The sequence below is a fragment of the Hylobates moloch genome, unplaced genomic scaffold, assembly GCF_009828535.3.
Source record: "Hylobates moloch isolate HMO894 unplaced genomic scaffold, HMol_V3 SCAFFOLD_9, whole genome shotgun sequence".
Taxonomy (NCBI): domain Eukaryota; kingdom Metazoa; phylum Chordata; class Mammalia; order Primates; family Hylobatidae; genus Hylobates; species Hylobates moloch.
Genome location: NW_026652284.1, coordinates 47,040,352 through 47,112,440, shown reverse-complemented (window position 1 = coordinate 47,112,440; position 72,089 = coordinate 47,040,352). Strand labels below are relative to the sequence as shown.

Sequence of the window (72,089 nt, the reverse complement as noted above, 5' to 3'; positions counted from 1 at the left end):
ACGTAGTCATTTTTTATTTTAAAGTATGAAGTGGTGGGCATAGTGGCTCATGCCTGTAATTCCAGTACTTTGGGAGGCTGAGATGGGAGGACCACTTGAGCCCAGGAATTTGAGACCAGCTTGGGCAACATGGTGAAACCCTGTCTCTACAAAAAAATACAAAAATATTAGCCAGGCTGTGGTGACACACGCCTGTGGTCCCAGTTGCTCAGGAGGCTGAGGTGGGAGAATCACCCGAACCTGGGAGGTCGAGGCTGCAGTGAGCCATGATTGTGCCACTGCACTCCAAGAAGAAGAAGAAGAAGAAGAAGAAGAAGAAGAAGAAGAAGAAGAAAAGTGTAAGGCAATGCTTAGCTTGTGAGTTGTATAAAAATACCATGGACACGATTTGGCCTGCAAACTGTATTTTTCCAACCCCGATCTAAACAACATCTTTAATATGAAAGGTAGAGATAAAAAATATGATACTAGAATCCCAAAGAAAAATCAAGATTATACAAGAGGAAGACATTTTCTCACATAATATTCTTAGATCATTTTCTTACATAATACCTTAAATAATATCTTAGATCAGTGTTTCTTGGCCTCAGCCCTATTAGCAATTTGGGACAGATACTTCTTTGCTTTGGAGGCAGAAGGAAAATAACTCTCAACCTAGAAGTTTATAATCATCTGTTTCAAAAATAAGCACAAAATAAAAATGTTATTGAACTAACAAAGACTGGGAAGGTTAAATCCTCACAGATTCTCACTAGAAAAACTGTAAAGGATAAGTTTCAGGAGGAAGAAAATTAAACCTAGAGGAATTAGTGGGATGCAAGGAACAACGGTGTCCAAATGTTATGACCAAAATATGAAAAATGTAAACTAGCATTGGTTGAACAAAGTACCAACAATCACAATGACTAATTTGGGAATATAAAAAGGTGAAACTAAAATACTAAACAAAACTTACATGGCATCATGTAAAAAGTGAGTGGAGTTAAAAATGTTCTGAGGTCTTTGTATCATTCAGAAGACAGGTAGCATATTGTTAACACTACCTATGTCTAAGTTGGGTATTGATGCCAGAAAGTGTGGGGTTTTCTCTTGCTTCTGTGAATGTTCTAACAGCTTGGCCCATACTAGGTTTGTACAGGTCATAAGGCTGACATGTAGAGAAAACAGCAGGTGGCCTAGAAACATACACAGCATGAAGGTCTGTCTTTGTGTCCTTTTTGCTATTGAAAGTGGTAGCTTTAAGGCTTACTGCCATCTCCTGGTTTCTGTTTCCGTGGTCGTGGTCAGAATTTAAACAATTCAGCAGTGATGGCATTCATTTTTTCAGAGTAGTCAGCACAAGATACAAACAAAATATAAATATTCTTGCAAATTGTTTTAGGAATAAAGAAGAATATATATTTGGACACACACACAACAAATCCTGGTTCAACTATTTTGTGAACAATTAATTATCAACATAAATGTAATTTCATTTCTTATATGTCATTCCCAATTTGAAGGCTGTGATTAGAAGCATTATGTGATGCACTAAAAATCTCCTATTTTCCCCTTCAGATCTACTCCTTATCTTTGTCCACCATCATCTTTGTCCCAGGGGGGCAGTGTGTGTGACCATCAACAGCCATGGCCCCCTGGTTCAGACCATGGCAAATACAGTAGGGAATCACAGGAGGGAGGAAAGTGAAGCCAGTTTGCTTATTTCTTCAGCTTCCTCTATGCCTACAAGTGTACCTTTTCCAAAAGCAACCAAATTCATACAATATTCTTCCTCTGGATTCCAGTAAGTGCTCCCTGCCCTGATTTTTTCAGCATAGAAGTCATTATAGTACAATAGGTACTAGGTCCCTAACTATTGCACTATTACTTATGGTTCTTCTACAGCAATATCTTTCTAAATAGTCCCTTTGTAAATAAACCCCTTCAAGTTATCTTGTTTTGAGTATGCCTTCTGTATCCTGTTGGCATCCTGATAAATAGAGTCACTGGCACTGGAAGTAGCACCCCACTTCTAGTACCAAAGTCTGTATCTATTTTCTATTGCTGCTGTAACAACCTCTAATTTAGTGGCTTAAAATAACACAAATTTATTATCTTACAGTTCTAAAGGTCAGAAGTCTAAAATCAAAGTGTCGACAGGGCTTCATTCATTTTGGAGGCTTCAGGGGGAGAATTCACTTTCCTGCCCTTTTGGCTTTTAGAGGCACCTGTATTCTTTGTCTCTCCCTTGCATCATTCCAGCTTCTTGCTTCTGCTCTCCCATCTCCTGCTACTTACTCTGCTCCTCCTGCTGCTCTCTCCTAAGGACTTCTGTGATTACCTCAGACCCACTCAGATAATCTAGGATGATCCCCCACCTCAATATCCTTAATCACATCTACAAAACAATTTCACAGCAATACCTAGATAAGTGTTTGATTGAATAGCTAGGTACCATAGCCTGGCCAAATTTACACATAAACCTGACCATATCATAGCTCCAGGAAGCAGACTTTCCAATATGGATTCTGGAATTGGGTGGCACATGGTTGTATATTTGAGAAATGCAAGAATAAGATTCTTACCAGGCATAAATGGGACACATGTCATCTACGACATGCTAGAGCATCAGGATTACTCAAATTGTCACTGCAGGTGGCACTGCATAATGTATAGGTGGAGATCAAGTTACTGAGCCATCAAGTGTCGGTGACACTGTGGACACAATAGTAAGGATGGAGGCTGTGGAGCTGCGCCACTTCTCCTGATGGCCATGGAGAGTATACCAGGAGAAAAGGAAAATTAAAAAGTAAAAACACAAATTCAAATTTGTACATGAACATGAATCTGAACATACAATTGAGTGCATTCATAGAGAACCAGAAAGCCCTCCATGGCAATGGAACAGGTATCTCAACTTCTAATCACAGAGTAGGAATAACTGAGATGTAACCAAGCCAGGGTCTCTTGGAAATATTAGCAGAGTTACAACACCATGTGAATGCTTGACCCATTCACCTCTCATGCTAAAATAAAGGTTCTGTTCAGAAGACACAGGTCTCTGAGTCATGGGATGGGGACATATGGGCAGAAATGAACGAAGTTAAATTTGATCATCTAAATTCACTGAAATTCCCTTCTCCACCTCATTCCACCACCCCTACACTGAGGGAATCAGTCCTTTTCAAAACACAAGTATTTCAATGATACACCTATAAACAATGCTTTACGAATGACAGTTCTTCTCAGGACATGCCCCACTACCCCTCGTTGCCTCCAGGCCTGTGTGAGTTAGATCCTTAACTGTCCCAGATGAGGAGAAATAAGACTTGCTCTAGAAAGAGATAATTTTGCCAAACTTACTGACTGATGCCCAGAGGCATCTGTGGAAATAGATTCTTAAGAAGAAAGGCCAGCCATGAGTGGTGGCTCACACCTGTAATCTTAGCACTTTGGGAGGCCAAGGTGGGCAGATCATGAGGTCAGAAGATCGAGACCATCCTGGCCAACAAGGTGAAACCCCGTCTCTACTAAAAATACAAAAATTAGCTGGGCATGGTGGTGCGTGCTTGTAATCCCAGCTACTCGAGAGGCTGAGGCCGGCGAATCCCTTGAACCTGGGAGGTGGAGGTTGCAGTGAGCCAAGATCGCACCACTCCAACCTGGAGACAGAGGGAGACTTCGTCTCAAAAAAAAAAAAAAGAAGTAAGGCCAAGAAGGATGGAAAAAGGGACTCAATCTGTCTGAGTTTATTGAAATTATACAATCTCATCTGGGATGTGGGATTTATTTGGTTGGCTGGAGGCTTTGTGAGTGGTATTAATAGTCTGTTCAGTTGGATGATTGATCCTTGAAATCAGCAATGTCCCATAGTCATTGAGGTCAAATGTCAGGACATCACTAAAGCATTAAAAAGAAAGGAGTTCAAAAGTCCTGGTAAATGGGGTATTTCTTATGATTCCATTAGGGGTGATCTGCCTACTATTCCTTCTGAGGGCCCTGAAGAAACTCCATTCACCAAGACAATATAAAATGCATTGCTGGCAAGGTGCAGTGGTTCACGCCTGTAATCCCAGCACTTTGGAAGGCCGAGGAGGGCAGATCACAAGGCCAGGAGCTCAAGACCAGCCTGGGCATCATGGCGAGACCCCGTCTCTACTAAAAATACAAAAATTAGCTGGGCATGGTGGTGTGTGCCTGCAGCCCAGGGGAGGATTGCTTGAGCCCAAGAGGTGGAGGCAGCAGTGAGCTGAGATCGCGCATGCCAGCCTGGGGGACAGAGCCAGACCACATCTCAAGCAAACAAACAAACAAAAACCCACCCCCTACAAAAAAACAAAGACAGAGAGAAAGAAAAGCTGGGAATAACTACCTGGTCTGTGAATGAGGCTGTGTGTTATATGGGTTTAACCTGAAGGCGGTTGGAGTCAGTCGGGGGAAGCCACTTTGCACCATCTAAAACACCAATTATTGGGGATAATCTTGATATCTGAAATCATATAGCTTAGAACTCCTGTTCCATTCGCATCTCACTGATCGTTACCATTTCTTTCTCTAAACAGCATACTCAGAAGGTTCTTTACTCATTTTAGGGAAAATATAACCCAAATCATTGGAGCAAGAGATCCTAGATGCCATGTACCACTGTCAACAGTTGCTGGTGCCTGATTCGGTAGGATACTTGTGGCTGGGGGTGCACATCTGGGATGTCACTTCTCAGACGCTGCCAGCACAGCACAGCCTCCCACCAACAGGCCTCAGAGAAGCCCTGGTTCTGTGCAGCTTGGCAAAGTACAGAGGAAAGGAAGAAAGGAGACACCCAGCTCCTTATAGTTCCTTTAAACTGTGCACTTCAATATATCTAATCTACTCCTGTTCACACCCTGGTTCTTAAATATCTTTTTTTTTTTTTTTTGAGACAGCATCTCACTTTGTCTCCCAGGCTTGAGTGCAGTGGTGTGATCATGGCACACTGTAGCCTCGAGCTACCAGGTTCAAGCAATCCTCCTGCCTCAGCCTCTTAAGTAGCTGGGACTACAGGCCCACACCACATCATCCAGCTAAATTTTTTTATTTTTTGTAAAGGTGGGGTCTCACTATATTGCCCAGGCTGATAAACTCCTGGGCTCCAGCAATCCTCCTGCCTTGGCCTCCCAAGTGCTGGGTTTACAGACGTGAGCCACCGTGCCCAGCTCTTAAATATTTTAACCACAGCCTCTTCAGATCTCCTCTACTCTGTCTTTACTTTCCCAGATACCAATCCTGTGTCTCTGTTATACCCTGGACTCACATCTAAGATTTTCTGCATGCTTTTGCCTTTTCTGGTTATGACTTTGGGGTTATTTTTTTTTAAATGTAACTCATTCTCTCTGTCTAAGCTGATTCATGAACTCCACTTCCAGTCCAATCTGCCCTACAGACACCAGCACGTCCATCCCAGGAATAACAATGTACCCACTGGACTCAGATCCAATTGGAAAGATTTATACTATTTGAGGCAGTGTAATATAGTCCAAAGAATGTCATACTTAGAGTTGAAAAACCTATGATTAAATCTTAACTCTGCTACTTGTTATCTGTTTAAATTTGAGGAAGTTATTAAAAATCTCTTGGCTTCCATCCCTTTACCTTTAAAATGAGACTGAACACTGTTGATTTCTACCTCCTATTCATACGAAATTAATGAACATGAGAAACTGCTCAGCCTAATGTTTTGCACATGCAACACATTCAAAAATACATGGTTATTGTCTAGGTTTTACTCTAATAAGCATCGTTAAGTCATTTCCATTAGAACACGGGTCAGAAATTCGTGTATTGATATTTTCATATTTTAAGACATTGCACAAATATTTTAAAGCTGCAGAACTAAAATTCTAATTTTGGAAGCTGCTGTTTTAATAATAGTAACATAACTCCAAATGATGATTAAGTGAGATTCTAATTCTTTACAGCAAACCAAGTACATTCCACCGAAGGCCCTTTTGCACACGGGTGATAAATCAGCAACGCAGTGGAATTAGTAAAATAAACAGAAGTCACCTTCTTCTTTTTTGTCCCTGTTATAGCTTCTTTTCTTGGTATTTAACTCAAGCAAATGGATTGAAGAGATGTTCAATATTTCTCAGAAGCAAGAACCTTTGACAGACTGCTGGAAATGTTTGCCCTCTAGGGGCAAGTGGACTGCAGTTTTATTTCCTAGGAGAAGCCCACTCTTCGCTGTCAATACCTGATCCAGTCTGTCAGTCAGACTCTCCTTACCGAGAACTTCCACTTTGGAATGGGTGTAGAAGTGAGCATGCTGAGACCTGGATCTTACCAACGGCAATGTGTTTGGAGGAAGTTCTGCAAATTCTCACTGCTAAGGTTCCAGGAGCTTTCCAATTATTGTCCTTCCAGAGGCCAAGTTTGAACCCAAGGATTGCCCCATTAACTCAGAGATTATCTCTATTTGCTTAATCTAAATCAGATTGCTTCTGTTTCTTGGAACAAAAGTAATTTTGAACATGTATACAAATATATTTTATAAAATAAAAAAGCTAAACATTTCTTTATGCATTTATTTCTATATTTCAGAGAGACTAAAAAGGATCTTTTTATTAAACTTTTTACAATTTTTTTATTTTTAAAAAATCGAATTCTTTTTGACTTTTATTTATTTACTTATTTGCTTATTTATTTATTTATTTTTGAGACAAAATCTTGCTCTGTTGCCCAGGCTGGAGTGCAGTGATGCAATCTCGACCCACTGCAACCTCCACCTCCTGGGTTCAAGTGATTCTCCTGCCTCAGCCTCCAGAGTAGTTGAGATTGCAGGTGCCCACCACCAAGCCTGGCTTATTTTTGTATTTTTAGTAGAGATGGGGTTTCACCATGTTGGCCAGGCTGGTCTCGAACTCCTGACTTCAAGTGATCCTCCCACCTCGGCCTCCCAAAGTGCTGGGATTACAGGCATGAGCCACCACGTCCAGCCTTAACTTGTATTTTAGATACAGCGGTAGATGTGCAGGTTTCTTACTTTGTTTCTTGTTACGTATGTAAACTTGTGTCCCAGGAGTTTAGTGTACAGATTACTTTGTCACCCAAGTAATAAGCATAGTACCCCACAGGTAGTTTTTTTTAATCCTCACCCTCCTCCCACCCTTCACCCTTAAGTAGGCCTTGGTGTCTGTTGCTCCCTTCTTTGTGTCCATGGGTACTCAATATTTAGCTCCCATTTATAAGCAAGAACATGCGGTATTTGGTTTTCTGTTCCTATATTAGTTTGCTTAAGATAATGGTCTCTGGCTCCATCCATGTTGCTGAAAATAACATGATCTCATTCTTTTTATGACTGCATAGTATTCCATGGTGTTTATGTATCACATTTTTTTTATCCAGTCTACCATTGATGGGCATTTAGATTGATTCCATGTCTTTGCTATTGTGAATAGTGCTGCAATGAACATATGCATGCATATGTCTTTATGGTAGAATGATTTATATTCCTTTGCTTATATACGCAAAAATGGCATTGCGGGGTCAAATGGTAATTCTGTTTTAAGTTCTTTGAGAAATTGCCACACTGCTTTCCACAATGACTGAGCTAGTTTACATTCCCACCTGCAACGTGTAAACATTCCCTTTTCGCTGCAACCTCACCAGCATCTGTTATTTTTTAACTTTTTAATAGTAGCCATTCTGACTGGTGTGAGATGGTATTTCATTGTGGTTTTGATTTGCCTTTCTCTAATGATTAGTGATGTTGAGCATTTTTTCGTATGCTTGTTGGCCACATGTATGTCTTCTTTAGAATAGCCCTCCTAACTGGGGTGAGATGATACCTCATTGTGGTTTTGATTTGCATTTCCCTGATGATTAGTGATGTTTAGCATTTTTTTCATATATTTGCTAGCCATATTTGTATGTCTCCTTTTGACTAATTTCTGTTCAGAAACTTTTCCCATCTCTTAATCAAATTGTTTTTTTTTTTCTGTTGACATGTTTGGAGACCTTATATATCCTGAATATTAATCCCCTGTCAAATGAATAGCAAATACTTTCTCCCATTCTATAGGTTGTCTTTTCACTTTTCACAAATGCTTTTTAGTTTGATATAATCCCTTTTGTTGGATACTAAAAAAGTCTGCTAAAAAAAAAAAATGAAAAAAAAGAAAGATATGATCCCATTTGGGTTTTGTTTTTTTGCTATGTGATGTGCTTTTGAGATATTATTCGTAAAATCTTTACCCAGACCAATGTCCTGAAGCATTTTTCCTATGTTTTCATCTAGTGGTTTTATAGCTTTAGGTCTTACACTTAGTTCTTTAATCCATTTTTAATTGATTCTGGTATAAGATGAGAGGCGGGGGTCATTTCATTCTTCCAGGTGTGGATTTCCAGTTTTCCCAGAACTGTCCTTTCCCCAGTGAGTGTTCTTGGCACCTTTGTCACAAATCAGTTGATTATAGATATGTGGATTGATTTCTGGGTTCTCTACTCTATTACATTGGTCTATTTGTCTGTTTTTATGCCAGTACTATGATGCCAATACCATGACATTTTGGTTATTATAGTTTTGTAGTATATTTTGAAGTCCTTTTTGCTCAGGATCCTTTTTGCTCAGGATTGCTTTGGCTATTCAGGGTCATTTGTGGTTTTATACAAACATTAAGATTTTTTCTTACTTCTGTGGAGAATGCCATTGGTATTTTAATAGGGATTGCATTGAATTTGTAAGTTGCTTTGGGTAGTTGCTCATTTTAACAATATCAACTCTTTTTTATTTTTTATTTTATTTTATTTTAGATCCAAGGGGTATATGTGCTTGTTTCTTACATGGGTAAGCTGCATACTGATGGAGATTCGGATTCTAGTGTACCCACTACCTAAATAGTGAACATTGTACCTGACTGGTAATTTTTTTAACCCCTCCACGATCCTCCTTTTTTTTGGAGTCCCTAGTGTCTACTATTTCCATCTTTACGACCATTTGTGCCCATTGTTTAGCTCTCACTTACAAGTGAGAATGTGTGGTATTTGGTTTTTATGTTTCTGAGTTAGTTCACTTAGGATAATGACCTCTAGCTCCATCCATGTTGCTGCAAAGGACATGATTTCATTCGTTTTCTGGGGTGCATAATATTTCATTTTATACATATATATCTTATATATAATGTATACAAAATATATAATATATATTTAATATATATATAGCTCTCTCTCTTTTATCCAACCATTGATAAATACATAGGTTGGTTCTATGACTTTGCTATGGTAAACAGTGCTGTGATAGAGATACCTGTACAGGCATATTTTTAATATAATGATTTCTTTTCCTTTGGGTAGATACCCAGTAGTGGGATTGCTGGGTCAAGTTGTAGTTCTATTTTTAGTTATTTGAGAAATCTCCATACTACCGTCCATAGAGGTTGAACTAATTTACGTTCCTATCAGCAATGTATAGAATTTTATTTTCTCCACACCCATGCCAACATGTGTTCTTTTTTGACTTTTTAATAATATCCATTCTGTATTAGGCCATTCTTGCATTGCTATAAAGAAATACCAGAGATTGGGTAATTTATAAAGAAAAGAGGTTTAATTGGCTCCCAGTTCTGCAGGCTTTAGAGGAAGCATGGTGTTGGCATCTGTTCAGCTACTGGGGAAGCCTCAGGAAGCTTATAATTATAGCAGAAGGCAAAAGGGAAGCAGACATATCATATGGCCAGAGCAGGAGCAAGAGAGAGGGACAGAGATGCCACACATTTTTAAACAACCAGGTCCCATGAGAACTCACTCACTATTACAAGGGCAGCACCAAGAGGATCATGCTAGACCATCCATGAGAAATCCACCCCTGTGATCCTGTCATTTCCCACCAGGCCCCATCTCCAATTCTGGGGATTACAATTCAACATGAGATTTGGGCAGGAACAAATATACAAACTATGTCACATTCTGACATATGATAATATCCCTTTGTGGTATTAATTTGCATTCCTTTTTTTAAATTTCAGCTTTTGTTTTAGATGTAGGGAGTAAATATGCAGCATTGTTACATGCATATATTGCAAACAGGTAGTTGGTCTAGTACCCAATAGGTTTTTTTTTAACCCACATCCACCTTTTTTCCTCCCCCATCAAATAATCTTCAGTGTCTATTGTTCCCATGTGTGTGTCCATGTGTGTCCAGTGTTTAGTTCCTGCTTACACATGAGAACATGTGGCATTTGGTTTTCTCTTCTTGTGTTAGTTTGCTTAGGATTATGGCCTCCAGCTTCATCCATGGTGCTGCAAAGGACATTATTTCATTCTTTTATATGGCTGTATAGTATTTCATGGTTGTGTATGTACCACATTTTCTTTATCCAACCCACCATTGATGGGTACCTAGATTGATTCCATGTCTTTGCTATTGTAAATAGCATGGCAATATATCAACTCTCTGGCTTTGTGTCATAATCTTATTCAGAGAGACCTTGACCATTTTTTGCTTCCACAAGATATCACACTGGTCCATCCATCGCATTGATGACACTATGCTGATTGGATCCAATGAGCAAGAAGGACCAAACACACTGGACTTATTGGTGATATATTTGGGTTACAGAGGATAGGATATAAATCCAACTAAAATTCAGGGAACTTCTACCTCAGTAAAATGTTTAGGGGTCCAGTGGTGTGGGGCCTGTGAAGATATTCCTTCTAAAGTGAGGATAAGTTGCTGCATTTGGCCCCTTCTGCAACCAAGAAAGAGGCACAACACCTATTGGGCCTATTTGGATTTTGGAGGCAACACATTCCTCATTTGGGTGTGTTACTCCAGCCCATTTATCAAGTGACCCGAAAGGCTGCCAGTTTTGAGTGGGGTCCAGAAAAGGAGAAGGCTCTGCAACAGGTCCGGGCTGTTGAATTTTGGAGCAAGGCCCGGCCATCTTCTGCAGATAACTTCTCTCCTTTTGAGAGATAGCTCTTGGCGAGTTACTGGACCTTGGTGGAAACTGCATGTTTGACTCTGGGTCATCAAGTCACCATGAGACCTGAACTGCCTATAATGAACTGGGTGCTTTCTGACCCATCTAGCCATAAAGTGGTTCAGGCACAGCAGCATTCCATCATCAAATGTAAGTGGAATACATGTGATCAGGCTCAAGCATGTCCTGAAGGCACAGGTAAGTTACATGAGGAAGTGGCTCAAATGCCCATGGTCTCCACTCCTGCCACCCTGCCTTCTCTCCCTTAGCCTGCACCGATGGCCTCATGGGAAGTTCCCTATGATCAGAGGAAGAGAAGACTAGGGCCTGGTTAATAGATTGTTCTGCACAATATGCAGGCATCACTCAAAAGTAGACAGCTGCAGCACTACAGCCCCTTTCTAGGACATCCCTGAAGGACAGTGGTGAAGGCAAATCTTCCCACTGGGCAGAACTTTCAGCAGTGCACCTGGTTGTGCACTTTACATGGAAGAAATAACCAGATGTGTGATTATATACTGATTCATGTGCTGTAGTCAATGGTTTGGCTGGATGGTCAGGGACTTGGAAGAAGCATGATTGGTAAATTGGTGACAAACAAATTTAGGGAAGAGGTATGTGGACGAACCTCTCTGAGTGGTCAAAACTGTGAAGATATTTGTATCCCATGGGAGTGCTCACCAACAGGTGACCTTAGTGGAGGAGGAGTTTAATAATCATGTGGATAGGATGACCCGTTTTGTGGACACCACTCAGCCTCTTTCCCCAGCCACCCCTGTCATCGCCCAGTGGGCCCATGAACAAAGTGGCCATGGTGGCAGGGATGGAGGTTACACATGGGCTCAGCAACGTGGACTTCCGCTCACCAAGCCGACCTGGCTACAGCCACTGCTGACTGCCCAATTTGCCAACAGCAGAGACCAACTCCGAGGCCTTGATATGGCACAGTTTCTTGGGGTGATCAGCCAGCTATTTAGTGGCAGGCTGATTATACTGGACCTCTTCCATCATGGAAAGGGCAGAGGTTTTTCCTCACTGTAATAGACACTTACACTGGATATGGGTTTGCCTATCCTGCAAGCAATGCTTCTGCCAAGGCTACCATCCATGGACTCACAGCATGCCTTATCCACCATCATGGTATTCCACACAGCATTGCTTCTGACAAAGGCACTCACTTTCTGCTAAAGAAGTGTGGCAGTGGGCTCATGCTCATGGAATTCACTGGTCTTACCATGCTCCCCATCATCCTAACGCAGCTGGATTGATAGAACGGTGGAATGTCCTTTTGAAGTCACAATTACAATGCCAACTAAGCAACAATACTTTGCAGGGCTGGGGCAAAGTTCTCCAGAGAGCTGTGTTTGCTCTAAATCAATGTCCAATATATGGTACCGTTTCTCCCATAGCCAAGATGCACAGGTCCAGGAATCAAGGGGTGGAAGTGGAAGTGGCGCCACTCACCATCACCCCTAGTGATCCACTAGCAAAAATTTGCTTCCTGTTCCCACGACGTTATGTTCTGCTGGCCTAGTGGTCTTAGTTCCAGAGGGAGGAATGCTGCCACCAGGAGACACAACGATTCCATTAAACTGGAAGTTAAGATTGCAACCTGCACACATTGACTCCTCCTACCTTTAAGTCAACAGGCTAAGAAGGGAGTTACAGTGTTGGGTGAGGTGATTGATCCAGACTATCAAGATGAAATCTGTCTACTACTCTGTAATGGAAGTAAGGAAGAGTATGCATAGAAAACAGGAGACTCACTAGGGCATCTCTCAGTATTACCATGCCCTGTGATTAAGGTCAATGGGAAACCACAACAGCTCAGTCCAGGCAGGTGTACAAATGGTCAAGACACTTCAGGAATGAAGGTTTGGGTCACTCCACCAGGAAAAAAACCACGACCTGCTGAGGTGCTTGCTGAAGGCAAAGGGAATACAGAATGGGTAGTAGAAGAAGATTGTCATCAATACCAGCTACAACCATGTGACCAGCTCCAGAAATGAGGACTATAATGGTCATGAGTATTTCCTCCTTCTTTTGCTAAAAACATGTTTGTTCATGTACACACCCGTACTAAGAAAATATCTTCATTTTATTTCCTTTTCCTTTATCATGTCACATAAGATTTACTGACTTCATATCAGCATTTAAGTATTGTTAACTTTATGTAATAGTATTTGGGTTGGGGATTGGTGAGTTTCCCGTTGTATGAAGGATAGTTGTGTTATGTTAGGCATAATTATGACCTCATTATTTTCTTAATTTGAAGATTATGTATGATCTCAGGAGATATGTATAGGTTTGAGTTGACAAGAGGTGGATTTGTGATGATTAATACTGAGTGTCAACTTGATTGGATTGAGGGATACAAAGTATTAATCCTGGGTATGTCTGTGTGAGTGTTGCCAAAAGAGATTAACATTTGAGTCAGTGGGCTGGGGAAGGCAAATCCACTTTTAATCTGGTGGGCACAATCTAATCAGCTTCCAGCAAATATAAAGCAGGCAGAAAAATGTGAAAAAGAGAGAGGTGGGCCTAGCCTCTCAGCCTACATCTTTCTCCCATGCTGGATGCTTCCTGCCCTCGAACATCAGACTCCAAGTTTTTCAATTCTGGGACTTGGACTGGCTTTCCTTGCTCCTCAGCTCACAGACAGCCTATTGTGAGACCTTGTGATCATGTAAGTTAATATTTAATAAATTCCCATATATATATATATATGGAATAGGATGCATATATATATATAGGGAATAGGATGTGTATATATATATATACACATACACACACATTCTATTAGTTCTGTCCCTCTAAGAGAACACTAATACATCTGGCTTGATGCAGATAGGTATATATATATATACATATATACGGAATAGGATGTATATATATATAGGGAGTAGGATGTGTATATATATATATATACACACACACACACACACACACACACACACACACACACATCCTATTAGTTCTGTCCCTCTGAAAGAACACTAATACATCTGGCTTGATGCAGATAGGTAAATAGAGCAGTATATTTATCTCGAACCATCTCTTCTCTCTCTCTCTCTCTCTCTCTCCGCCCCCCCTCTCTATCTCACTCACTCCCTCTCTACACATCTCTCCCTTCATCAACCTCCCCATCTATGATTGGCACACACTGAAGAGGCAAAGACTCACCTTTGTCAAGGATCAAGAAGTAGCTCACGGTTCTGTGAAACACAGGGAGATGTGGTTTACCTTGCTTGGGGCTACACAGCAGGAGCTCGGGAGAAAGTTCCCCAGGAGCAGGGTGTTAGGGAGCTGCCAGGCCAAAGCCAAGGCATAAATATAAAACTCACCACTAAATCTCCATAGCGACCAGACAGAAGAGGGATCCCAGTTCTTCAAAGTGGATGAAAGGAAGTCAAACTGAAAAAATCCCAAGTTAAAAATGTCCATCAGATGTCAAATAATGGCAGCTTCTGAGCCAAATAGGCTCAAATAGGGCTCCAAATTTTTTTATTTGGCTGGCATATACATTGGAATTTTTCTAGTAAATGCCAACATTTAGAAACTGAGATGTTTCACATAAAAATCCAGATTGCAGTTTTCCTAGAAAAATCAGAAGGAAGCCTGCATTCTCACTTAGCAGCATGGCCAGTGAGATGCAGTGGGGCTGCAAACCTGCCCTACCCCAGACCGGTAGGGTCTCTGTGGTACAATCAAATTACTTGTGTTAATCACCTGGCCCACAGGCATTGAGTTCCAATGCCAGTGTAAGGTTCTTTGAATCCATGAGTTGGATAAATTGAAGCAGTTACAGGAGTAGAAATGAAGTGGGTAAACACAATGTTTTCATAGAAAACATAAAAGTTTTGATGAGTCACTAGACAACTGCTCAATAGCGTTTTCATAAGTCAGTGTCTGCTTTTTATTACCAGTTACAGTGTGTTGTTAATCTCATTCATTGGAGTACGAGATAATTGTTTATTCTTTCACTACACAAAGTACCTATTATGAACCAGGCATTGTTGTAGGCTCTAGAAATACTTCAGAAGACAGTCTCTTCTCTTGTAGAGAGAATTCATCACCATTTATTGTGGTGAGGTAGATAAGAAACCATCAAGTGTGATTGCATAGACTGATAAATGATTTTTAAGCAAATTAAGCCAGAAAATGTGAGGAAAGGCTACTTTAGATAGGGTTAGTTTTTCCAGTCAACCATTTTTAACCATGTAGAAAATAAGACACATACACCTTCCCTCCCCACCCCAAGGTTAAAGCCCACTTCCTCTCTTCTAGAATGTCTCAAGGGCTAGCTTTACTAACTGCGTTTTGCCTTTCAAACCAAAAGATCTACACTAAGAAGTGAAGTGGAAGGTTAGGTAATTATACAGACAGCACCAAGCTTAACTGGGTTGTTTTCCTAAATCCCTTAAGTGCCGAGTTAAGAACAGCCCACTTAGTTGATGCAGCTCTAAATATTCTGAAAACATTGTTAACCTCCTGGCTTGCTGCTTAGACAATGAGATGATTTCTCTGGTGTGTGGATATTACTTTACCAAGTAACCATGAATATTTTACCCTACTCACATTTAAATCACTCATTTGTCCATGTGAGAAAATTTTCTCATTAATACAGTGAGAAAATGAGGATCATGTAATAAAATAAACATGGTTTTAACTGGAGTAATATTTAATATATCTTTGCGGGTTTTTGAGAAATGTATAGCATGCAATACATTTCTGAGGCATACTACTCATCTATGAGAAGGTTTAAAGTCTAATTTCATAGAATTGCATCTGAAATCATTTATCTTATTAAAACCATACTAATCACGAAGCCCCTTTAGGCTATTTTTTTGTATTTCAGCCAAATATGTCTCACCAGTAAGTTCTTTTATATCATCATTCAACAGCCTCTTCACTTTATAAAAATAGCCCTCAGCTCCCCAGATACTTATAATCAAAAACTACTTGATTTTCCCAGGTATAGTATTATAATTATTATGATAAGTACAATTAACTAAAAAGTAGTCTTTTTTCATTATTATATAGCATTACTGCAGAATTTTCTCTCCCACCTCAGATTTTTTAAACATAATTATTTGTAAATCTTTGCTCATAGACCAAAATAAGTGGAACCAAAAATTGAGAATGGAGCTTCATAATATTCCTGAAGCCAAGGGGCATTTTTTTAGCTTGGTTTTCTGAGGAACAAAGGACAATGTATGTATATATACACAAAGAGACATGATACAGTGTCTGGAAGTTATGCAAGAGACCAAAAGCACTGCATAATTGAAGTGATGGCTTCCATGTGGCACAGAGATACATATGTCTTCATGACACCAACACAAGCAGTAGACAAGTGATACAAAGTCAATGACTGCACTGTTTAGGTATTGTTAAGCAACTCATGATTTGTCTACTCATTAAAGGGATGGAGGTTCTCCATTGTTTTGTTGTAGGGTCACGATTTTTTTTCACTGTTGTTTTTAAATGAAACTTCTTGGATGCCTCAGAGTATTCTGCTACATTCTAAACAGAGCATTCAGGCCACCCATACATTCCTCTCACTCCTTGAGGTACCGCTGGCCAGTCCAAGAACAACTGGACTTCTTTGTATTTAAGAGAGCAATACCAGATGTTCTAACTTTAAAAGGCAGAAATTGTCTCAGGATTCTAATTATCAATTCAAACAATACATATTTATACACATATACCTATATAGTAATCACACTTCAAAAGCATAACCTCTATTACAAACATCTTTAATTCAAAGGAAACAACACATTTTTTCATATTTCAACTTTAATAAAATTCACAGTTCAAATTAATGCAAGTGAAGACACGTTCTAAATAAATGTATTTAAATATTAAATAAGAATTATAAAATGTAACTTGGTACATGATGATTTGACAAATATATACTAACAGTCATATACAAAAAAATCATTATTTCTCACTGGCACTCACAGATATAATTTACACAATTAAATGTTTAATTAGAATGTTGACCATATAAAGAAAATAACATATCTAGTAAAAATAAAATACAATCACACAATTTTTAATATCTAATTTTCAATATGCAATTCAAACTCTGTTTTACAAAATTATAAATTACTGTATACACAGAAAGATAAAGCAAGAAAGACTCCATCCTATGACAGGAAACAGCTAACCAGTTATTTCTGGGAAGTCTCTTATTTTACTCATCTTAATATCCATAGAAATATAAATTTCATCTTTTTTTACATTTTGCATGATTTGAGGCACTTTTTCTTCAAATTAGATGTACATTCTTAGGAAATGTCTGTGAGAGGAAAAGAAGAGCCATATCATTTATGATCTGGTTTTTAGAATACTTACAAATATGTACAGTTTCAATAGTTTTATTTTATTTTGCTTAAAGAATCTGTGGACTCCTAATTTACAGTCTAATCCTGAGAATGCAGACTAATGTGTGTGCAGAGGGGCAGGAAGGTTGATCGGTACTTTTAGAGACTTTAATTATTGATTTTTCCCTTAAAGATTTATGATATCTAGACATACCAAAACAGAAAAGAACTTGACATCTTGTAAACAACTCATTAAATATCCCTAACATTTATTAATCTGTAGTATTGATTGTAAACCTTATTAAATAAATAATTCAAAACAGATACTATCACGGATAACCCCTATAGAGAAAAAACACTAAGTCTCTAAAATCTATAATTTTTAAAAGTCATGTTTATTAGCTCTGTCTTCTATGATCTAGCCCAGAATGTAAATTTGTGTAGATTATCTTAAATTATAATACAGTACTTGTTTGAGAAAACTTTTCCAGTATTTTGTTGTTTGAGGACCCTAGGTAAATTTACTCATTTACATGGAATGTATTAAAAACGAAGAACGAGATAAACATAACTTGGTTTAGGTCATTTCAATAACCAAATGAATTATCCTGATTCATGTTTTGTATTGTTCAAAAGAGTTGAGGCCAGGCACCGTGGCTCATGTCTATAATTCCAACACTTTGGGGAGCCAAGATGGGAGGATCACTTGAGCCCAAGAGCTCGAGACCAGCCTGGGCAACACAGTGGGACTATGTTGCCACAAAAAAAAAAAAAAAAAAAAAAATTAGATGAGCATGGCAGCATGAGCCTGTAGTCTCAGCTACTTGAGAGGCTGAGGTGGGAGGATCACTGGACCCTCGGAGGTTGAGGCTACACTGAGCTATGATCAAGCCACTGCACTCCAGCCTGGGCAACAGAGTAAGACCCTGTCCCAAAAAAAAAAAAAAAAAAAAAAGGAAAGAAAAGAAAGAAAGAAAAAAGCTTTGAGACAGGTAGATTGAGAGTAATTGAATTAAGTTTCTTGCCACTAAAATAATCTAGTTTATTTTCTTAATCTAAAAACAATGTTTTCAATTTAGCAACTGTAGATATGCAGAACTAACAGTTCTAATTATTATCATTAATGTGTAATAACTGCTTTTAAAATAAGACTAAGTATAGCAACAATAATAGGTCAAGATTGTCTCAGTAATTGTCACAACAAAACTGTGAGATAGTTTAAGTAAATCCCCATGCAGTTATTTGGGATATATTGATACTGAGTTACACTGGCCAATTCAAGATATTCATGAGTAATCTTAGACTACAAGTCCTCTATGACCATTTTTTTTTTTTTTGAGACGGAGTCTTGCTCTGTCGCCAAGCCTGGAGTGCAGTGCTGCGATCTCAGCTCACTGCAATCTCCACCTCTTGGGTTCAAGCGATTCTCCTGCCTCAGCCTCCCGAGTAGCTGGGACTACAGGCACGCACCACCACACCTGGCTAATTTTTGCATTTTTAGTGGAGACAGGGTTTCACCGTGTTGGCCAAGCTGGTCTCGAACTCCTGACTTCAAGTGATCCACCCGCCTCGGCGTCCCAAAGTGCTGGGATTACAGGTGTGAGCCACCGTGCCCAGCCATCTCCTATGACTTTCATTCCCACCTTCACAACCTGAGGAACCCGCTTCCTTAGAAGGACTTGTCCATGGTACTGAAATGCTGACCCAAAAAAAAGTTGACTTGGTACTACACTGCGAAAGAACTACTGATTAGAGAAATATTTGAAAAGAAATAAGTATCTTTCAGTATTTTGTATAGATTCTACTTTTGTAAAACTGTTACAATTTACATTCAATTTATTTAGGATCGTACAAATACTTTATTGCCCAAGGGCTCCTCCGATAAATTAGCCAGAATGAAAACTCTGACTTAACATTTCACTCTTGTAAAGTAATAGGCTAGAGCAAGAAATAACTACATGTTCATTACCTTTTTTATTCTTTGCTTTTTCTCTTATTATTACAATATCTTCTCTCTGTTTCTTACCTACAGTACCAAAACTGTACCAAAGTTTTAAGACCTGGTTTCTTTTTTATTATCTATTTTGGACAGTTAAAAAATAGAATATATAAGTACTTTCGTTAATCTAATGTCTATCTGTGTAATGTTTCTGCACAGTCATAAGATAACACTAAATGCTGAAGGATTTTTGGAAATCACTCAGGGCTGGTAAGGTTGTCAAAAAACTATTTTAATTCAATCACTGTTGAGGATATTTTAAACTAATTCATTAAAACAGTCTTTTCATTTGGACCAAGTTTTAACACTTAGTGAAAAATCCATAGATTAAGTTCAAGGGTATTGCTAAAATAGGCTTCCTGGCTTCTGACATTATTTAAACATTTTCTTAAGAAAATTAAGCAATTAACAGAGTGAAGAGACAACATGTAGAATGAGAGAAAAGATTTGCAAACCATTCACCTGACAAGGGACTAATATCCAGAATATATAAACAATTAAACAGCAAAAAACAGATAATCTGATTTAAAAGAGGGCAAAGTATCTGAATAAACATTCCTCAAAAGAAGACATACAAAACTCTAACAAATATATGAAAAAAATGCTAAACATCACTAATCATCAGGGAAATGCAAATCATAACCATGATGAGATATCATCTCAACCCAGTTAGAATGGCTTTTGTCAAAAAGACAAAAAAAAATGCTAGTGAGGAGCAGAGAAAAAGGAACCTTTATATACTGTTGGTGGGAATGTAAATTAGTACAGCCATTATGAACAACAGTATGGAAGTTTCTCAAAAACAAAACTAAAAATGGAACTACCATATGACCCCAAAATCCCACTACTGGGTATTTATCCAAAGGAAAGGAAATCAGTATATCAAAGGAATACCTGCACCCCCATGTTTACTGCAGTACTATTCACAATAGCCAAGATAGGCAATCAAACTAAATGTCCATCAATGGATGAATGGATAAAGAAAATGTTGTGTATATACACAACGGAATACTATTCAGCCATAAAAAGAATGAAATGCTATCATTCAAGCCAGCATGGATGAAGCTGGGGGACATCATGTTAAGTGAAGTAAGTCAGGCACAGAAAGATAAATATTCTCACTCATATGAGGGAGCTATAATAAAAAAAAAAAAAAAGCTCATAGAAGTAGAGAGTAGAATGTTGGGCATTAGAAACTAACGAGGGCCAGGCACGGTGGCTCACGCTTGTAATCCCAGCAGTTTGGGAGGCTGAGGCGGGCGGATCACTTGAGGTCAGGAGTTTGAGACCAGCTTGGCCAACACGGTAAAACCCTGTCTCTACTAAAAATACAAAAATTAGCCGAGCATGGTGGCACATGCCTGTAGTCCCAGCTACTTGAGAGGCTGAGGCAGGAGAATCGCTTGAACCTGGGAGGCAGAGATTGCAGAGATCGCGCCATTGCACTCCAGCCTGGCGACAGAGCGAGACTGTCTCAGAAAAAAAAAAAGAAAAATGGCTAAAGAGGAGTGGGGAGGCACAGCTGGGCAGAGGTTGGTTAGTGAATATGAACTACAGCGGGACATGAGGAACGGGTTCTGGGGCTCTGCAGCACTCTATGGTGAATCTGGTTAATCATAATTCATCGTATATATGTTTAAAGCTGCAAAAGAAGGTTTTGAATGCTCACAATATAAAAAAGAATAAATGTTTGAGGCACACAAGTATCAAAATGTCACACTGTACCCCAGAAATATGTACAATCATTATGTATCAACTAAAAAGAAAGGGAAAAAATGTTTAAAAATAAAGTTAGACTATTAAACAGGATAAGAAAAATAAATATATACTCACAGGGTAGGTTTGCTAGGTCTGGGAGCACAGTGGACTCACTGCTAATCTTGTTAACAATCTAGCACATCTTTTGTAATCTAGGAAAAACATTTAAAGGTAAATTATATATATAGTTACTAGAAATGTTGGGGAAATCCTGTTATTATTGTCACTAATTCATATAACAATAGCTACAGTTTAATAAATACCTACTATGTTAAGTGCTGAAAATGGATTTTCTCATCAATTCTTTTAATAACACAATCAGGAAGGTGCTATTCCTATCTTCACTTTAGAGATGAGACAAGAGCCTCAGAATGTTAATTAATTACCCCATAACTAGTCAAAAGCTTTATCCCAAAGCAAGTGCTTTCTCCACCATGTTTGGCTACCATTAGTCATTCTGCCTGTAATCTAAAGTGATTAAATTTCTCTAGCCATTTAATACAAGTTGTTTTATTTTATTTTATTTTGGAATTTTAATTAATTAATTAATTAATTATTTATTTAGAAGCCGGGTTTTAAGACTGGCTAATTTTTGTATTTGGTAGAGACAGGGTTTCACCATGTTGCCAAGGCTGGTCTCAAACGCCTGAGCTCAAGCGATCCGCCTGCCTCGGCCTCCCAAAGTGCTGGGATTACAGTTGTGAGCCACCCCTCCCGGCCTAAACACAAGTTGTTTTTGAAAAGTTTATAACAAATACAACTTAACATGCTGAGTAAAAGTCAGTAGTCCTCAAGATGAGCAATCTAGTTAAAAAGAAACAAAATGCTTAGAATTCATGTTCTTTAAAAGGAAAGTTGAGGCTTAGAAAGGAATTTAAAAACAGTGAACTGAGTTACCACACATAGTCATAATTCTGGCACTTTAAATGATAGCACTTAAATATTATGTTTAGAATTATTATTAACTTTAGTAACTTAAGTATCCAAAAGAATTCATTATAGCAACCTTTACATGCTATCATTACTCAGAAAAATCCAGCACCATTATATAAATGATGTGATATAAAAAAAATTTACTTTAAAATAACTTATGAAAAAAATTTTACTTAGAGTTCACAGTCATCTCATTTTTTTCATTTATTTGAGACAGCACCCTATTTATGCCAAGGAATTTGAATCATGATAAAATGTTAAATCCTAACAAACACTTTAGTCTTTAAGGAAATCTGGCTATTATCAGATTTGAATAGATTCCCAATTAGAATGTGGTTTCATTCCTTACAGTGGCAACAGTACACACAAACCTTAGGTTCTGTCAGTGTTCTAAATCAGCGTTATAAATAGAATCTCAATGTTTAGTCTACTACTTCCCACCCACAGACATTTTAAGTTTAAAATTATACACATTTATTGTTGGATAATTAAAAAAAAAAAAACCCACCCAAGTTACTTACAGGCTGGCGTTGAGCACTCCCTGGTATTGTAATAGAGTCGGTGGAAATGTTTGCTGCATTCTGGTGAAAATGTGACTGGCCCTAGAGCACAGGAAAAGAATGTTTATTATAAACATAGGCATGTTTTCCAAACAAATTTCCTAGCACTTTATGGGTGGATATAATACAACAGCACTTTATATCCTTCCATGCCCTTAAAAGAATGTGCCTGAGAGCTCTTTCCCCTACCTAGGCTCTGTGGGAGGTAGAGTTGTGGTCTATGAAAAATAATCTAAATTCATTCCATGTTCTCAACATCTCACATAATGGAATCTTCACATTTAGTGGAACTGTCTAGAAAAATTAGAAGGAAAAAGCTCTGGACAGAAAATAAAAAGTCTGTAGTGAGCAAATTGAGTGGATGAGAAGTACAAAAAATAAGTATCTTTGGTTTCTACTTTCTGTTTTTATTTAATAGCAATTAATGTTTACATGCCAAGACATTTATTCCATTTTCTAATTATAATAATTTGTGTCTTATTACTGTCTAGGATAATTGTAAAACGGGCAGGGCCTTGAGAAGTCCCTTGTCTCTCCCTTTAAATCCAAGGTAGGGCCCATCAAAACTTTCATCCCGGATGGTGTGTAGTGGCTCGTGTCTGTAATCCCAGTACTTTGGGAGGCCAAGGCAGGAGGATCACTTGAGCCCAAGAGTTCAAGAACAGCCTAAGCACCATAGCAAGACCCTGTTTCTACAAAAAAATAAAAATAAAAAATGAGCCAGGCATGGCGGCACATGCCTGTAGTCCCAGCTCAGTTACTCTAGAGGCTGAGGCAGGAGGATCCTTGAGCCCAGGAGCTGCAGGCTACAGTGAGCTATGACTGCACCACTGCACTCCAGCCTGAGCAACAGAGTGAGACCCTATCTCTTAAAAAAAAAAATACACACACAACAACAACAACAAAATGTTCATCCCTCCCTCCCTCTGGAGTCTGCTTCTCGTGGGGTCCACAGTCATGTCGCTCACAGCTGCCTCAAAAGGCTCAACATCCTCACACATCCCTGTGCCCTGCAGGTGCATCTCCACTTGATCCTCAGGGCCAACCTTTCCTTTAATAAACAGGTAGGGCCCTTGGACTTGACTAAGTGGGAAAACCACATCTTTCCCACATTACAGGCCCGAGGTGTAAAAGAAGAAAAAAGTAGCTGGGATGACTGGGAACAGAGAGGCAATGCCAATAGTAAATATGGGGGAGTACTGTTTAAAATAATTCAGTGATTTGCTAGAAATTGGGGCATAGGACAATGTGCAAATGATTCACAAAGTTGATATGAAAAACAAAACAGTGTCATGGGACAGTATTTGTCTGTGCTCAAGATATGGCAGATCGGCCCGGTGCAGTGGCAGGAAGATCACTTGAGCCAGGAGTTCAAGACCAACCTGGGCAACACAGTGAGACCCCATATCTGAAGAAAATAAAAAACTCGCTGAGTGTGATGGCACAGCAGTCCCATCTACTTCAGAGGCTGAGGTGGGAGTATCCCTTGAGCCTGTTTGTTCAAGGCTGCAGTGAGCCATGATCTCACCACTGAACTCCAGCCTGAGTGATGGAGCCAGACCCTGTCTCAAAAATAAAAAATTTTTGACCGGGCGTGGTGGCTCACACGTGTAATCCCAGCACTTTGGGAGGCCAAAGCAGGCAGACCACTTGAGGCCAGGAGTTTGAGACCAGCCTGGCCAATGTGGTGAAACCCCATCTCTACTAAAAACACAAAAAAGTAGCCAGGTGTGGTGGTGCATGCCTGTAATCCCAGCTATTTGGGAGGCTGAGGCAGGAGAATCGCTTGAACTCGGGAGGTGGAGGTTGCAGTGAGCCGAGATCGTGCCACTGTGCTCCAGCCTGGGCAACAGGAGCAAAACACTGTCTCAGAAAAAAATAATCATAATAAATAAATATATTTTAAAAAGATGTAGCATATGAAAGTCTGTCCCTCCCTGTTCAAAAAATTTCTATTGCCCCCTCCCTCCCTGCCCCTACCTGGTTGGGGAACATAGTCTGAATTCCCTAGCATGCCACTTAAGATTATCCACAACATGACTCCAACCTACCTTTCCAGCCATATATTTGACCAGGGCCAAAAAGTCCCTACCTAAGCCCACTCACAGTCCATGTACACCTGTCCTTGCCTAAACCACACCCGGTGTCTTCATGGCTTACTCAATGCACTCCTTCTGAACAGAAGGTCTCCCTCACCACGGGAAAGCCTTATTCATCCCTTAAAGCCCACCTTAAATACTGTGTCTACTACAAGCCTTTCTTGGTAGTTCTTGGCCACATTATTCACTTCCTGTGTATCCTTAAAAAGTGGTTCATACTTCTATTACTTATTAAGGGCTGGTTTACATTACAGTTAACACAAGTTAGTAGCATCCGTCCATCTCCCCAACTGGACCATGAGTCCCTTACAGACATTTATTTTCATATCCCTAGTGCCTGACATAGTATTCTGCACACAGTCTTTTTATTTAGTTAATGGAATCACTGATAAATTTTGTACTTACCTGTGAAATGCTTTATGAATTTGTCTTTTAAGTTAGAATCTCTTGGGAATATTTCTGAAAAGAAAAAAAACCATCAGAATTTATTGAATGCATTTCTCCCATTTAAAAATATCCTTAATATGCTAAATACTTAATAAGGCGCTAAACACATGAATTCGTGACAGTTTATTTAGCTGATCCCAAACTGGTATCTCCAGCCCTGACCATTTCCTGGGCTCCAAAATTCCAGTACAACTCACTGCTTGCTCTACGGCATGAAGGGTACCTTACAGACCTCTCGAAAATGCACAGCCACAATGGAAGGTCTCCTTTTCCTCTGCCCAGACCTGTTTCTCCCGTGTTCCTCAGTCCACTGAAGACTGACTGAAGTGGCATCACTCTTCATCAGGCCCCAGCTCAAGAAGTTATGCTTGACTTCCTTTTTCCCTCACCCCTACACCCAAACCATGAGTTAGTTTTATGTGTTTCACCTCCAACAAATTATTCCAGACCCACTCACTTCTTTCTCCTTCCCTCAACATGAGTCTGGCCCAAGCCACCGTCTTTTGTGACCGTGCCTTGGCAGTGACCTCCTAACCCCTCTTCTCCTCCCCATAATTGTCTTTCTCCCCAGTAGCCAGAACAAACAAACTGAAATGTACTATAGGTCATGATCTCTCCCACTTGGAAGGTTTTGCACTTAATATATAATAAAATTTAAAAATAAAATTGTATCTCAGGCTTTACCTTCTACTCACTAAAACTACACCATCCAGAAAATGCAATTTATACAAACAATCGGGAGCATGTGCAACTGTTTCAAAGGAAGAGAAAACTTAAACTTTAGTAAAATAGTTGAGCCTCAAGGTTTGTTGGTAGGCATACATTTAAACTTACAACATTTTAAGAATATAATGGGGAAGTGAACGTTTGTCATCACCCTCTAGGAGAGTCTGAGCCACCACGGTGACAAGTGTGACTTCGCCAGGACAAGGCAGTGGTGACTGGGGCTTGGTAAATGCAGATGCAGGGATTCTAACTGTTCCTTACATGCCATGAGCTCCTGAGGGACGTTGGAACTCTTCCCTGTGCAGGGAGCTCCCCAGTTCAGGGCAGCCTTATGTGAGTTCAGGGCCTGGTTCAGGGCGTGATTGTGCGGGTACAGCAGGAATGCAGAGATCGGAGCTCACCCCTCATTTGACAATGAACACCTGCACTTTACAAACAATTGCAACTAATCCAGAAAAACAAAGCAGCAGTAAAATGAAAGTACTTCATCATATAAACCTTTCCTCTTCTCTTCAATAATGCTCCAGCCCGAACATAGGTCTTTTCCCCTGTACTTCTCAGAAACCAAAAACAACAAATTGGCTTCTGTGGTGTCAATATTTGGGCCAGGTAGTTACACTGGTGCTTTCTGAAAAATGAATGAGCTGAGTACAGCAGAAGCACCTACTGTGGCTAAGGCATGCTCAAAGACTTTATAAATAATTCTATTTCCAAAAGCATTTTAGAGTATAATTTTAATCTCTAGACCCTGTGACAACGATGACACTCGGGTGAGTAGAAAATTACATATTTTAAGTAAATTACCCTCCTCATCTCCACCCCATAGCACATTTTATAACTTCTATCAAAGCAGATGTCACATTCTGGTTAGCATGATGGGGCACTGTGTGTGTCTGTCTTCCCCGCAATTATGGCTTCCTGAGGAAAGGGATGCGGTCTTGTCCCCCTGTACAACCTGGCTTTGCTGGCAGAGGCACCTGGCACATGTTCAAGGAATAGGAAGCCGAGAGGGTTGCTACCGCTCAAATGGAAACATCAGTGCCTCCTTGGACTCAGTACAGCCCACCAAGAAAACCAGAATTTCAATACACTTGAATTTTAACTTCAAAGCACAAACATCATATAGGAATACAAGAATGTAAAACAGATTAACTGAAACAGAAAAGTGGTGTTTAAGTTGATACCTAAAGTAACGAGCCAGAGATAAGAAGGTAAGAAGAGATGGGAATGGGGAGGACTGCAGCATGTTCAAGTATTGGGGGAAATGTCCAGAGCTGCTGAAGAAGAGGTGGGTGAGACAAAGCTGCAGGTGCAGGTAGGCTTTAGAATTAAGTCGTACACAAACTTTGTGCTTAATTCTGTGGGTGATGGGAAGTCAAAGGGCTTTAGGCAAAGGAATGGCATGGTTAAGCTATTTTCAAAAGACTCCATCTCAAAATAAATAAATAAATAAATAAATAAATAAATATAAATAACTAAGTAAAAAGAAAGCTCCCCTCACACAACGAAACTAGTTGATTTCTCTCTGATGGAAAATGTTCTAAGAGAGCAGCATCTACAATGAGATAAATGGGAGCCACACAGGTAATTCTAAACGTTTAGTAGCTACATTTAAAAAGTAAAAAGAAACGTGTGAATTAATTTAATAATTTGGCCAGTCACAGCGGCTCACGCCTGTCATCCCAGCACTTTGGGAGGATGAGGCTGGAGGATCGCTTGGGCCCAGGAATTTGAGACCAGCCCAGGCAACATAGTGAGACTTCATTTCTAAAATTAAAATTAAAATTAAAAATAATTTATCTTAACTAAGTATAGCCAAAGTGTTACAATTTCAACTTGTTATCAACAATATTAATTACTGAGATATTTTACTTTTTTTGCACTAAGTTTTCAAAATCCAGGGTGTATTTTGCACATTCAGCACATCTCAGTTTGGACCAGCCACATGTGAAGTGCTCAGTAGCCTCATAGCTTGTGGATGTGGTGTTGGATGGCACAAGTCTGAAATGTAACTTTAGGCTGGGTGCGGTGGCTTATGCCTGTAATCTTGGCACTTTGGGAGGCCGAGCAGGGTGGATCGCCTGAGGTCAGGAGTTCGAGACCAGCCTGGTCAACATGGTGAAACTCTGTGTCTACTAAAAATACAAAAACATTAGCCGGGCATGGTGGCACACACCTGTAATCCCAGCTACTCAGGAGGCTGAGGCAGGGGAATCACTTGAACCTAGGAGGCAGAGGTGACAGTGAGCTGAGATCGCTCACTCCAGCCTTGGCGACAAGAGCGAGACTCCGTCTCAAAAGAAAAAAAATGTAAGCTTCAAACGACAACTAGATATGAGGAAGAAGGGCTAGTGTTCTATAGCACTGTAAGATGACTACAGTAAACAATAATATACTGTACAATTTCAAGTAGCTAGAAGGAGGATATTGAATGTTCCCAACACAAAGAAATGACAATTGTTTGAGATGGATATGCTAATGACCCTGATCAGATCACTGTGCATTATATATATTGAAACATCACTATGTACCCATTATTTGCCAATTAAAAAATAAAATAAAATGTATGCTTCATTCCTGTGGTATATAATTACAATTATATAAAAGATTACATTATTTGGGAGGGTTAAAATCAAACAGATCTCTAGGTAATGCATGATGATCATTATCTTGCAACAATTTGAAGAAATGACTATCTCATTCATCCAATTTGTAAAAGTTTCTAGTTTTTATTTACTAAAACAGTTGCCATCTGCAGCCCTCCTCAATTGTAAGTTTACAAAATCTTTTAAAGAAATAGATGTGCATATATATGTACATACATATGTTGGCATACTTATCTCTTTTTCTTATATTCTTGTTTAAAAATGAGCCATGATCATGTGAAATAATAAAAAACATAATGCAGTACAACCAGAAAACAAAATAATTGAAAATGTTTACTGTTTGCTTCTACCTGCATATAATTTGACTATCTTCCATAAAGAGAATTTGTTCTGATATGATTTACTGTTGACCACAATGGTCTTTTGAAAATAGCTTAACCATGCCATTCCTTTGCCTAAAGCCCTTTGACTTCTCATCACCCACAGAATTAGGCACAAAGTTTGTGTACGACTTAACTCTAAAGCCTACCTGCACCTGCAGCTTTGTCTCACCCACCTCTTCTTCAGCAGCTCTGGATATTTCCCCCAATACTTGAACATGCTGCAGTCCTCCCCATTCTCATCTCTTCTTACCTTCTGACAAGCCTTGTTAATTGATCCTCAGTCCTTTGTGAGGTACTATGGAACATTATTTTATGTTTCAATCTAGCATTACATCAGGTACTTAAATCAGAATGTTTGCTGTACAGTTCTTTATTTTAAAGACGACACTACTAATCTCGTTACTAATCAATACTAATCAAACTAATCATTGTATAACAAGTTCCCATTTCAAAAATAAGAACAATTACCTTTATTACAGCAGTACTGAGAGAATTATAGATGAGAACTGTTTTCGGAGAAAAATTTAAATTTAATTTCAATATGACAAAAAATTCAAATTTGTAAAATATATAGCAGAAAAAGTTATACTATATTAAATATACTATATATATTAAATATATAATAGTAGAAAAAGCTACTTCAACCTCTGCCTTCATCGTCACATGAAGTTCTCCTGTGTCTCCGTATCTTCCCATGGCTGTCATCTTATTAACAACACCAGTTGTATTGAAAAATGGCCGACTCTAGTATGACCTTTTAAACATATTAAAGTTGACTTTTAAATATATTCAAGAAATAGTTTTTAAAAAATACTAAATTGGCCAGGCGCAGTGGCTCATGTCTGTAATCTCAGCACTTTGGGAGGCTGAGACACGCAGATCACTTGAGGTCAGGAGTTCGAGACCAGCCTCGCCAACATGGTGAAACCCCATCTCTATTAAAAATACAAAAATTAGTCAGGCGTGGTAGCACACACCTGCAATCCCAGCTACTCTAGAGGCCGAGGCAGGAGAATCACTGGAACCAGGGAGGCGGAGGTTGCAGTGAGCCCAGGTCACGCCACTGCACTCCAGCCTGGGTGACAGAGTGAGACTCCATCTCAAAAATAAATAAATACATAAAAATACTAAATTAAAAGCATTTAAAAATAAACTGTCATAAAATGTGTGCCTTCTTCTTTCCTTATGTAGTTACATAACATCTGTACCAGTATACACTTGTAAATGTATAAATATTTGTAAATACATGTTTTTATATCATGCTTCTTCTATTACAGTTTAAGATATTTAAATAGAGGGATGTATTGTGTAACCCTCTTTTTTACACACACATTAGCTGGGTGGTTTAATGAGACCTAAGTGCCATTTAGGCTGTAAATTACGCAGAGGATAAAAAAGTAAATTCAAATTGGTTGCTTATTATCTTCTAAATTTTTGCTACGTTCTACAGACTAGCAGTGTCAGCATCTAACCAAGTGTCAGCATCAAACCAGCATCTAACCAGTGTCAGCATCAAACCAAGCCCAGACTTACAGAGTCAGACTTCTATTTTACTGGAACACAGTATGTTGGATAGACTCCCATTGGTATAATTTTGTGTGGCGCTTTTGAGCTGCAGAGACAGAGGTGAGTAGTTGCAAGCACTTTCTCAAACTTTACATATGGAATAAGTACAGATGGATTCTGCCTTCAGAAAAGACCATATATTGTGTACTTGTTTCATAGGGCCGCCATAACAAAGTTCTAGAAATGGGATGGCTTATATCAACAGAGACTTCCTGTCTCACAGTTCTGGAGGCAAGAAGTCTGAAATCAAGATGTGGCCAGGGCCATGCTTTCTCTGAAGTCTTGAGGGAAGGATCCTTCCTTGCCTGTTCCAGCTCTGGTGGCTGCCGGCAATCCTTGGCATTCTTTGGCTTGTGGATGCTTCATTCCAATCTCTGCCTTCATTGTCACATGGAGTTCTCCTGTATCTCTCTATCTTCCCATGGTCATCATCTTATTAAGACATCAGTTATACTGAAAAAGGGCCAATTCTACTCCAGTATGACCTCATCATAACTAATTACATCTGCAATGACCCTATTTCCCAATAGGGCCACACTCTGAGGCACTAGGGGACTAGATCCTCAATGTATTTTGAGGAAGAGGAACACAAACTCCTAATGTATGAAATCTGAATTCACTAAACAAATAAATTGGAATTAATTATTTGCATTATAAAAGTTAATTATTTTCACAATAATTTGCTCAAAATTATTTTTAAATGATTTAACCAAGACATCAAAAAACATGACTTATTTACAAAATTTCAATGGAGCATAACTTTTATATAAATAAATATATTATGTAATGTGATGTTTTATTACAATCTCCTGTGAAAGAAATCAGCTAGTTAATTTAGCCAATGCAAGTTGTAAAGACCCACCTACAAAGAATATCCTGACTGAAAAACTTCCGAAAATAGAAAATATTTATTTTTAATTTTATTCTTTTAGAGACAGAGTCTTGCCCTGTCACCACAGCTGGAGTGCAGTGGTACAATCATAGCTCACTGCAGCTTCAAACTGCTGGGCTTAAGCAGTCCCCCTGCCTCCGCCTCCCAAGTAGCTGGGACTACAGGCATGCCACCATGCCCAGCTCATTCATTTTTTTTTTTTTTTTTTTTTTTACTTTTTGTAGAGAAGGGGTCTTACTTTGTTGCCCAAGCTGGTCCTGAACTCGTGGCCTCAAGAGATCTTCCTGCCTCAGCCTCCCAAAGAGTTGGGATTTCAGATGTGAGCCACTTTGCCTGAACAGAAATATTTTTAAAACATCACTCACTCCAGGTTATTTATATTATTTAAAGTTTTTGTAGTAGTGTTATTTAGATTTTTTTCTTATTTTCTAAGTAGCTTTTGAAAAAATAATTTATTTATAATTATTCTTTCTGTGACAAATAGCTTTAAAAGGCAGTATTTATATCCTAAAACTAAAACCCAATGTTTTGGAAGATGTCAACCACCTTCAAGAGTGATATAAAATTTTTTAAATAAGTATTTTATTATTGAGTAGTTTTAGATGCACAGAAAAATTACATAATACAAACCATTCCCATATGCCTTGCCCTAGTGTCTCCTATTAATAACATTACGTTAGTATGGCGCATTTCTTGCAATTAGTGAACAAATACTGGTACATTCTTACTCACTAAAGTCCATACTCCTTTCAGATTTCCTTCACTTTTCCTTGATGTCCTTTTTTTGTCCCAGGATTCCACATTACACTTAGTCATTATGTCTTCTTAGGCGCCTCTTGGCTGTGATAGTTTCTGAAAATTTCCTTGTTTTGGTAACTTTGAGCATTTGGAGGAGTCTTGGTCAGGTATGTTGTAGAATGTCCCTCATTTGAGATTTGCCTGTTTTCCCTGTGATTAAACTGAGATTATGGGTGTTAGGGAGGAAGACCACCAAGGGAAAATGCCATTTTCATCACATCCTGCGAAGGGTGCACACTTTTAGCATAATTTATGTTTGCTGATGTTGACCTTGACCTCCTGGCTGAGTCCCTGTGTGTCAGGATTCTTACTGCAAAGCTACTCCTTCCCCACCCCAGTCCCCCAGCCCCGTACTGTACTTCTCAGGAGGAGGTCACTATGCTCAGCCCACACTTGAGGACTGGGGAGTTATGTGTCCCTTCTTTGAGGACATAGTATCTACATGCATTATTTAGAATTCTCCTGCATAAGAGGTTTGTCTCTTCTCCTCCAGTTATTGATTTACTCATTTATTTACACAAGCAATGACTGATGAATATTTTATATTTTGTGTTATAATCTAATACTACTTTCTTTATTTTGTATCTCATATGGTTCTGGCTCTGGCCATTACAAAATGTTTTAGTTGGCTCCAGTGTTCCTTTGACTCTGTCGTTGGTAAGTTTTTGTTGTTATTTTTATTGCTTTGTATTTGTTATCACTTTTTTAAAACTTTCTGGCATTATCAGATACTCTAGGCTCATTTCTTATTATTTTCTGTCCTAGTCTTGGTTTTAGGGATTTCTCCAATGAACCCTGGTTCTTTTACTGGAGAATGGCATTAGAAACCAAGATCAGGGCATTTGGTGCACTCCTTGTGACTACAGTGTGGCTGCTTCTAGCCCCTCGAAGCTGTCAGAGCAAGGAAAAATGTGTGTGGTGTAAGTAAGCAACTTGATTTTTATATATCCAGTGTTAAAATTATTTCTAAAGTTGGACTACAGTGCTTAATAGAATGTATTTTGGGGGCTGGGTGCAATGTTATCTCAGCAATTTGGGAGGCCAAGGTGGAAAAAATCACTTGAAGCCAGAAGTTTGAGACCAGCCTGCACAACATAGTAAGACTCTATCTCTACAAAAAATTTTAAAATGAGCTGAGCATGGTGGTGCATGACTGTGGTCCATGCTACTTGGGACGCTGAGGCAGAAGGATCCCTTGAGCCCAGGAGTTAGAAGCTGCAGTGAGTTCTGATCACGCCACTGCCCTCCAGCCTCGGTGACAGAGTGATACTCCACCTCTAAAAAAAAAAATTGGAAGGTGCAGCATCTGTAACATTTCACTGATTATAAGAACTGCCTAAAATTTATTTTAAATGATCTGACTTCAAACACATAGTCATATCGAAGCAGACTCTCTACTCAACCATGTCCTATGTCCTCTCTTAGGACTGGACAGTCATGCTTTGCCTTCTCAGCCAAAATAAAATTCTGTGTCCAGCCAGACCGCCAAAGATGCCTTGTGTTTCTTTTATAAATTCAGGTAGACAAACTAAATAATCTCTAAAGTCCTTTCAAAGTCCTCCTATATTATGCAATACTATGATAAAATTCTAACATTAGATTGCATATTCACAAAAGGACAAAATATTAAATGAGTCCAGAAAACTTGAAGAAATACAAAATCATGTTATAAAGTAGATTATTTTCTTGTTTTAAACCACAGAACAATTCATGTTTAATTTAAATTTTAGCAATTTCATCTGAAGACGGATCTCATGAAAGTGATTTATTCAGTTTCTGGTTTAATCTAGTTAAACCTCCTTCCAGATTTAAAATGATCATTTCCATAGACATTTAAAAAGATAAATGAGATTCTTATAAAAATGCTAAAACAGGGCCAGGTGTGGTGGCTCATGCCTGTAATCCCAGCACTTTGGGAGGCCGAGGCGGGCAGATCACCTGAGGTCGGAAGTTCGAAACCAGCCTGACCAACATGGAGAAACCCCGTCTCTACTAAAAATACAAAAATTAGCTGGGCATGGTGGCGCATGCCTGTAATCCCAGCTACTTGGGAGGCTGAGGCAGGGGAATTGCTTGAATCTGGGAGGTGGAGGTTGCAGTGAGCCGAGATCGCACCATTGCACTACTCCAGCCTGGGCAACAAGAGTGAAGCTCTGTCCCACACACCAAAAAAAGCTAAAACATTTCAAAAACAAATAGATGTGCCACATTTCACACCGTGATAAGATTTTTATGTGTAATCAGTTATTAAGAATGACAACCAAATGACAATAGATTCGTACTTGCAGAAAACACAGGATCCAGCCCTAATAATGTTCTTGGATTAGGCGTGAGAAGACTTATCAACAAACTAAGCGACCGGGAAACTCCAGAGGGCTGTTAATCCAGCAGTAAATTAACCACCGTAGAAGCACAATCTCTAACAATCAAAAATTTGCCTTTACTTTGACCAGAAATAAAGAACAGAGAGCAGATTTGAAGGCAGAACGCAGGTTTAGGTGGAAAAGGGTCAAGTTTGAGATTCTGTAGCTGAGATATTCAGCAGATAATGAATATACGAATTTAAAGGACAAGGTAAAGAAAAAGGAAGAAGATACCTTTTGGAATCTTCCATGGATTTTGTGAAAAATCCATTCATAAGCATGGAACCTTGGGGTACACAAACACTTAAAGGCTGAAGAAGAGATGTTTGGAGAGAGAAAGAAGGAATGGTCAGAGAAGAAGAGAACAAAGCAAGAATAACTGTGGAATTGGGAATCATTTAAAGAGGAAGAGACGGGTCAACTGCAGCAAAGCATCCAGCAGGCCAAGTAAGATAAAGGCCAACAAATGCCCACTGGAGTCCGCTGGAGTCCAGGTGGGATCATAGGCAGGAAGAGGCGATGGAGGGCTGGAAAACAGATGAAGCTGGCGGAGGATATCGGATTTTGCCCTGTGAGCTGTATTAACCATGCGTTTTTATTTTCTGTATTTCCAATGCTTTGACATCTTGGGGCTTTGCTGACCCTGGAGAGAATGCCCCTCCCAGGGTAGCCATCCCTAGGGAGAGTAAACTCACAGAGACTGGACACAGGTTTAGGTAGGAAAGGGTCAAGATTGAGACTCTGTAACTGAGATAGTCAGCAGATGATGAATATATAAATTTAAAGGACAAGGTAAAGAAACGGTACAAGCTCACCTTTCACTTACAAAGCAGCCACTGCAGAGCCCACACCTTCACCACCTCCTCTACTGGGCTCTCTGACTCTGGGCCAACATTCCTCTGCCCTAATTGCTCCAGGGCCAGGTACCCGACAACTAGAGGGAGCCCTTAGTGCCAGAGCCCACTGAAATCATTCAAACCAGCCAATCCCACGCCTGCTTACCCTGCAGTGCCTTGGCTTTCCTGTGGTAATCACAGTACCACCTCTTGCCCACATTTTCTCCATTCCTCCTTCCTCATGACCCGCCCTGGTGCTTCCCCTGTGGCCTTGTGTGGTGCACTGTGCTCCTGTCTTTAGGGACCCGTGAAGACAAACTTCTTCCTTCATGATAGTCATTTCCATGCATCTGTGTCTTACTATCTCTGGTTAAAACAAATCCCAGGTACCTTTTAAAACATGGATGGTGGTAGATCCTGCATGGAATGGAGATCTAGTCATATATATTTTATATACTCTGGAAATGATGCAAAAATTGGCTACAAGAAAGCTTATATCTCTCCTTGTAATCTATAACAATTTTAAACTAACTTTTTCTAAATACAGCATGTTGTTTCCTAGATGAGGCAATGAAATTCTTTATGCAGCAAGAGTTTTCCAGTATATTTCAAAATACTTTATTGTGAATGTTTTTGAAATGTGTAATTACTATCTGATTACCATATGTTAAAAATTTTACCAAAGTAATGTAAAATACTAGATTAGATAGTAAAATAGAATAAGTACTCATAAGAAATGTTTTTCCTAAGAATGGAATATATGTAGGTTTAGAAGATTGGATGGATAAAGCTCTCAACAGTAATGATACAGTAACACAACTAAACCAAAATTTAATTCATCAACAAATGAGATAAGCAAGTTTATTGCTCATTGTCCACATAACCTAACCAATGTGTTACATTTCCTTTCTTTCTTGTGAAGTATCTTTATTTTTGCTATATCTATAAAGAATTCTTTAAGGTGTGGCTATTTTAACACTTCATCAATTAATGCAGTAGTAATGAGTAATTCTTTTTTTTTTGAGACAGAGTCTCGCTCTGTCACCCAGGCTGAAGTTCAGTCAAGCTCCACCTCCCGGGTTCACACCATTCTCCTGCCTCAGCCTCTCCGAGTAGCTGGGACTACAGGGGCCCGCCACCACGCCCAGCTAATTTTTTTGTATTTTTAGTAGAGACGAGGTTTCACCGTGGTCTCGATCTCCTGACCTCGTGATCCGCCCGCCTCGGCCTCCCAAAGTGCTGGGATTACAAGCGTGAGCCACCGCGCCCGGCCTTGAGTAATTCTTTAATGTAGTAATTTTTACTCTTTTGACTTAAAGTACAGAGTATGACTACTATCTTGCTTTGTTTTTAAATCTATTAGAGACTTTGTTTTCAAATCTATTAGAAATCACAAAAGATAGTTATAAGAAAAAGTTACACAAACAGATAGCATTCCAAACCCAAGTGTAACAAGTGTAACTTGTTGTTTTTCCTTTCTTAGCATCAGGCATATATGCTGGCAATAGAAAATCTCCTATAAACAAATATAACCAAGCTTTGAAGGAGTCATGATGATATTCATCTTTTCAGGTTCACCATGGCTGATGCCCAGTGGTGCTTGGAGAGAGTAAGAAGCCGCCTGCCTGCAGCTCCTAGGCCAGGAGCCTGGTCAGGTGCTCCACACATCTCCTCTGCTGTTATGTCTTCACAAGAAGCCTCATGATGGGGTCTTCCCTGTGGCATAGACAAGACACCTGCAACTCAGAGATCCACCCCTTCCCAATTCCACAGCAAGCCTGGAACCAGTGCTTTCTGTCTCATGGAAATGATCAATAGCCAATCTGATACTGTCAATAAACTTTTTACAAAACCGTCAGCCAGAAATAATCACCTTTTGGGGTTTCAATTTTCAGTGTTTCTGTTTTCCTATTTTCTCACATGTAACCATTGTGTAATAAAGATCAGACTTTTTTTAATGGTTGGCTCACATAATTTGCCTTATGTTTACAGAGAAAACAGAGCCTACCAAGAGTGAGTAGACACATACATAAGATGAACAGTAATTATGGATTCTGTAGAAGTTAAGCAAAGTTGAAGGCTTATATATTCAAACTGTAAAATATTAACAGACGTATAAAATATTGGCTGTTGTGGTAGCTCACGCCTATAATCCTAGCACTCTGGAAGGCCAAGGACTGCAGATCACTTGAGGTCAGGAGTTTGAGACCAGCCTGGGCAACGTAGCAAAACCCATCTCTACTAAAAACACAGAAAAATTACTGGGTGTGGTGGCATGTGTCTGTAGTCCCAGCTACTTGGGAGGCTGAGGTGGGAGGTCGAGGCTGCAGTGAGATGAGATTGAACCACTGCACTCCAGCCTGGGCAACCAGAGTGAGACTATGTCTCAAAAAAGAAAAAAGAAGAAGTCGTCTAAAATGTTCATACTGGGGCCGGATGCAGTGGCTCACTCCTGTAATCCCAGCACTTTGGGAGGCTGAGGCAGGTGGATCACTTGAGGTCAGGAGTTCAAGACCAGCCTGGCCAACATGGCAAAACCCCGTCTCTACTATATATATATATTTTTTAAATTAGCTGGGCATGGTGGCTTGTGTCTGTAATCCCAGCTACTTGGGAGGCTGAGGTGGGAGAAATCCTTGAATCTGGGAGGTAGAGGCTGCAGTGAGTTAAGATTGCTCCACTGCACTCCAGCCTGGGCGACAGAGTCAGACTCCATCTCGAAAAAAAAAAAAAAAGTTCAGAATGGGGCACACTCTTCAACAACAGCATTTAAATTTGAATGAGTAATTTATGGTTTTACTGAATTTGTTTCCAGGTGTTTTTCCACCAAATAACAGTGTACCTCTTTGACTAGCAATTAGTATGTGGTCGTGTCTCAGCAACTCTCCTGCCATGTCCCTGCCCTGTCCCTCAGCCCTCCTCTGTTCACCTTTCCTTCTCTCTTCATTGCTTTCCTGCAGCCCAGTCTTTTTTTCCTGGTGTCCCCCAGCTGCTAAAGTCGGGCTCGTTTATAGGCATTGGCTGAAACAATGTTTCCAAAGTGGGCTCCTTCATATCCTAGATATGCAACATGCAAATAAATGCCTAATTTTAAAAAAATTTGGATAGTACTGATTTGCATAAAGTTTCCTTTACTGCAGGACTTCATAGTGCTTTGTCACAGTCCGTTTTGTGTCTCTATAAAGGAATACCTGAGGCTGGGTAATTTTTAAAGAAAAAAAGCATACTTGGCCAATAATTCTGGTGACTGGAAAGCTCAAGATTGGGCATCGGCAGCTGGGGAGAACCTCAGGCTGCTTCCACTCATGATGGAAAGTGAAGGGGAACCGCTGTGTGCAGAGAACCCATGGCCTGACAGGAGCAAGGGGCAGGGGAGGGGCCAGGCTCTTTTTAACAACCAGCTGTCAAGAAAACTAATAGAGTAAGAACTCACGCCCACCACCTCCCAGGAAGGGCATTAATCTGTTCCTGAGGGATCCACCCCCATGACCCAAACACCTCCCATTAGCCTCCACCTCCAACATTGAGGATCGAATTTCAACATGAGGTTCAGAGAGGACAAATATCCAAACCACAGCATGCTTGTATACTGATTCTAAAAAAGGGGGCTTAATCATTATGTTCCCAAAGCTGGTAGACTGAGGAAGCGTTTTTTCACAGGTTATCTTTCAAAACACACTGGAACGTGTAGCTGTAGAGCTGTGGGTACATGCAAGGATGGAGGGAGGGCAGACAGTGAGCTACTGAACCAGAGTGTGGCTGGGTTTGGGGAGGGCAGATAGAAACCGTCTCTATCTGGAAGAAACTTTCCAAAAGATTCCAATATGCCACCTTTCTCCTCCTCACCCTCCTTAGTTAAAAAAAATTCTGATGGTCCCAAAAGTTCAACGTACATGAGAATTCTCAAAGAGTTGTTAAAATGCAGATCTACAAGCTGCACTCATACAGATTTATTATATCCAGGGTGAAGTCCAAGAATTACATTTGAAACTTGCCTCTCAGCTGGTTCTGAAACAGATGATCCCAGGAGCCTCATTTTAACAACCACTGCTCTAGAAGGTATTAAGGGCAGTAAATACTGTATTGTCTAAATATAACCAAATACCAAAAAGTTAGCTTATGCCTCATAATGGTAGGAAGTAAATAAGACAACAGGTCTGCTTTAGCTTTGGGGAAAATAAAAATTTAAATTCTATATGTCCACAATTATGTATCCATAAATCAATAAATAAATATTTTAAAATTCAAATTATTTTAGTTTCAAAGTTAAAAAACCCTGCAAAGTTTCTTTTATAAATTCAATTTCTTCTGAAAAAAGTAATTCTTCCTAAAAGAAGAATTTACACAATGGCTTTGGTAGGCTATGGGATATTAAAAACCGAGGAACCCCTAGTCTTCAACTTAAAGAGGCTCACATTCAAATAGAATAATATAATATCAAACTAATATGAGTTTCAGTGTGAGGTGTGCTGTAGGAAGAAAAAAATGCTATCTGTGTTCAACAGAGAAAGAAATCATCACTGAACGATATCATCAAATCAAAAAGCCTAACAATAACTCCAAGAAAATCACATTTAATAAAATTTTAATTTTATTAATACGTAAAAGACTACACATCTTTCACATATGATATAAATATTGTAGCTACTATTTCCTGGCAGTTTATGTTGTTAGATATATAAATGGAGTTACAAGAAATATTTAAACTCCAGACACTCTACTTACTACCCACCACTGTGACGTTTTCTACAATGGCAAATAGTCGAAGGAAATATCACCTGGCCACATTTTTCTATCCTCCTAGACAGCAACAAAGATCTTAGAAATCTGCTCTCAAATGTCATTTCCAGCAATAAAACTGGAGGCCAAAGAAAAAAATTGCCATTAAAAAGGAATTGTTTTAATCCTAGGTTTTCCTAACCAATATGTGATTGGAAAGTTGTCTCGTGGGACTGGGTCATTCCAGGGAGAGAGAACCCCACAGGGGGTGATTCTGTTGACTTCTGCACAGAATTTCCTCACTTAGCAGCTAGATAAATAGGCTCCTGCAGAAAGGCCACAATTCCTACAAGAAATACTGTGAATGGGCAGAAACTCATTCCTCTAAGTTAGCTTTGGCATCTCAGAATTAGTGTTTATGATCTTGCTAGTTAGCAGCCCCATGCCCAACAGACGTCTGGTCATACATATAACCTGCCAAATCTACTCGGTGAAAAATCATATATAACCTTTTCACTTTGACCTCTCCCCATACTAACAGTTTTTAGTAAAATGAATAGCTTCAAGTAACCCTGCAAATAACATAACAAAAATATTTAAATGGAAGATGATGGCTATGTTCATCTGTTTGACTGTAGTAATCATTTCTTGTGCCTACATATAACAAAATATCATGTTGCACACTTTAAATATATACAACAAAAAATGATTTTTTTAAAAAAAGTACCCATCCATACCCCCCTCCCTGGTGATATGCAAAGCAGCAAAAATTTTTTATTATTTATGTGGAAGAAATTGTTACTCACCAGGTATAACTGTCCAAGTGGGCAGATATAATAATCACAGACTTGCAATAGAGAGAATTTGGGCTGTACAAATAAAATTCCACTATTATGCAAGCCCCTGCGGTATTTAAGTATGTCTAGGTTTTTTTAAGTTTCATCAGATCTGTGGGGATATTTGCAAAGTGAATTTACAGTTTAAGATGCATTTGAACACATAAATATCCGAACTGCGAAGACAGTACAAAGGAAGGGGGCCTAGATGGATGAATAGAATTCCAGCAGGCAGAGGTAAGAGAAGTGCATTTCAGGAGAGGGAGGAATAGCGTTAAGCACAGGCAGAATGGCCTCTGTAAGGAGCGGGTACCAAGCCTGGGACTGGCACAGAGGCACTTACGGTAGCCCCTGAGAGCTGCCGAAAGATAAGAGGAGGTGGCACAAAAGGACTTGAATATCTGCCTTTCTTTCTAAGGAAGCTAGGACCTTCTTGGAAAATCAAGAGAAGCCACAGCAGATTTATGATCGGGAAGAGACCAGCCCCATGCTATTTATTAAGCACGTTGATCTGCTTGTTCAGCATAACCTCATCAAAACCCCTTCATATTCTCTCCTTAAGCTCCATGTCAGCGAGGTTTTATATTAAAACAGCAACAGCAACCACAACAATACAAATCTGACTCCAGAAAGCCTGTAGAAATAAGGTAAACATTTACTGAAATTTCTTGAAAAGGCAGAGGTAGCAAAGGAAACGTCATATACATCAATACTTGCTAACAGTCCCCTTATACTGCTACCTCCCACATCTCACGCCAATTTCCTTTCTGTCAAAAACTCTCAACCTCCTCTCTCCTCCCACCATGGCCCTGTTCTCAGCCTTCTGACTCTGTTTTCCTTTCAGTGGGTGAGTGCCCTGATGTTTCTTTCCTTTGGCAGGGTTTGAGGTATGGTCCCTTGTTTGTGCCATTCTGCTGGTGGCGCGGTGACCAAAGACAAAGGGAGGAGGAAAGAGGAATGAGAGAGCAGGAGTGAAGGTTACTGGGAATTCTTATCCCAATAGGACACACTGTCAGGGGCACTAATAGAGTTGGAGATGATCTAGAAGGTTACCATAAAGCTCTCAAGAGGGTCTGAACTAGAGTGGTTGGAAGGACACTAAAAAGGAAGACCCAGATTTGAGAGACATCGCAGGCAGGAATTATGAACTGAATTGTGCTCCTCGAGCACAATGGTCAACAATGTTGCCCATCCCAATGACCTCAGCTGTGTGTTAAATTGCTAAATGACAGGATGGATACATGCATGAACAAGTGGGCTGTCAGAAGGAAGGAGGGCCAAGGACGGCGAATCAGGAGTGTTCCTGGGAACCTAACACAGTCCCCCACTCTCTGCAATCCTCGGGGCATGCTGTCTGGTCCCTCCTGCCTCTGGGTTTCCTGGTTACTATTCTCTCTCCCTGGAAATGATCCCCCCACCTCCAGCTCACATCTGCATTTAGGGAAGTTGCCTGGCCTACAGAAAAAGGCAGACAGAGCAACTGCAGGGGCAGCAAAGATTTCTGAACCTAGAACAGGTACGTTAGGCCTGGGTGATGGTGCTTAATACGTCACTAAAGAAATACGGGGTCATCATTCCAGGCACATCTGGCAGGGATGAGAGTCCTTGGCCTCCTGGACCTGCGAGATATTTTCCACCTGAGTGAACGATAACCCCTGCCACCTGCTGAGTGCACCCCGTGAGAACATCCAGATAGGCCCTTGTCCTCTATATTCTCATGTCCTTGTTTGTCCCTGATCCATGTGCAAGTACTCCATTCACAGACTCAGATACCGATGTCATGAGCCACCCTTCTCTCCCCTTGTGAATGTGGCATAGCAATCAAAAAATTAGACAACTACAGTCACAGAAAGCAATGGCTTTAAGGGTGCCCACAGGGCACTTTCTGTCTGACTATATTGTTGTTTAAAACTTCAGATGGTTGCCGCTTTTAACTTCTAATAAAATATTTTTGGCCAGGCATAGTGACTCACGCCTGTAATTCCAGCACTTTGGGAGGCCGAGGCGGGCAGATCACCTGAGGTCAGGAGTTCGAGACCAGCCTAGCGCAACATCTCGAAATCCCATCTCTACTAAAACTACAAAAAAATAAAAATAAAAATTAGCCGGGCGTGGTGGTGCACCTGTAATCCTAGCTACGCGGGAGGCTGAGGCAGGAGAATGGCTTGAACCCGGGAGGCGGAGGTTGCAGTGAGCCGAGATCACGCCACTGCACTCCAGCCTGCGCTACAAGAGCGAAACTCCATCTCTAAATAAATAAATTAAATATTGTTTTATCCCTTGTAACTCACTTAAGTCTTCACTGTCTGAATCAAAGAGAAAAGATCTGTTGAATTAAACAGAAGGTCTGAATTAATGTGTGCCCTCCATGTTTCTGTACTTTGAGAGCCTTTCTCCCAGTCCTTTCACATTCCAAAGTGACATTTTATTCTCTGAGATAAATATTTTAGGCTAACAATAATTTTAAGTCAAAGTGCATGATCTGTGTGCACCATTGCCGCATGGCCGTGCTGCGGACACTGACCCTGTGCCCTCCCCTCCTGAGGGCTCCCCAGTGGCCGGCTGGACTGAGAGGCTTTGCCCGGGTTGTCCACATACCAACTGGGCAGCCCACCTCAGCCTCCCACCTTCTCCATCCCCTCCCCGGGGCAGGACACCCTGCTCACTTAGTGCAGGTGTGCACCAGCCCCTCCTTCCACACCCAGGTGTGTGGGAGAGCGCAGACACTGCTGTCTGCTCCTCTGGGTGGCCTCCGCCCTCTGCATGGTGACAGACAGGAACTCGAAGAAAGTTTGTGGAGTGAATAAGTATATATTTATATCACAACTATTGTGAAAGAAAAATGATACTGCCGGGCGCGGTGGCTCACGCTTGTAATCCCAGCACTTTGGGAGGCCGAGGCGGGCGGATCACGAGGTCAAAAGATCGAGACCACGGTGAAACCCCGTCTCTACTAAAAATACAAAAAATTAGCCGGGCGTGGTGGCGGGCGCCTGTAGTCCCAGCTACTCGGAGAGGCTGAGGCAGGAGAATGGCGTGAACCCGGGAGGCGGAGCTTGCAGTGAGCCGAGATTGCGCCACTGCACTCCAGCCTGGGCGACAGAGCAAGACTCCGTCTCAAAAAAAAAAAAAAAAGAAAGAAAAATGATACTAAGAAGCCCTTGTTTGCTTTCTTAGCCATGAAGCCTGAGGAGAAGGGATCAGGAGCTGTGGTCCCACGGCCAGCCGCTAGCTGCGGGGCACCCCCAGGCCACCTAGGCCCTCTCCTCTTCCCAAGCCCAGTGGAGGCCACCAGATGTCCCTGAAGAGGGGCCCTTCTGTCCCAGCCTCGCCGGCAGCTTCACCTTGCTCTGCTCTTGCTGGGTGTGAACAGAAACGTGTGAGGAGCTTCTCGCTTCTGTCCCCACCTTCCTTTCCTGCGTGCCCTGCCCTCCTCCCTCCAGCGCTGCCCCAAGTGCCCGGCCGCCCCACGGACCTCCTTTTCCAGGGGCTTTTCCGTTTTCCCCGTATTCACACGACTTCTTCTCTACCTGTGGGTGTCTCATGACCCTCTAGAGCAGCGACTTTTTCCTCCCTCATTCCTTCCACTCCCTTCAGGCATCTAAGTAGCAGGAACCTGATTGTCCCAAGTTGATTTGGGAGCAGCCCGCTGCCCTTCTAAAATGATCTAGGAAAGGTGCCAGTAACATAAGCCGCCGCCTGCTGAAACTTGCGCGTCCTCAGCCACTCGCTGCGGCCAGCGTGAAGGGGAGGGGAACGGGGCATTCCTGGCACGGTCAGGTGTCTACAGACAGCAATCTTAGTTAATTCTCAAAACCCCGTTAGACCCAAAAGTGGGGTGCTGACAGGGACCTAACCTGTCCACCACCCCTCGGTCGGTGGGACTGAAACCCATGTCTTTGAGCTGCTCTACAGTTTATTTCCAAAAAGGCCTCCCACACCTGGGAAGGGACATAGAAAGCTGGTCCCATTGCCAGCCCGATTTCTTTACTAAACTCTCAACCATGGTAAATCTAATACGCTTACGACCTCTTTCCGAGAGCTGGGAATCTGCAGAGATGCTCTGTTTTCTGCTGTACTAATCTCAGGCTTCCCAAAGCGAGTGCCTCGCTCAGCTCCTAGGGGAATCCACTGAGTCCCAGGCGCAGGGCAAAGGATGGGGCGGGATAGGGACACCGTACCTGCGCTCCGGGAGCCGCTGGGAGTCCGGCCGGCCCCGGCCGCGGGGAGGAAAAGCAACGGCTTGGGCTCCTTATCCGTGACGCGCGCTCCCCTGCGCCCCCGGGGCCTCCCGTGGGCTCCGTGCGGGGACAAAGCCAGTGCCAGCAGGAGGAGTGCGGGCAAAGGGGCGCCGGACTTAAGGGGCCGCATGTTCGCAAGCCAGGAGGAGAGAGCGGGAGACTCGGGGAGGATCCTGACGCAGGTCCGGAGGGTGCGCAGCCCAAGAGAGGGCCAGCGGGACCACAGCGCGGCTACGCGGCCGGCCGCAGTCTTCACCGCGCGCCTGCCCTTGTCTATGCCCCGGGGGTCGGCTGGAGCTGCACTGGGACTCGGCCCTCAGTGTGCCGAAGCCTAAGAGCTGCGCAGCGCGGGGCGGGAACGGGAGGCGGTGCCTGGGGCCACGGGGTCGTCCCCCAGGATGAGGGCGTGTCCCAGCGCGCGGGACCCTCGGAAGTCCGCGCTGGGCCGGGCGGACACCAGCCTCGGACTCAGCGGGTCTCAGGGCTCTCTACGCAACGCCTGCCTCGGATCCGGACCCCGGGCTCGCTCTCTGGTCGCCGTCCCCGGGAGGACCCAGTAGGGTACCTGCCCCGTCGCCCCGGCGGTTCTCCCTGGGCTCCGTCTCCCGCCGCCCCCACCCCCGAGCCTCGGGGTCCGTCACGGCTTCCCCTGGCTGGCGGGGTCAGTAGAACCCGCGGCGCCTAGTCGGAACGGAAAAAAGCAGGGCCGGGGTGCGGCCTGGATGAGCGGAGATCTCCGCGCCTTGGGCGCAAAGGTGCGGGGTTCGCTCTGCTGCCGAGCCCCTGTTCGCTCAGGAAGGCTGGCCATGCCATCACCCCGGCCACGCCGTCACGCCAGCCGCCCCTGCCCCAGCTCTGGAGGCCCGACCTGCCTTCCTGGGCGCAGCACCGCATTCTCTTCCGCGTGGGGGAGCGGAGGGCGGAGGAGGTCTGGGGCTGGGCGCTGGGGACACACGCCCAGCTCCCCTGGCCTCCCTCGGGGGAGTGGCCGGTTTCAGTGCTTCCCCAGGTGAAATCGCCAAGGTTGACTAGTGCGCCCAAGAAAGCAGCTGGCTGGATTTTTCTTCAAATTAGGGAACTCTTCTAAAGAGTTTTAGTGTTAACAACTTAAAAAATGAAATTAAGGCCAGTCGTTCTAATTAAAGTGAGCCTCTCTGATCAAACCGCGCTCTGTAAACTGCTGTTGTTTTAGTTATTTCAGCCGCCTGCTTTATTGCTTTATATTAAGTATATTGAAAAATGTTGAAATTGCTTTCTGATCAATTGACTACTAATTATCTCCTCATATGCAAAGTGCAAACAGGTGAAAGGAAGAAGGCAGGAATAACTAAGGGAACTGAGGCTCCATTACTCCTTAGGCATTGCCCAACGTTACATTACTCTACAAAAAGAAATCTTGTCAGTCACAGATCCTGAAAAATGACCTCAACTCCTTCAAATAGTTTATCTAGGCTTGGCATGTCCAACATGCCTAAGAAATTGGGGAAACAAAGCAAGCTTTGCAGGAGCCCTGTGAAATCGTGCCTTTGGATGAAGCTCTTTTGAGGAAGTTACACAGGTGAAGACTGCGTCTTCCAATCGTTTAACTGTTAAGCACGCATAGGAATCTGGTATTTCACAGCAGTGTAAGAGAATGGCTTCCACCATGGGAGACCCACAAGAGTCTTCCTAGAAAAACAGGTTAAGGGTCTGAAGGCCCTACTTAGGTGGAATAAACGCTTTCTCACGGCTCTACTGAAGTGAAATAAGAAAACACTAGAAGTTCACAGACATTGACAAGCAGTTCAAAAATTATTTTTAATTGGAAAATAAAAAAAATAGGGACTAGTCCGAAAAATGTTGGGGAAATGCAGTATGAAATAATGCTGGAGAATAAGTGATACTGAAACCATGACAAACGGACTTTTTAATCAACCATCTATCCAGAGCAAAAGACAGCAAAACATGGAAGCTGAATTATTTCCCTCTTCCTCTACGTCGAAAGCTAGAGGAAATAAACAAAGCAATGAAGTTTTCAAGCCTGACAGTTTGGGGTCTACTTTCAGCTGTCATTAGCCATGGGACCCTGAGCAAACCATTTAGTCTTCTCTCTAGCAAGGTGAAGAGGTTGAACGTCAGTGGTTCTCACACTGTGTATCATGTGAAGGAGAGGCTGTAAAAAAAAAATGCAGCTTCGCACACCCCTAGGGACGCAGTCCCCCAGGAGGATCCTGTAAATCTGCATTTTAAGGGACTCTGGGTAGTTCTGAAGCAAGTGGTCCTTTGAAACCCACCTTTATTCATTCAACAAAAATGATGTGAATGCACACTGTGGACCAGGCAGTGGAAACACAGCAGAGCCACCACAGTGGGTAAAATAGACAAAATCCTCATCTTTGTGGAGCATCTAACTTCAGGGATCTAGTTTGCCAACACAATGCTTTCATCGTAAATAAACAGGTTGCCTGTAGCTAAGTCACTCTTTGCTTTTGTTCTTTGTTCATTGCATATCTTTGACTACTTTTCTAACTGCCCCAACTAAATGCTGCTTGCCCTGTCTCTTGCTAATTAGTTTAGAGGCAACTTGAAGTGTTCATGTGGACATTCCCTCAGTAACACTTGCTAATTTATTTAGTGCATAAGGAAGGGTTTTCTGTGTAGAAATGGGTACTTAGTAACTAATGTTTAAAGTAATCCAAAATTTTTAAAACTCTAACTGTTACAAGCTATTTTAAGCCTTGAAACTCAAGGCACTTATTTTCTGTACAACTTAGCTAATAAATTAAACAAGTGAAGTTTCCCTCTTTAACACCAACAAACCCTATTAAACATTTCAAAATACAATCATATATTTAATATAGTTGATTTTCTTAAACATTTTTAAAAACAGAATTTCAGAAGTCACAATTGAAAAATCCATTGCTACATCTCCCCCAAAATATTGGTAATATTGGTAATATAAACTTGTCTTAAGGTTCTCTAGAGGGACAGAACTAACGGGAGATATATATATATATACACACACATACATATAGAGATATATATAGATATATATATATGAAATACTTAAACTCCTACATATATATAGGAGTATATTAAGTATTAACTTACATAATCACAAGATCCCACAACAGGCTGTCTGCAAGTTTGAGCCACAAGGAGACCCAGTCCAAGTCTCAAAACTGAAGAACTTTGGAGTCTGATGTTCAAGGGCAGGAAGCATCCAGTATGGGAGAAAGACGTAGGCTGGGAGGCTAGGCCGGTCTCACCTCTTCACATCAGTCCAATCAAGTTGACACTCAGTATTAACCATCACAAGAATAAGATTATGACGCAAACCCAGAGAGTTGATATACCCCTGAGGTAGGACAGTAAAGGTATATTGCTGGGCTTGAGTTGAAGGAAAATTGCTTCTGGTGGGCCTTACGGACAGGAATGGAGAAAATGGCATTTGCCAAGTCAATGTCTGCATACCAGCTACCAGGAGAGGTGTTAATTTGCTCAAGCAATGAAACCACATCTGGTACTGCAGCTGCAGTTGGAGTCACCACTTGGTTAAGCTTACGATAATCCACTATCATTCTCCAAGATCCATCTGTCTTCTGCACAGGCCAAATGGGAGAGTTTAATGGGAATGTGGTGGGAATCGGAATAACCTCCCCTGCATCTTTCAATTCCTTGATGGTGGCACTAATCTCCTCAGTTCCTCCAGGTATGCAATATTGTTTTTGATTTACTATTTTTCTAGGTAGAGGCAGCTCTAATGGCTTCCATTTGGCCTTTCCCACCATGATGGCCCTCACCCTACCAGTCAGGGAGCCAACGTGGGGGTTCTGCCAGCTGCTAAGTATGTCTATGCCAATGATGCATTCTGGCACTGGACAAATGACCGCAGGATGAGTCTGGGGACCCGCTGGGACCCACTGTAAGTCAGACCTGAGCTAGAGCTCCATTAATTACCTGCCCTCCATAAACCCCTACTTTAACTGGAGGACCACAATGACATTTTAGGTCCCCTGCAGTCAACGTCAGCTCAGAGCCAGGGTCCAGTAGTCCCCAAAATGTCTGATCATTTCCCTTTCCCAATGCACAGTTACCCTGGTAAAAGGCTGGAGGTCTCCTTGGGGAAGATTGGGGAAAAAATTCACTGCATAAATTGTCGGTGATGTAGTGTGGTCCTTCCTCAAGAGGACCCAGTCTCCCCTTCATTCAAGGGGTTCTGGGTTTCTAAACTGGCTCAAGTCTGGAAATTGATTGAGGGGCCATGATTCTCTGTTTTTATAATTCAAATTAGTCTTTTGTCCATTCGACCTAGAATTTTTCTCCTTATGTAAGTTAAGAAGGAATGCAGTAGGCTTCCTATCAATTTCACTTCTAGGAACACTGTGATTAATTAGCCAATGCCAGAGCTCTGCACAAGTCAGACTATTCTGATTGCTGCTTTGCCTCTGCTGTCCATTATGGTAGCTACACCCACCTTGCCTTTGACAGTTGAGTGCCGCCACTTGGCCCCTGTCTCCTTGGGATCCAATTATGCCCATTGTATTTAAATTTTGTAGTTGAATGACTGTGGTTCCCCCATTAGATCTGACATACAGAAAAGAGCAATTACAGGGCTCTTCAAAGATGCAAGTGCTGCCCTCACAAATCTGTTTCACAATGCATTGGTCAAGGGTATATCTTCTGGACCCTCCCAGCTGGAATGAGTAGGTCTAAAGTAACTAAGCGACTCCACCATCCCAATCTCCCTAAGCCTTTGGATTCCCTCCTCTACATTAAACCAAGGGAGATCAGGCATTTCCAGCTTGCTCTCAGTGAGCTATCTTTTAATCCATATTTCAGCTAACTGAGTAAATAAACTATTAGAACCTTTTTTTAACTCCCCAAGCTGCAACATTAAAAACAGAGTCCCTACTTCGTGGGTCCAAATCAATAAATTAAGCCTGATCGAACTCTATGTTCCTTCTGCCATTATCCCATACCCTTAATGTCCATGTCCATGCCTGTTCTCCAGATTTCTGTTTATAAAGATGAGAGAACTTAAGCAGTTCTTTTTGAGTGTAGCAAACCTCCTCATGGGTCACACTCTCAACCTCACCTCTAGGGGCCTGTGAGGACTTTAGTCTAGTTATAGGTCAGGAAACAAACAGGGGTGTTGGGGGTGGCTCCTAAGGAGAATCAACATTATTTTGCCTGGCAACTGCTTCAGGGGAGGCCATCACTGTTGCCTCGGGCAGCGCAGGGTTTATCTTCTCACACAAAGGTGGAAAGGCTGATGGCAGCATGGGTCAGGGAGGGGATTTTGCCACTACTGGGGATGGAGAAGCTGTTCCTTCTGGAAAAAAAGTTTCATCAGAGTTTACAAACTCTGGGTCAGGGTCCTCCCACACGTCCCATTCCAAGTTGCAGGGCCCCATTCTTTTGCAATCAATGCCCTCACTTTAACAGTAGACACCTGGTGAGGCTGTGCACGCACCTTTCATTGCAGGTCAGCCACTCGCATGATACGAGCTTGTGTCTGTCTTTCCACAATTTCAGCTCCTTCTCTACAGGAGATAAGGCTCTCACTCAGGGCAATCTTAGCAGATTTCAAGCTCAGTATCTGCTTCTGAAGTCAGGAGACAGAATCCGTAAGTTCCTCATTTTCTTTCATCAGTTTGTCCACTGAACTTAGGAGCAAGCAACCAGCTTCATTATGTTTGTTGGGTCTCCACATATGGTCAAAGGTATTATGTATAGAGTCACTAAACTCCTTGCCTCTCATGAGCAGTGAATCAGGAATGTCAAATGCATTTATTTTGCATAATTATCTAAACAGTTCATGCCAAGGACTATCAGTGTTCTCCATACAATTGGAAGTAGAGTCCTTAGCATTTTGGGATCTAATCATATTAAGCAGCCAACTCTAGAAACCCCAAAACCAACGAAAGAACTCCATCCTTAATATTATGTTCCTCTAGAACCACTCCCGGTACCAAAATCTGTATTAGTCAGAGTTCTCTAGAGGGCCAGAACTAATAGGAGATAGATTAGATAGATAGATAGATAGATAGATAGATAGATAGATAGATAGATAGATAGATAGAGATATATTAGTTTATTAACTATTAACTTACACAATCACAAGATCCCACAATAGGCTGTCTGCAAGCTTGAGGAGCAAGGAGAGCCAGTTCAAGTCTCAAAACTGAAAAATTCTGGAGTCCAAAATTTGAGGGCAGGAAGCATCCAGTACAGGAGAAAGATGTAGGCTGGGAGGCTAGGCCAGTCTCGCCTTTTTACATTTTTCTGCCTGCTTTATATTCACTGGCAGCTGATGGACGAGCCGCAGACAAAACTCCTCAGACACTGAGTTAAAGAAGAAAGTGGTTTATTCGTCAGGGAGCATCGGACAAAACTCCTGTCTCAAGAGCCGAGCTCTCCGAGTGAGCAATTCCTGTCCCTTTTAAGGGCTCACAACTCTAAGTGGGTCTGCATGAGAGGGTCATGATCGATTGAGCAAGCAGGGGGTGCGTGACAGGGGCTGCATGCACCGTGTGGTCAGAGTGAAACAGAACAGACCGGGAAGTTTCACAATGTCTTTTCCATACAATATCTGGAATCTATAGAATATCTGGAATCTATAGATAACATATCCAGTTAGGTCAGGGGTTGATCTTTAACTACCAGGCTTAGGTCAGGCAGGCCCAGGCCTGGTTTCGGGTCTGGTTCCTAGGCGCTGGGCTACCTGCCTTTTGTTTCGCTTTTCTTTTCTTTTCTGAGTATAAAACAATATAAAGCAACATGAGAGGGTCTGTCTTCTCTCAGCCTTTTTACATTTTTCTGCCTGCTTTATATTCACTGGCAGCTGATTAGATGGTGCCCACTAGATTAAGAGTGGGTCTGCCTTTCCCAGCCCACTGACTCAAATGTTAATCGCTTTTGGCAACACCTTCACAGACATACCCAGAATCAATATTTTGTATCCTTCAATCCAATCAAGTTGACACTCAGTTTTAACCATCACAAAACTTAATTTTTAAAAACCATCATCTCTATCTGTATACATGTTTTGTACGTTCTTGGATACAAGGCTATTTTTCTGATAAAAATAAATAAAAGTCATGTTTCAGGTTAGAAGCCCTGTTTTAGATTAGGTTAGGTTATTGATTCTAGGTTATCTGATAGAAAATCAGGAGCTTGATTCAATTATGAATTAGAGGAACAGGTCAGGACAGTAACATAAAAAAAAACCTGGAAAAAAAAACTGGAACTCCCAAGATGATTAAACCATATTGTAGAGTTTATGGAATCAGGCCCCTTTTTACAGCAATAAAATATTTCACATCCATGTCTCTCTAGAACTTGGTGTGTTACATTTTACTCTGATCTTTTTTCTTTTTACTACAACCTCGGACACAACTTTTTAAATAATTTCTTTCAGTTTTTTCTGCCTATATTCATGGAATTGCATGCCACGCATGCACACACACACACAAACACACCCCATTTGTAAGATTGTTACTTAATCTTTTGCTACCTGATTTGACCTAAACTTTATCCAATACATGCATAGTGTGAATAGAGCAATATATGACATTTTATCTAAATATGATTTTTAAATCACATAAGCTCCTCCTCTATTGTACCACATAATTTTCCATTTTTGAGTAAAATTTAGAATCTGTAATAATAATCACAATATCATTTATCCTTCTTTTGATGCTCAAACAACACTATCTGGTCAACAGGAGCCCTGTGGTCTGTCTCCTTTCTTTTTGGCACTCCACAGCATCTGTGAGAGCAACAAAGGTGTCCAGGCACGCCTTGATTTCCCTTATTGCTTTTCATCAGGGAGAGACATTTACCTGACCGCTCTCGAGGAGATTTTACTGGAGATAGGGCTGAGTTTGTTCCACATGAGAGCACATGGCAGGAGTATCAAAGATCTACGTATTAAGGGTCCTGAATTCATGCAGTTGTTTCCAGCTTAGCTCCAACTTTGCTAAGCCCTTTCTTAAAATTATTTTTTCAAATATGTTTTTAATTTTCCCTTTTAGAGCTACTACTGGTTCTTCAGAGTTTTCATTATGTGTATGACTTATACAATATATATGTGATATTCAAAGACATAGTAAAACTAACAGAAGAAAACAAAGGGGAAAAATGAAAAGGGTCGTTTGTAATGTAAAGGAATATATAATAGGCATATTTATAAACTAACTTATTTCCTATAACAAACTGGTTTTATGATAACCTGCAATTCCTAAAAAACATAAAGCTTTTTGTTTGATATGCTGAATAGTAATTATTCTGTATTTCTTACCGTCTTAAGAAAAATATTTTAGAGTGAAGCATCTAAATAGAGAAAATATGTTTGGGTTAAAGGAAATTAGGAAATTGCTTTCTCTTTGTTCAAGACTCCTTGTCCGTATTTCCCTTTTAATCAAGGACAGGCAAGAAGAGAATTATGCAGTATATTTATGCTACACAGTTGTCCTTAGGGGAACTGCTTGTTGATTCCACACTGACAATCTCTGCCAAACAAGGCATTGGTCTGGACTTGATGGAAGAGCTGCCTTGGATACACACAAGCACAGATGATGGCGCTGTGATGAGTGGACACTCTAAATGCATGAGGGAATTTTAAAGATTTTACTAAATTATACCGGAATTATGAAAAGCTTAATTTATAAATGTCTGTTTATTTCCTCTCTTACATGTTTAGTCTGAGCTACTTTACATCACTTTTACGACTCAGAATCAGCTAAGTGGCATACTTAAAGTGAGAGGAAAAAGATAATATTTATAATTCTACGGCAAGTACATCATAGTGTATTCTATTCATATTTTTGAGCTGAGATACTCAGAAGATAGAAAAATTGTTATATTCTTAGGTAACTGAATCATTACAAACTTTCAAAAATTTTTCCTATGCTGAGTGCACATAAACCATGTGACTGGGAATAATTTTTTTAAAAGTAAAAGGTTGGAAGTTAATTTAAAAGTATTTCACAAACTTTTCAATGTAAAATGCTATGCAGAGAAAAATTGAGTTATAAGGCACCACACTGATCTCAAAGGGGAAACAAGATAACATATGTTGAAATGTCAGCAACGAAATCTTAAGACACACTAAATAAGAGAGTCAAGGGACACATTTCCAATAATTCATATATTGAGGTAAAAGAGGGATTGGATAAGTATGATTAAGATACACAAAATAATATTTATGTTTTTAATATATACAATCATCTTAAAATGAACTATTGACAATATTCTTGAATACTTTCACAACTGTCGGGCTGTGCTAACAATAATAAAAATCAGTCATAGTACGTGGTAGCAGCAATTTAGTAATGCTTTATTGTTCAGCTGCTGTTGAGTGAGAGTGGAGTGGGGGAAGCAGTCAAATGTGCAAGTTGGAAAATAGGCCCTGAGTCTATCTACATGGATTCAAATCCCAGCTCCATCACTTAATAGCTGTGTGGCCTTAAGGGAGTATTGGACTCTCTTCAAGCCTCTGTTTGCTCACCATAAGTCAAGAATAATAATCTACCACTTTTAGTGACTGCCATGTATAGGTTAGACTTATTTTTAGGTTCCTTTAAAGTCAGCACCACAGCAGAAATTTCGGGACAGCCAGAGACCAGCTGCCAGTTGGTTCTCTACTCGATTTGAGCCCACTCAGATAACTACTCATAGTTTTCAGTTCTCTGCTAGTGATGTGAATACCATTTTCATTTCTTTGGAGAGATCTGTATTTTTCTGTGGTCATCAGACCACAGAAAGGCCTTTGCCTGCAAACAAGTACTTGATTTCAAGAGGGGAGATGTTTCTGTACCCTTCATAACATCTCATACATCTCAGAAAATACAGCTGGCTTAAAGCTTGGGATAATGAACTCTCAGGCCAGTTTGTTAGAAACGCCACCGGAGGCTGAAATCACAAGCTCTCTGAGATATGTTGGACTTGTGGACTTCCCTTTAGACCATATCTAAAGCTTGCCTCCTGTGGGTGTTCTTTATGGATGGTCCACACCTCACCACTTCTTCAGCCAGTGGCAAGTAAAAGCAGTCCCATCAAATTCCTCCTTCTGGGACGTCACGTTGCACTTAAACAGATTAGCAGGTAATTGCTTTGCATAGGTTATCTCCCAGCCTACATCTTGAACATTTCCAGCCTGAAGACAGGGCATACACTTTTCATTCTCCCTCAATAATTTCAACAGAGCTCAGTAAATATTTTGAGGACAAGCTGATTTGAGAGAGTGAGAGAAATCAACATCATTCTTGCCAACATACTATAAAATGTTTCTCTTTCTGTGCAGGGAAACATTAGAATGGGAAGTTTATTCACCAATAGGTGGCAGTGTAGACAGATTATTATAGCAGAAAAACAGTAAATTGCTAAAAATGCCTGATTTTATGTTCCATTCCGGCAATACATTTTCTTTTCTTTTCTTTTTTTTTTTTTTTTTGAGACGGAGTCTCGCTCTGTCACTCAGGCTGGAGTGCAGTGGCGCGATCTCGGCTCACTGCAAACTCCGCCTCCCGGGTTCACGACATTCTCCTGCCTCAGCCTCTCCGAGTAGCTGGGACTACAGGCGCCCGCCACCAGGCCCGGCTAATTTTTTTGTATTTTTAGTAGAGACGGGGTTTCACAGTGGTCTTGATCTCCTGACCTCGTGATCCGCCCGCCTCGGCCTCCCAAAGTGCTGGGATTACAAGCGTGAGCCACCGCGCCCGGCCTCCTGCAATACATTTTCTAACACTTCCAATGTCCTTGCTTTCCCTCTCAGCTCTGTCTGTCTCACCACTGCCCTACGTGACTGTTGCCTGAACAATTGTATTGGCTTCTTAACAAAGCTCCCCAGTCTTGACCCTCTTCCAGTGGCCCCTGGTATTTCTGCCAAATCACATTCATAAGTGCTGATCCGATCGTGTCAGTGTCCTGTGTGAACTCATAGGTGCTCCCTATGTTGTGCAGTGCCAAGTCCAAACAATCAAACTGGTTTTCCAAACTTTGTCATTTGGAACCTTTGTAATTTTCACTCTTTCTTACTTTATTATCCAACTACACTGGTCTTCTCAATTGTTTTTTTTTCCAGCAAAGATATCCCTTTGCTCTGAGCCTGGTATATCCTTAGAATATTTCAGATATGTATAAATCCTATATGTACATCACATAAATATCCATCCTTATATTCCCACCCATTCCCTACAGCCTGCCCAGTTGGAAATGATTACTCTGTTCCTTCTTCCCAAAGCACTTTGTTTCTTTAAGGCTTTCTATCCCACTAGAACTGTTTTCAAGATCAGAAGAGAGACATGTGCGCTCTAAGTGTCGTGAACTTCCAGAGAGAGGGAGTGTTATGTGTTTGTTCATGGAAGAGAGAAAGAGTACGCACTCAAAACATTAGTTTAAAAGTTTAGGCTGGCTCAGTGGCTCATGCCTGTAATCCCAGCACTTTGGGAGGCGGAGGCGGGTGGATCACGAGGTCAAGAGATTGAGATCATCCTGGCCAACATGGTGAAACCCCGTCTCTACTAAAAATACAAAAATTAGCTGGGCATAGTGGTGCGCGCCTGTAGTCCTAGCTATTCGGGAGGCTGAGGCAGGAGAATCACTTGAACCCAGGAGGTGGAGGTTGCAGTGAGGCAAGATCGTGCCACTGCACTCTAGCCTGGTGACAGAGTGAGACTCGGTCTCAAAAAAAAGTTTAACAGATTGTCATTGTATCTTGATTACAAAATGCTTGCCAATACCATCACAAAGAACAAAGATAATTTCTTAGAGGAAGGATAGTCTTTGCCAAAAACGATGCTGAAGAAATTGGACACCCATAGGCAAAAAGAAAAAAAAGAAAACATAGACACAATATACCTTTCATGAATACTAACTTAAAATGAACCATAGGCCTAAATGAAATGTGAGACTGTACGTTCTAGAAGAAAATCTTCGGGAAAATACAAATGATCTTGGATTTGGTAATGAGTTTTTATATATATCATCAAAGGTACAATTCATGACAAAAAAAAATTGATAGGTGGGACTTTATCAAAATTTAAAACATTTACTCTATGAAAGACACTGTTAAGAGAACAAAAAGATAAGCCACACACTGGGAGAAAATACTTGTAAAAAATATAGCAGATAAAGAACTTGAATCCAAAATATAAAAAGAACTCATAAAACTCAGAAAACAAACAACTTAGTTTAAAAATGGACAAAATGGCCAGGCACGGTGGCTCACGCCTGTAATCCCAGCACTTTGGGAGTGGAGTTTACAGATAAACAAGGGAAGAAGCTAGAATGATCCATGTGATAATGCATTCAAACTGGAAACCTCAATATAAATTCATGTTTAGTTTAGTTTAATATAAGTACACATTGTTACACATAGAAATATTTATGGATATATGTATACACACTGGTTAGTACACACATACTGCTTTACCCTGTCAGCGCAGAGGGTCTAGAGGCAGTCACGCCCAGTAACGAGAAGCACACCTAGATCCCAGGTCCTGGTTTCTAATAGTATTTGCTAATGAAAGGGTCCTGGGCTCCTTGGACAACTGGCCAATTCTAACACTGGGGCAGGTACTACTCAAGAGGAGCCTGAAGTATCTTGTAGTGACAAAAGGAAGTGCAAAAAAAAAAAAAACCCACACATACATGCAATGAAGGGGAGAGAGGTGTCTGTCAATGGAACTCAGGAGCCAACTAAAAGAGCCATCTAGGTGTTAAGCCCAGCATGCATTAGCTCTTTTTCCTAGTGCTCTACCCCCTGACACTGTGCTCTCCCCCAACAGGCCCTGGTGTGTATTGTTCCACTCCCCGTGTTCTCATTATTCAGCTCCCACTTATAAATGAGAACATGTAGTGTTTGGTTTTCTGTCCCTGTATTAGTTTGCTGAGAATAATGGCTTCCAGCTTCATCCATATCCCTGCAAAGGATATGATCTTTCTCCTTTTTATGACTGCATAGTATTCTATGGTGTATGTACCACATTTTCTTTATCCATTCTAACATTGATGGGCATTTGGGTGGATTCCATGTCTTTGCTATTGTGAATAGTGCTTCAGTGAACATACACGTGCATGTATCTTTATAACCGAATGATTTATATTCCAAGTATATACTGAGTATATACCTAGTAATGGGATTGCTGCATCAAATGGTATCTCCAGTTCTAAAATTTTGAGGAGTCACCACACTGTCTTCCACAATGGTTGAACTAATTTACATTCTCACCAACAGTGTAAAAGCGTTCTTATTTCTCTGCTACCTCACCACTAAAAATTAGCTGGGCATGGTGGTGGGCACCTGCAGTCCCAGCTACTCAAAAGGCTGAGGTGGAAAGATTGCTTAAGCCTGGGAGGTCAAGGCTGCAGTGAGCCATGATCACACCACTGCACTTCAGCCTGGGCAACAGAGTAAGACCCTGTCTAAAAAAACAAATTCTAAAATAGGAAGTCCTTTTAAACAAAAGTCTGCATCATGTGTAATTCTAATGATTTATATAGGAAAATTACTTTCCATACAACAAAAGTGTAAAAATTTAAAGCACTATCCTTGATTTTGTAATGTTTTCCCCAAAACTACTGAGCATACCATCATCACAATATATATATTAATGTTGTCTGTTTTGACATACTTTCTGTGGTTCTCAAATGTAGGTCATACTGTCTCCTCAGAGGGCCACTGCAAATCTGGAAGAGTGAGTTGAATTGATATGCTGCATGGGAATTATACTGGCATTTAGAGGATGTAAATAGGGATATTAAAAATCCTGCAAATCAGCAAGGCATGGTGGCGCACGCCTATAGTCCCAGCTATTCCAGAGGCTGAGGCAGGAGAGTTGCTTGAGCCCAGAAGTTCAAGCCTTTAGTGCACTGTGAATGTGCTTGTGGAGCCACTGCACTCCAGCCTGGGCAACATAGCAAGACCCTGTCTCTAAACAAATTTAAGTCAAAATTTCAAAAATCCTGCAAACCAAAAGGCAGACCCACACAATGAATATGTTTGCTGCCCCCAATGCCAGCAAGGCTTTTCACTGACAAACACTTAAAATGGAAGTATTATTTCCATTTTCCAAGTACATAAACTGTCATAGCATGGGACTAAATTTTACTATTATTTCCACCATCTTGGTTTGGTACCACTTTTTACATATTGAAATTACTCTTTCTTGTATTATCGTCATCTTCTTCAATAAAGTCCCGGAATTGAGCTAGAGCAGTCATCCTGATGTTACAAATAAGTAACTTGAGAAGCACAGAGGTTTTGTGGCACCCTCATGTGAATCAAAAGCCAACCCTATCATAACTTTCTGTTTGTCTTTTCATGCAGGAATGCAAGTGAATCTATGTTTCTCAGTTTGGAGAAATATCTAAAATAAGGAGCTGGGTCGCTCACACTGACTCCTCCTTCTTATCAACTCACAGGTGGAAGAGGAGTTTGGAGCCAATCATTTTCCTAAATTCCATTATTCTTCCTCTCACTCACTAAAAGAAAATGTACAGTTTTCTTGTCGCAAGACAGATCTTCCTTGATTTAAAGTTAACCATATTTTCAGGGAAGATATAGTTAAGTCATTCTTCTTTTTTTATAATTAATTCTTACATCCTACAGTCTGTTCTTTCTCGATAAGCTGCAGTGTTCTGTAAAAATGAGGTGATAGCTGAGGTATGTACCTTCCATTCTTTTAAATTTACATGGTAAGTTTTACTTATAAAAATTTAAGAAATCACTTTCTACGTGAGTATTATCGACAATAAAAAACAGAGTTAACTTCACAGTGAATGAAGTATACTCTTGTGACTATTTCAGGAAAGAGGTTACTGGTTAATTTAATTTTATGGTTAACTTCATGTTCACAATATACCAAATTTTTTTCAAAATTTGTTTTAGAACTACAGTCTAAGTCACAGAAATATACCCAGAAGAATAACAGGAGTAGAACATATTGGGCCAGGCATAACCCAATGGCGAGAAGAAATATGCAAAAACCCAAATTAGATACAAAACTCACTTAATAGGCCAGGGGCAGTGTCTCACACCTGTAATCCCAGCACTTTGGGAAGTCGAGGCAGGCGGATCACCTGAGATCAGGAGTTCAAGACCAGCCTGGACAACATGGTGAAACCCTGTATCTACCAAAAATATAAAAATTAGCCAGGCATGGTGGCTCATGCCTGTAATCCCAGCTACTCGGGAGGCTGAGGCAGGAGAATCACTTGAACCTGGGAGGCGGAGGTTGCAGTGAGCCAAGATTGCACCACTGCACTCCAGCCTGGGTGACAAAGCTAGACTCTGTCAAAAACAAACAAACAAACAAAAACCCTCATTTGATAAATGTATACATTAGAGGAAAAAACTAAATGTTTTTAAGGACTATTTCCATGAAGTTTACTCTCCATTCTTGGAATATTTCTTTCCAGATTACCAGTCAATGATTTAAAACAAGAGCAGAATCTACCTGAGATAAATGTTATCAAGTGGTTTCAGCTGTTATCAAAAGTGCCACTGCTTTGTGAAAGGTAAGTTACAGAATGATTGAATAATTGCAATTTTTTTTTAATCTGTCTACAGTCAGCTTGAATGATCTGGATCGACATCCTGGGATTTTACCTAATTTAATTAACCTCACACTTCACAATAATTTGCATATGTGGCTAAACCAATCCATTATATGTTGCTTCTTTTAACTTTCAATCCAGAATATAAACTTTTTCTGACATTCTCAAATGTTATCAGAGTTAAAGACAGGAGTTTGTCCTCTTCTCAATCTCTGGTGTTCCTAAGAATCACACAGGAATTGAGTGAAAACACAGTTTTCTCAGGTCCCATCTCTAGAAATTCTGATTTTTAGATCTGAGTGTGGGAACAAAGGAACTGCATTTTTAATGAACAACCACTCCCCCACCCGCCATCCTAGGAAAAAAATTCTGTGCAGAGTCTGTGAATCACACTTTTTAAGCGTTTTTAATTTTGTAATGCTTTATACTGAAATCATTTTAGACTCACATAAAAGTTAGAAAAGTACTACAAAGAGTTCCTATATACCGGTTACCCAGCTACCCTAAATGCTAACATCTTATGTAATCATAGTACAATCATCAAACCCAGAAAATTAAAATTAATACAGTATTTTCAACTACTCCCCAGGCTGGATGCACACTCAGCCATGTTCTCTGCTGACGTCTTTTTCCCGGTCCAGGAGATGACTCAGAATCCCACTCTGCTTTATGAGTCGGCCCTCCTTAGTCTCCAATTTGGGAAGTTCCTCAGACTCTTCTTGTCTTTCATGACCTTGACACTTTTCAAGAACACTGACTAGTTATTTTGTAGAATGTCTCTCAGTTTGGGTTTTTTTCTTTTTCTTTTTTTTTAGAGAGGATCTAATGCTGTTGCCCAGGCTGGAGTACAGCAGTGCAGTCATGGCTCACTGTAGCCTCAAACTCCCAGGCTCAAGCAATCCTCCCACCTCAGCTACCCAAGTAGCTGAAACCACAGGCATACACCACTATGCTCATTTATTTTTATCTTTTTTATTTTTTGTGGGGACAGGCTCTTGCTATGTTGCCCAGGCTGTTCTTGAACTCCTTGGCTCAAGTGATCCTCCCTCCTTCCCCTCCCAAAGTGCTGGGATTACAGGCATGAGCACTGCACTCGCCCAGTTTGGGTTTTCCAAAGTCTCTTTGTGATTAAATTTTGCTCATGTATTTTGGCAAGAACAGTACAGAAGCAACAGTGTGCCCAGCTCAGGGCATCTTATCAGGAGGCAAGTGATGTCACTATGTCTCCTTACTGCTATTATACTTGATCACTTGGTCAAACTGGCATTTGCCAGAGAGCTCCACAGTAAATTTACTAGTTTTCCCTTTGTAATTAATAAGTATCCTGTGGAAAGATACTCCTTGACCAAATACCTTGTTTCTCTTTCATATTTCTTCTCTCATCTCTCATACTCTTTGTTTTGTTTTTTTTTTTTTTTTTTTTTTTTGAGACAGTGTCTTGCTCTGTTACTAACGCTGAAGTTCAGTGGCACAATCACAGCTCACTGCAGCTTCAACCTCCCAGGTTCAAGTGATCCTCCCACCTTAGCCTTCCAAGTACCTGGCACTACAGACACACCACCATTTCCACACCTGGCCAACTTTTAAATTTTTTGTAGAGACGGCGTCTCACTATGTTGCCCAGTCTGGTCTCAAACTCCTGGGCTCAAGCGATCCTCCCACCTTTAACTCCCAAAGTACTAGGATTACAGGCTTGAACCACCAGGCCTGGCCTCTTCTCTCATATTTTAACTTACTAATTTTAGCAACCATTGATAACGGACGATTGCAGCAATTGCTATGTGTTTACTAAATGGTCATTTTCCGTTGTTATTAATGATTCCATCATGTCTTCTCTCCTGTTTATTTATTTACCTACTTACTTATATTTATCCAATTATTTTTTATATTTGAGACACTCGGTTCTACTAAATATTCAACCAACATTTTTGGAGCTTCTATGATCAATTAGGCTTTGCTCTAAGTCCTGGACAGGTAAGTGAGTAATAACAGTTCTTGCTTTTTAGAACATTTTAGTGTATTAGACTCAGGTGAGTTTGATTAGCATAACATTTTCACCAAGCCTGCTTTAAGAGACTGAGTTAACTGAACTTCTGGTATTGATCAGGGGCTCTCAAATTTTAGCGAAAATAAGAATCAGTTAGGGCTGGGTGTACTGGCTCACATCTGTAATCGCAGAGCTTTGGGAGACCTAGGTGGGAGGATCACCTGTGGCCAGGAGTTCGAGACCAGCCTGAGCAACACAGTGAGCCCTCATCTCTACGAACAAATTTAAAAATTAGCTGGGTCTGGTGGCATATTCCTGAAGTCCCAGCAGCGCAGGAGACTGAGGTGGGAGGATCACTTGAGCCCAGGAGTTCGAGGCTAAAATGAGCTATGATTTCAATTAGGAAACTTACGAAACGTGCAGACCCAATACAGGGACTGACTCAGTAGAGCCAGAAAGAGACCAGATCATCAGTGTTTGTTGCTAGGGGACCTCAATGATTAAGACACAGGGGGTCAAGAACCACACTTGAAAAACTGCTCTAGATTGAGAGCTCTGACAAGAGAATAAAACTCTTTGCAAGACCCCTGGAGGAGCAAATTAGTCTCTTCTGCTTTGGCATATTTTTAATTAAAAGATGCACTTTCGTTTCTTCAGAAAAAATTCTCTTCTTTTCTAAAGCATATAAACAATTCTTTTATTTAGGGCTATCGGTCTTTCCCAAGACTCATCAGTTTCTCTGACCAGTGAAGAAAAACATTTGTGGAGGATGAAAACGCACTGGCTTTCTGCTCATTCAGGGTTGTGTGACCATTGCACTTGTTAGCAGTACTGGAAAAGGGTGGTTTTGCTTAATCCTGCTCCTCTGAGGGCTCTGGATGACCTGAGCCTTGTTGTATAAGGTTCTTGAAAACCACCATGGAAAAGCAAATAAAACACATTATTATAGTTTCAAAATGTTATAAAATGTTAGTATGTTTAAGTGTGCTCAATACTAGTTTTCCGTATGCTGTACAACTTTTACTTCGTTCTTAAGGAGGGCCTGAAGCACAGTAGAATTGGGAAAGAGAGTTTACTTGAAGTTTTGGTCATCAAAGGCCAGGACTTAGAAGCCACTTCTCCTTCCTAGTGTATGAATGTGGGGCAAGCCGTTGAAGAACTCTGAGTCTTAGCTCCTCAAAACAATGGGGTAATCCCGGAACCTTGTTGTGCCAACCTCACAAGGAATGAATGAGCTTCCAATGAGATCATGATGCAGGGAAGTATCTTTTGTTTCGATTACAGTAACTCACATAAATACTCTTTGTTATTATGGGCCACAAATAAATTTAGTTGATTGCCGTTCTTAGAAATAAAGGGCATTAACCCTCAATTCTTAGGGTTCCCTGAAGAAAGTACTGCATTCTATTCAGATGATAGATTATGATTAGAATAATGAGGGGAACAGCTTTTCCCACCTCAACAGACTATCAATTTATGTGCTGTTTCTTGTTTTATTGGATCTAATCAGCAGCAAAAAGAATGTGCATTTATAATAAATTTTGGGAAACATAATTTGAGCTATATAGATAGAAATATTATTTATTGCTTTAAATAAACCATTCAAATGATGGTTTATTTCTTATGAATGGACTCTGTGCCACCAGTTAAATTAATGAATTTTTTCTGAGTGAGATCAATGGTGGAGCTGAGAAACCTGTCAGAAGGAGAGTCTCCAGTCCTCCTGTGCCACTGAGCATGTTAAGCCTACTATAAAGTTTGTTTAAATTTCTCTCTTAAACAGTCTTAAATATAAAACAAACTCAAACCCTTTAAGGGAAAAAAGTTCCCTTATGTATCTGCTAATCTCCTTGTAAATCTTCCAAGCGTGATTAATATGATTACTTAAAACCAACTGTCCAAAGGGGATTTTTGACAGTTTTATGAGGGAATTAGTTATTTTCTATTTTACAGCCGGTCCTTTTCCTCTCAGCTGTGAAGCTGGGTGTCTGGGAGCCAGGGCCCGCTGCGCTCAACCCGGCCTGGTGCACGGTGAAGTCCCTAGGTCGCATCCTGGACGTCTCAACTGCAAAGATGCTCTCTTCTCTCACCTGCGAGTTCTCTTTAAAAACATATATAATGATTAAAAGAATGTCTTTTGTCTCTCTAGCCAAATTACTGCTAAGTAGACTTCCCCTTTCCATCACACTGAACAGGCGTTTGCGAGCCACCCACGGCCTCCCAGAGCTGCGTTCCTGGGCTCTTCTTAGAAGTTACTTTCACCATAACGACTTGTCCTGTTCTCAACTCTGGCCTGTCCCCCTTTCCCCAGATTTATGGAGCTGTCATTTTTATTTTTCATTCAGTTCAACTCTATGCCCATCTATCAACTGCCTGTCTTTAAAAAGGCAAGGGACCTGTTTCCCTTTTTCCCACAGGATATAAAGACTAGAGCAGTGGTTCTCAAAGTGGTTCTCCCAGGCTCCCCTGGAACCTTAGAAAGGAGAGCTGTCCACCTGCTGAGTCAGAAGCCTGGGGTGGGACCAACAGTCTGTGCTTCCACAAGCCCCACAGGGATGTTTGGTGCTCACTTGCTTGAGAACCACTTGAGTAGAGGGTCAGTCAGGGTCCTAGTAGAAACGCATGGGTAATGGGCCCCCCAGCAAATTTGTACAAGCTTGCTAGTCAGTATCGAGCAAGATTATGTAGATTGAATTCAGAAAGAAATGTTTTAAGTTTTATTTAATATACTGAAAGAGGATATTTTTGACAGGCTTGGAGAGGAAGAAACCTTTTTTGTTTGTTTGTTTTTTAGAGACAGGGTGTTGTTCTGTTGCACAAGTTGGAGTGCAGGGGCGCCATCACGACTCACTGCAGCCTTGAACTCCTGAGCAGCAGCAATCCTGCTGCCTCAGCCTCCTGAGTAGCTGAAACTACAGGTGCGTGCTGTTGTGCGGCCATTTTATTGTTTGTGTTTGTTTAATCCCTCTGATTTTTGTTTCTCTTTCCCCTTCCCTGCCTTCTTTTGAGCAAGTAGAATAATTTTGGCATTCCCTTTTAGTTAATTATTATCTAAATCATTATTAATTTAATTAGTGACTTTTTCATTAATTTGACTTCGCAATATTTTTTTCAGAGGTTGTTTTCGGGATTACAATACACCTTACCTAATCTAATTATAACACACATTACCTGTACTTAGAGTTAGTATGTTACCATTTTAAGTAGAAAATTGAAGCCTTACCACATTTGAAGTCCCTTTATTCTTCCTCCTTTGTGTTATAGTTATTGTATGTATTACATCTCTCTATCTGAAACACTCAATTGACAGTGCTGTAACTGTCAAATTTCAGCAGCCATACATCTTAAAAGGACTTAGAAGAAAAACATAGTCTAACCTATTTACCCAGACATTTATCATTTCTGTTGCTTTTCCTTTATTTCTGAAGTTCCATGTTTTTCTCTGGCATATTTTTTCTCTACGCTTAAATAATTTTCTCTAGCGTTTTTTAGAGGGGGTCTGATGGTGATAATTTTTTTAAGTTTTCCTTCTCCTAAGAAATTGTTTTAAGTTTTCCTTCTCCTGTATTTTGCCTTATTCTTGAAGAATATTTCCTCTGGATATAGAATTCAGAGTTGATAGTACTTTACTTTCTACATTTAAAAAGTGTGCTACTTCCTTCTGGCCTTCATGGTTTCTTATAAGAAACTCACTGTTAACTAAATTGTTATATCATCAGTTCATAGCTCTCTGGCTGTGAAAAGACTTTATCTTCAGTTTTTAGCTGTTTGATTATGTGTCTGTGTATGCTTGTCTTTGAGGTTATTTTGTTTGGAGTTTGCCAAAATTCTTGGATCTGTATGTCTTTTACCAAATTTGGGAAGTTTTCAGCCATTCGTTTTTCAAATATTTTTCTGCATCATTTTCTTCTTCCTATTCTTCTGTTCAATAATATGAATATTAGACCTTTTGATATTGTGATGTTATTCTACAAGACCCTGAGTCCCTGTTCATTTTTTCAATATTTTTCTGTGTTCTTCAGACTAGATAATTTCTATGGCTCTATCTTCAAGTTCACAGATTTTTTTATTAGTCATCTCTATTCTTCTGTTGAAACCATCCAGGTAAGTTCTGATTTATTATAATTTTTAGTTGTAAAATTTCTATTTTTAAAATATTTCTTCTATAAAGGCTGAGAGCCTTTATTGTTCTATTCATTTCAAAAGTGTGCAACTTTTATTTCATGGAACATGGTTACGAAAACTGCATTAGTATCTTTGATAATTTCAACATCTGGTTTATTTTAGGGTTGACGTCTGTTATCTTTTTCCTTGGTAATTGGTCACATTTTCATGGTTATTTGAATGTCAGGTAATTTTGGATTATATAAAAATGTGGACATTTTGAATGTTATATGTGAGACTCTGAATTTCAGGAGAGTATTTATTTATATAAATTTTTTTTATTAGTCAGGCAATAAACTCAATTAAGTTAAGACTGCAAGTTCTGACTTGCTTTCCGTGGGCAGTGTGTTTCCAATGTCTTCGAATAGCATAACATCAAAACCAGAAAACTGACATTGGTACAGGAGTGTGTGTTATTCTATGGTATTTTATATCACACAGGTAAAGTTTTCTGTTTGTTTCTGCCCTACATATGCACCCCTCAAGTGTTAGTCTGGGAGATGTGTGGTGTTTATATCATGGTTTAGCTCTCATAGCTTTTGCTGTGCTTCTTTGGGTCCGAGTTGCATATGAACAATTTGGTTGTGAGCTCAGAAATTGCATGGTTCATACACAGAATTAAGGATGCCCTTCTCCATCTCTCTTCTCTCTGGGGTTACCCCCCATCCACTCCAGTCCCTTTTCCCAATTGCTTTGGGGGGTTAAGTGGGTTTCATTTAGAGTATTAGCCTTCATGCTGCTGCACATTGTCATGCAACGATGGCCACCTTCAGTGTGAAGCAGCAGGAGAAAAGAGATAAATTAAGAGGATTTCCTTCATACTCTCCCCACTCAACTCACAGTGGCATTTTTTTTTCCTAGTCTTCAAGCCAGAATGAGGGTTTTCCCTGAGTTATTATTGTCTGTTCTCGCTATAGTTATGTGAATCAGATCACCCTCAGGTAAAAGAAAAAAAAATCCAGAAAACTCACCAGTATTCCTGTCATACTATAAGTTTTGACTTCCCTCATCAATCTGCCTCCTATGGTGTGCTTTTCAGTCTTCAGAGAGCTGAATTTTCTATAAATGTCAATTAGACCCTGTTGATTGGTGGGGTTGTTAAATTCTTCTGCATCATTGTTGATTTTCTATTCAGTTATTCTATCAGATGTGGAGGACGGGTGTTAAAGTCTCCAACTCTAATTTGGATATATCAATTTCTCCCTTCAATTCTATCAGTATTTGCTTCACATGTTTTATGACTTTGTTGTTTAGTGGCATACTACAGCAATGTCTTCTTGGTGGATTGATCCTTTCAACATTATGTACCTCTTTCTCCATGGTAATTTTCTCTGCTCTAAAGTTAACTTGATTTGATATTAATATAGCCACTCCTACTTTCTTTTGATTAATATTTGCATTACATATATTTTCTATCCTTTTACTTTCAATCTACATATATAATCACATTTGAAGTTTTTTTTTTAAAAAACAGCATGTAGTTGAATTGGAGGTTTTTTCTACTATGCAAATCTCTGCCTTTAATTTTTTTAGCTATGTACATGTAATATAATTATAGCTATGTGAAGGCTTTAAGTTTACCATTTCATTTTAAATTTTATCTTTATTCTTTCTGTTTTTGCTTCTATGCTTTCTTTTTTTTACCTTGTTGTTTGTAACTTGCACCTTTTTGAAGAATTCCACTTAGTTTTATAGATAATGCTTTTGAGTGTATCTCTTCAGCCCTTTTTTAAGTGGTTGTTAAAGGCATTATATTATACAAACATACCACAGTCTGCTAGTGTTAACATTTTACCAGCTGATGAGAAGTGTATAAAACTTGCCTTTCTTAAATTTCTTTACCCTTACCTGTTTATAATTGTCCTAAATATTTGCTCTACATACTTTGAAAAACACATCAGATAATGTTAGTATTTTTACTTAATAATCATCAAACATAATTTTTTAATGCAAGAGAAGAACAGTCTATTGTGTTTACACATATTTTTCATAATTCTTTTGTTCTTTCCTCCTTTTTGTTGTTCTCATATTTCTCCATTTATCATAACCTTTTTTGTTTTATAAATTCCTTTTGCTGCTTTTTAGGACAGATCTTCTGAAGTCAAATTCTTATTGTTTTCCATCATCGGTGTTTGCCTTGATTTCCCCTTAATGTCTAAAGAATATTTTTACTGTATATAAAATCATGATTGACAGTCATTTCCTCTTAGCACTTGAAAAACATGTGCGACTTCCTTCTAGCTCCCATGATTTCTGATATTATTTGAATAGCACTGTATTCCAGTCTGGGCAACACGGTGACAACTTGTCTCTGGAAAAAAAACACACACACACACACACACACAAAATAAAATGGTAGGCCTAACCTAGTCATGTCAATAATTATATTAAGAGTAATTAAGAGTAAGATTTCTGACCAGGCACGGTGGCTCACACCTGTAATCCCAGCACTTTGGGAGGCCAAGGCGGGCAGATCACCTGAAGTCAGGAGTTTGAGACCAGCCTGGCCAATGTGGTGAAACCCGGTCTCTACTAAAAATACAAAATGAGCTGGGCATGGTGGCGCGTGCCTGTAATCCCAGCTACTCGGGAGGCTGAGGCAGGAGAATCGCTTGAACCCGGGAGGTGGAGGTTGCAGTGAGCCGAGATTGTGCCATTGCACTCCAGCCTGCACAACAAGAGCAAAACTCTGTCTCAAAGAAAAAAAAAAAAGAGTAAGAGTAAAATTTTTATTTAGTTCTTCATATCTTCTATTTCCTTGCTGAGACTTTCCATTTTCTCATTTGTTTCAAACATGACCGTAATTACTTGTTGTCACATTTTATGATAAATATTTAAAATCTTTTACCAAAAATTTCAACAGCTGCATCATCTTGGTGTCCGTTGGTTGTTTTTCCGGTTAAGGTTGACATTTTTCTTGTTCTTTTAATGAAGAGTGAATTTCAAATAGGCATTTGGAGTATTATGTTATGATACTCTAGATATTTTTTAAACCTTCTGTTTAAGTGCCAGCTGTCGTAGCTCATGCCTGTAATTCCAGCACTTTGGGAAGCTGAGGTGAGAGGATTGCTTGAGGCCAGGAGTTTGAGGCCAGCCTGGATAACATAGTGAGATCCCATCTCTACAAAAACTTTAAAAATTAGCCAGGCATGGTGACACATGCCTGTAGTCCCAGCTACTCAAGCAGCCGAGGTGGGAGGATCACTTGATCCCAAGAGTTCAAGGCTACATGGAGCTATGATTGTGCCACTGCACTCCAGCCTGGGCAACAGAGTGAGACCCTGTCTTTAAAAAAAATTAAAAATTAAAAATCTTCTCTTTAAGCAGGCCTCCTCCGACATTACACTTGTGAGGTAAGGTGGGCACTACCTTGTTACTGTTAGTTGGGGTGGAAATCCAGATTTCCCCCTAAGCCTCTATTAACATCTTAAGTGGGTATACATCTCACTATTCCTGAGTAGGAGTGAAAACGGGATACTCACTCAGTCTTCTCTGACACCTCAGCACAGGAGAAGAATTGCATTATGACATTTAGTTAAGAATGAAAATATATGCTAATTTTGCTAATCAGGATGCCGCTTCTTCCATCATGTTTGGCTTGAGTGCGATGGTTGTTATCTAAAGTTCTCTCACTTCCTAGGCTTCCCCTTTCCTGATTCTCTCACTACCTAGAACAGGCTTTACAAGGCAGAGTTTTGTTGTTGTTGTTTGTTTTTTTGTTTTGCTTTGCTTTTCTGTACCCTCTTGGCATTTCTTTGTTTCCACCTTCTCCTGCATCCAGTCAGAGCTATATGAGGCAAAAAGAAAACTCAGGAAACTCACCCTGTGTCCTGGAGCTCCTAGCTGGGTCTGCCTTCTCCCAGTCTTTCAGAGACTTCTTACGTTTGTCATATATATAACATTCAGGAGTTTTAGCTGTACTTTATGGTAGAAAAGAAGTGTGTCTACTGCATCTTGTTCCAGACCCAGAAGTCTGTGTGATGCAAGTTTAATCATCCTGTCTCAATTATTTTTTAATAGGGTCACTCATCAAGAGGACTTACAATGGTGTCACCGTAAGTCCCTCTTTTGGATTAAAGATTTTATAATTCATTAGCAAACAAGGCAAAATAAGACAAAACTCTTTTGCTTCAAGTTTCTGAAAGTCTCTCCAAATTTGATTCTACCTATCACCAACTGTGCAAAGATTGTTTCATCATCTTCTGATGTAATTTATAGGGCTCATTCAGAACCCAGCTGTCCTATGACCTCATATTTATCCAGGGTTTTCTTACATCTAATAAAGAGTGCTCAAATAATTAGTTTTTAAATTACATGCTTCCAAAGCACTCACATAACTAATTTCTGAGTTGCACTTTAAGGTTTTTCAGAATACGTAATATGTATTTTCTCAATTTTCTTCAATCTAGGAATTAAATCTCACAGAACTTAAATTATTTATCCAAATTAATGGTGGAACCATGAAGCTTAGGATAGTTATGGCCCATATTTGAAGGTTTTCTCTATGAATCAGAATTTTTCTGTGTGCCTTCAAGAAAACTAATGAGTTGGAGTTAAAGGGAGAACATTTCAAGAACCAGAGATTATGCAAAGATGAAATGAGTTGCTCCTGTTGGTAGTAACTTTTTCTGTCTCTGGAGAAATTCAGACATCAGTTAGATTTTACACAACTCTATTGATGATTTATACTAGGTTTGAATTTTAGAATACAGGGGTTAAGGTGAATGTTTGAATTCATGCTTTGCAACTAAAAAGATCACATGCCACTCAAATAAATCGTCTATTAAATTTTGACTCCCCTGGTAAGTTGTCTACTCACTCTCTAAAAAAATTAAAACACTTTGAAAGTTGTCTTTTAATTAAGAGAATAGATTTTAACTCATCAACTGCCAAAAGAATCCATCAAATATTTATTGTATGTATAAAATCTGAATAATTGAAAAAATTACATGATCATATTAGATTTTTCATCCACTGTTCCTCAGTTCAAAGACAGATTTGAGTAGATGTAAGATAAAGAGGCTTGCTGTACTTCACATATGAATATCAGCCAATTTCAAGAAGATAAGGTTAATTTCATATGCTCTTTCATGCCCTAATTATTAAAGCAATTGTCACTTTTATAACCAGCATTCCTAGATGTCAAATTGAAGACAGAAAATAGAGTATCATAAACTTGATTACCAATAATTGAAACACCACACTTACTTTAGGAAGATAATTATTGTTGTTTTCAGTGGGACCATACTCTGACAATTGTGAGATTTTGCCTAGTCTCACCTTCTGCCACTAGGAAACATATCCAGGCATATTGCAGAGGAGCAGATGGGCAGTAATAATACATGCTTCCTAAGTGTACTACTCGAAATC

General features: G+C 40.4%; 1 protein-coding gene across 1 annotated transcript; it reads right to left on the bottom strand.

The window, feature by feature from the left end:
• Window positions 1–16,677: 16,677 nt before the first annotated feature.
• Window positions 16,678–45,329, bottom strand: ALKAL1 (ALK and LTK ligand 1). Its single transcript, XM_032758439.2, has 5 exons — window positions 44,966–45,329; window positions 25,018–25,071; window positions 22,475–22,555; window positions 21,096–21,172; window positions 16,678–17,238 (listed from the first exon to the last, which is right to left on the bottom strand). Exons 1-4 carry the CDS (start codon window positions 45,153–45,155, stop codon window positions 21,108–21,110), a joined length of 390 nt encoding a protein of 129 aa, XP_032614330.1. The 5' UTR covers window positions 45,156–45,329; the 3' UTR covers window positions 16,678–17,238; window positions 21,096–21,107.
• Between the last annotated feature and the right edge of the window lie 26,760 nt (window positions 45,330–72,089).

What these genes read in the sequence shown, in the direction of transcription:
- ALKAL1 (XM_032758439.2), bottom strand. Translation starts at nt 45,155, where the DNA reads ATGCGGCCCCTTAAGTCCGGCGCCCCTTTGCCCGCACTCCTCCTGCTG. An exon ending in CAGCGGCTCCCGGAGCGCAG is followed by an intron (nt 25,072 to 44,965) that starts GTACGGTGTCCC and finishes TTTTCTTTTCAG; the next exon opens with AAATATTCCCAAGAGATTCT. An exon ending in ATTCATAAAGCATTTCACAG is followed by an intron (nt 22,556 to 25,017) that starts GTAAGTACAAAA and finishes CCTGTGCTCTAG; the next exon opens with GGCCAGTCACATTTTCACCA.